We start from the raw sequence: 60,948 nt of genomic DNA, 5'->3' as shown, positions 1-60,948 counted from the left end.
AGGAAAATAAACAGTTCCAGGTGCAGGGGCTTAATTATCACAAAGTGATAAACGCAGGGGCTTTGGGTACCATTAACTGAGCGCATTCATAGGAGCTGCTGGTACAGCTTGCCTCAGTGTCTTATCAGTAAGTGCATTCCTGGATGTGCTTGGCGTCAGCTTGCACTAGTTATGTCCTTAAGGGAGGGGGATAAGGGGACTGCAAGTGAAGAGACAAAAATGGAGTCTGTTCGGCTCTCTCAGCTAAGAGAGACAATCACGTTAAAACAAGGTAGGGCATCACAATCGTTTGTCTCCACTATTATTTATTTCTGATCCTTTTTTTTTTTTTTTTTGAGATGGAGTTTCGCCCTTGTTGCCCAGGCTGGAATGCAATGGCACGATCTCAGCTCACTGCAACCTCCACCTCCCAGGTTCAAGCGATTCTCCTGCCTCAGCCTCCCTAGTAGCTGGGATTACAGGCATGTGCCACCATGCCCAGCTAATTTTGTATTTTTAGTAGAGATGGGATGTCTCCATATTGGTCAGGCTGGTCTCGAACTCCCGACCTCAGGTGATCCGCCCACCTCAGCCTCCCAAAATGCTGGGATTACAGGTGTGAGCCACCACGCCCGGCCATGATCCTTATATTTTAAGAGTTTTATGGGCCAGGCGTGGTGGCTCACGCCTGTAATCCCAGCACTTTGGGAGGCTGAGGCGGGCAGATCACGAGGTCAGGAGATCAAGACCATCCTGGCTAACACGGTGAAACCCCGTCTCTACTAAAAATACAAAAAATTAGCTGGGCATGGTGGTGGGCGCCTGTAGTCCCAGCCACTCGGGAGGCTGAGGCAGGAGAATGGCATGAACCCGGGAGGCAGAGCTTGCAGTGAGCCAAGATTGTGCCACTGCACTCCAGCCTGGGCGACAGAGTGAGACTCCGTCTCAAAAAAAAAAAAGTTTTACATTGTGCTTCTATATTTCCTTAAAATTACCTAATTTTAGTGTAATATTGCCAAATTTTAAGAGGCTTATTTTTTCAATGTGTCAATAGCAATACATTTTGCCAAAACATGATTATGGACATGACTTTTACATGTTTTTGTGTATATTTTTGCCTTGTATATACCCATATAATTTTTAATTGAAAATGTTTATAGACATAATCGATGATTTACATGCAGCTGTAAAAAATAATACTGAAAGATCCTGTGTATCCATTATATTATCTAGTTTCTCCAGGATAACATTTGCAAGACTATATTATAAAATCAAAACAACGATATTGATAATGATCCTCTCCAATGTTCTCATTCAGATTTCATCACTTTTACTTATATTTAGTTGTATGTGTGTGTGTGTGTGTTCACATATGTGTCTAAGTTTTAAAACCACATGAAGGCTTTAAAAAAAAAAATCTTGCCTGCATTGGCAATAATGCTGACACACAATCAAGCTTGCTTTTTTGTTCATTTCACCTTTCATTGCATGGATTTTTCAAATTTCACCTTGATTTAATATTGTATAAAAATTATGTACCGACCGAGCACTGTGGCTCACACCTGTAATGCCAGCACTTTGGGTGGCCGAGGCGGGCAGATCATGATGTTAGGAGATCGAGACCATCTTGGCCAACATGGTGAAACTCCATCTCCACTAAGATACAAAAAATTAGCTGGCGTGGTGGTGCGTGCCTCTAGTCCCAACTACTTGGGAGGCTGAGGCAGAAGAATCACTTGAACCTGGGAGGCAGAGGTTGCAGTGAGCTGAGATTGTGCCACTGCACTCCGGCCTGGCAACAGAGCGAGACTCTGTCACCAAACAGAACACCCAATATTTAAATTTATAAAAAGACAAAGGTATAACAGAAGAAAATTGTATAAAGTATGAGTTCTGTCCCTTTTCTCTATTAGCACTCTGTCCTTTTATATGTTTTTACTTGCTTCAAAAAATATGTATACGATCCTGGAATGTGAATTTTTCAATGCAAAATATACCCTGGAAAAACTCCATTAAGTCAGTTCTGCAATAATGCAGTGTACACATTCCTGAAAAACATGGAATTATGCAAAATACAAAATAAAATCACAGGGCTTATGGAAACACAAAATATCATCTGTGAAAGATAAAATATAGAAGTATAATAAGTAAGACAACACAATGTTACACATGTAAAATATTTAATAAATAAATAATGTGATAAATATGGCACTTTACTTAAAAAGCCTGAATTTTTCCTGTGAAAGTGGGAGTCAAGGGTTGCAGCTTGTGAGTTACTGTGAAGTGGTGGTAGGAGAATTACATAAAATCAGATGGAAAGTGTAACGCTAATATGGATGGGTTTAGCTCACACCATAGGGGGAACTGACGTTACCAGATTTTCAAATTGTGTCCTTGTATGAGTTTTTATATTCCTACATAACTTGATTAGCTGGGTACAGTTTTCTGCATTTGTCTCATCTTCCCTGCAGACAAAGCAACCAGGAACAATCACAAAATTTGTGTTGTGTTCAAGGTGTTTCCTAATTTTTCAATGGTGTTGGAAAAATCCTGAAACAATACTGATGGGATGGATACACAGAGATCTTTACTAATCTCTAAAGTCGTGGCGATCTGTTATGCAGTTTTGCTATCATTCATTCACCCAGACTCTTGTAGATGGACACTGAGGCTATTTCCAATGCAGTTTTTCAGGAACTGCCTTTGGGCAAATAACCATAAAGTGTCAATGCTCAATTAAAGTGGGAAATATGCAATAGGATAAGCACAGAAAAGTACTCTTCATGGTGATGGTAAGACATCTATGTTTTTTTTCCTACTTATTCTTCTGACTTTAACTGAAATCAACACATTCTAGATATTGAGGCAATTGAGTTTGAAAAGTTGAAATCCTCCTTGCTCAGACTGGAATTGGGATCCTGGGAAATTCCTCACTCCTTTGTCTTTACAGCTTCCCTTTGCTCGTTGGACAGAAATTGAGACCCACAGACCTGATTCTCAACCAACTAACCTAAGCCAACTGCTTGGTCCTTTCCTACAAAGGGATACCTCAAACAATGGAGGCCTTTGGGTCAAAATGTTTCCTGGATGATGCAGGATGTAAACTTTCTTTTATTATTACAGAGTAGGCACAGGGGTTTCCTTCAGCAGTATCTGCCTCCTCAATGGCTTCCAAGCCATTAACCTCAACCCCAGTATATGGAGGTGGATGGAGCTCAAGATTAGATACCCAAAGTTCTTGGCTTCTCTTGTTTCTTGTGCTGGATTTTGCATCTCTTGATGAACACATGTATTCTTAAAATAGTGACTGGTCCATTGAACAGGAAAAACCTTAATGAAGAAATACATTACAGAGTCTGTTCCTGTGCAATTCAAGACAGATTGGACTTACTCTAGGCAATCACATATTTTTCGCCTGACTTTGTGAGTTTTGGTTTCATGGTCCGGGCCAGTGGCTCCATGGTCTTTGTCCTGCACGGGCACAAGCAGCGAGTCCAACACATTCACAGTCACAGACTCTCCTCCAGACTTTCCCATGAGACCAGAGCCACATACACTATCCTAATCCTGGTCTGCTCCTTGTTCACCTTGTATTCAATCTGTAGCATGTTAACTTTAGGATGACTTTAGCTGCAAACCCAGGCCATTGGATGGTGAACATCTCTGTTCCAGTGGCCTCGTGTTTCACAGCATTCAACCCCTTTGTGCTTATCAGCAGTGACACCTGGGTCTCTCGGTTCTGCTTTGCCTGTAGGACCAGGACAAATTGATTTTGTAATCTGATTACAGTGCTATGAGTCTGTTTTCTTCATGACATGTAATCATTCATTTCCATATTTGTTAACATGTAGCAAACTATTAAATGGTAGAAATTTTGGATGCAATGGCATATAACACCAGTTATATTCCTGCCCACATGGTGGACCTCATAATGGAACTAAAAATGACTATCTCAATTATACAAAGATTATCCACTCTAATTATGTTAGGATCTTCAGAAGAGAAGTTCAGGAAATTTTGAAATAGTGTTACAGAAATAAAATTTTAACTTTAGAGACTTACGAGAAATCTCTCACTTTTATGAGGATACATGGAAATTTTTAAAAATATATATTTTGAAATATAATTGGGTCCAATTCTCTCTGACAGAGGGAAAATCACGTAGAATGATCCCATACAGCCTTAAGGAGTTGGAAGAAATCGTATGTGTTTGGAATGTAGAGAGATAGAGTAACAGAATATGAATCTAGAAATGAAGTTTGTAGGTGCACTCTTGGGACACTTAAATGTTTAGAAATCTGAGCATTTGTTTAAAGAAACTGACAAATCCATGAGCTACTTCAATCTGGGTTAAAATATCAGTTGTCCTTATTAAAAATTATTTTTAAAAATATTTAATTTAAAAGTTTAGTTAATAATGCCTTAAATTTTATAGATTGAATATTAATTAATCTTCCAAGAAAAAGCATTACTTTCTAATGGCTGGCTTTAAGTTTCTAATATTTACAAAATGTTTTTCTCAGTTTGTTTTACACAAATGACCAAATTCAAAAGAGAAAGAAAGCTCTTTGTTGCAAGTTCTATTTTCTGCTAGTAGATTGATCATATTCTTGTTTACTTATAGCATTTTTATTTTATATTTTAATATGTGAAAATTCCTAGTGAATCATGCAAGTTCCTTGTATTTATATAACTTCTGTAATTATAATCTGTATTATGAAATGCCAGTAGTGTTACTTTTTATAGCAAATTTATGAGCCCTTAAATCTTACTTAATTCAGTCCCAGCACTTTGGGAGGCCAAGGCTGGCAGATTACTTGAGATTGGGAGCTCAACACCAGCCTGGCCAACATGGTGAAACCTTGTCTCTACCAAAAATACAAAAATTAGCTGGGCGTGGTGCCATGCACCTGTAATCCCAGTTACTAGGGGGAGTCCGAAGCAGGATAATCACTTCGACCTGGGAAGTGGAGGTTTTAGTGAGCGGGACGGTGCCACTGCACTTCCGCCTGAGCAACAGAGTGAGACTCCATCTCAAAAAATTAAATGAATGAGGGCTGGGCGCGGTGGCTCTCGCATGTAATCCCAGCATTTTGGGAGGTCAAGGTGGGCGGATCACAAGGTTAGGAGATCGAGACCATCCTGGCTAACACGGTGAAACCCCGTCTCTACTAAAAATACAAAAAATTAGCCGGGCGTGGTGGCGGGCGCCTGTAGTCCCAGCTACTCAGGAGGCTGAGGCAGGAGAATGGTGTGAACCCAGGAGGCAGAGCTTGCAGTGAGCCGAGATTGCGCCACTGCACTCCAGCCTGGGCTACAGAGCAGGACTCCTTCCCAAAAAAACAAAAACAAAAACAAAACAAACACAAAAAAAATTTAGCCGGGCGTGGTGGCGGGCGCCTGTAGTCCCAGCTACTCAGGAGGCTGAGGCAGGAGAATGGCGTGAACCCAGGAGGCGGAGCTTGCAGTGAGTAGAGATGGTGCCACTGCACTCCAGCCTGGGTGAGACTCCGTCTCAAAAGTAAATAAACAAACAAATGAATGAATAAATCTTACTTCATTCAAACTTTGTCACATTTATTCTTATTTGTTTTTCTAAAAGTTCACATATTCTCTAAATATGTTTCATTTATTTTTAAAGAGTAATCTGCAAAACATTATTATCCTTCATGTTACTTTAATTTGCACCAGCTTTAAAGTGAATAATCAGGTAGGTACTTTACGTATTGCCTGTTTAAAATATAAATGAATATCTGCATTAAATATGATTTAGTGGAATGTTGATATTGACTTATTTTATTATATTGACCTTTCTGCTATTTTTAAACAACTTTCTTGAAGTATTGTTTGATATTCTAGAAGAAATTCCATCTCTTTAGTTAGCTTGCAATATTTAGTTTTGAATTTCAGAAAGCTACCCAAAGAATCCATAATATGGAAAATATTGCTTCCTTCTTTGCATGTGTTTATATAGTTATCAGAAAGTTTGAAGTAATCATTCTTGTTGTGATGCATGAGTAATTACTCAGAGTAAGACTTGAAATAATTTAACAGTCTCTATTATCTCTGTTCATTTGGTTCTTGCCATTCCTGTAACATTGTTTTCACGTATTCTAGCCCCACCATAAATATCTCACCTCAGACCCTGATACTAATTATCCTTAGATATCTCTATATTGTGGTTCATGTGACACTATCAGGAATATTTTTGCTATATGCTTGATAGACTTATTGTTGCTGTTTGGCCCCAAAATTCCTTCCTCAGCAGAGGAGTTCAGTAATGCCCCAGAGTCAGGACACTTTCTGCCCCGAATCTCTTCTTTCCTTTACAGCAGAAACTTAAACGCTTCCTGTCATAGCTGGAAGGTCATGTAGCCTAGTGCCACATATGTGAGGGTGGAATCTTGGTGCATTTAGGGAAACTGTTGGTAAACAATTAAGAATTCCAAAGAGAAACCTCCTATGACTCATTTTCTTTTCTTTTCTTTTTTTTTTTAACAGTTAGTTACTTGTTTTATTTGGAACTAAACATGTTTGTAAAGGCAATTATTTTGTCATCCTCTTCTATGGAAATGTACCTTGAAACTGTAATGCCTGTGATCCATTTTGTCACATCCCCAGGTAGGAAACCAACCCAAAGAGACACAAATGAACAGAAATTTACTGAGGAAGCTCTAAGGGCCCCTGAAGTGTAGGTTATGAAGAGGTTTTTTTTTTTTTTTTTTTAAACCCAGAATTACATGGTCTATCCATATGGTTATGAGTCACATCTTACCAGTCCTACACTCTAGGCCACACGTGGCACATATAGCTACATACCACCATCTCTGTCAACCTGAGGGATTTCTGGTGAAAAAGAATATGAAGATGAAGATAAAGATAAAGATGCAAAGGGACGAGAAGCAGGAAGAGAAAGAACAGAAGGAGGAAGAGGAACACGAGGAAGAGGAGGAGTAAGACCAGGATGACAAGAAGCCACCACTAGACTTAAAAGACAATCATCTCTCCAAATGAAGATATGCCACTGAGAATTAAGCAAAAGAGTACAAAATGCAAAGATGAGCAAAATCTATGTTAGAATACAGAGCACTAGAAATCATAAATTCTAGGAGTTAGAACCCATTGGTGGTTGAAGGGGATTTTGATTATTGATTGTGGTGCTAGTTTAAGAGATGTGCTGATATTGAGAATACTCACTGGGTTGTGATGTGTTTGCTTTACTGAATGCATGTGTGTCATGCAAGCCTGCCACTTCTTTCCATATTTGTTCTTCACTTTAGCCCAGTGGTCACTTCTGCATCCTCAGGTCACTTAAGCTTCATGAGTTTTCTATGAAATCTTCCAATTTACTAATTTAAACCTTCCCAACCATCCTTACTATTTCCTGAGTTCTAGATTCATTTTTCCAATTTTTTTCCTGACCTTCCAATTTGCCTCTGTGATAGATATTTAACTGTGCTCCAAAATGAGCAGTTTTCTCAGCTTTTATCACGAAGTCTAACTCTCAGTCACTTTTGTCTCTATGAATAACACTATCATCTTGCTATTTGCTTTTATTTTCCAAAGAATGTAGCAATTTTTATCCTTAATTTACCATTTTTCCTGACCATTTAACCCATGTTCCAGCAAGTTCTATGCTAAAAATTAACCTGAAATAATTCGTAGACATAAATGTAAAACCAAAAACCATACAACTTTTTTTTTTTTTTTTTGAGACGGAGTCTTGCTCTGTCGCCCAGGCTGGAGTGCAATGGCGCGATCTCGGCTCACTGCAAGCTCTGCCTCCTGGGTTCACACCATTCTCCTGCCTCAGCCTCCTGAGTAGCTGGGACTACAGGTGCCCGCCACCATGCCCGGCTAAATTTTTTTTTGTATTTGTTTTGTTTTGTTTTTGTTTTTGTTTTTTTGAGACGGAGTCTTGCTCTGTCGCCCAGGCTGGAGTGCAGTGGCATGATTTCTGCTCACTGCAAGCTCCGCCTCCTGGGTTCACGCCATTTTCCTGCTTCAGCCTCCCGAGTAGCTGGGACTACAGGCGCCCGCCACCACACCCGGCTAATTTTTTGTATTTTTAGTAGAGACGGGGTTTCACCGTGTTAGCCAGGATGGTCTCGATCTCCTAACCTCGTGATCCGCCCGCCTTGGCCTCTCAAAACGCTGGGATTACAGGCGTGAGCCACTGCGCCCGGCCAAACCATACAACTTCTAGGAGATAATGGAGGAAAATCTTTGTGATCATAGTGAAGCAAATATTTCTTACATAAAAACACCAAACAAGACTGTAACAGGAAAATTAAGAAATTAGATTATCTCATAATTAAATGCAATGCTCTTCAAAATATCTTGTTACAACAATAAAAAGAGGAGCTACAAATGATTAGCATAAAATATCTACAAATCACACAGCTAGTAATGAATTTGTATGCAAAATATGTAATATATCTAATTTCTTAGATAATAGGCCATGTCCAGCCTAAAATTTTTTAACCAAATACTAATCATTTTTATTTATCTCGTAACATAAACCATTAAGTTATGTGAATAAGCAAAGTCTCAGTTATGGTTAGAAATCTCTCACTCCGCCAGGTGCGGTGGCTCATGTCTGTAATCCCAACACTTTAGGGGGCTGAGGTGGGTGGATCACCTGACGTCAGGAGTTCAAGACCAGCCTGGCCAACATAGTGAAAGCCTGTCTCTACTGAAAATACAAAAAATTAGCCTGTCATGGTGGCAGGCGCCTATAATCCGGGCTACTTGGGAGGCTGAGGCAGGAGAATTGCCTGAACTGGTGAGGTGGAGGTTGCAGTGAGCCGAGATAGGGCCATTGGACTCCAACCTGGGCAACAAGAGCAAAACTCCTTCTCAAAAAAAAAAAAAAAAAAAGAACTCTCTTGCTCAATTAAAATATTTTGTGGTACTGTAAGAAAGTGCAAAATCATTTTTACCATATCTATCGTTGTGAAAATATAATTCTGACGAAATATGATTTTAAAACATGTAAATATGGTACTCATGAATTTTTTTCAGTGTTGGAGTCTCCTCCTGACTGGGTTGTTTACATTCTCTCTACTGTTTTTTTCTATATAAATGCAAATAAATAGAAGAAAGATTTCTTTTTTTTTTTTTTTTTTTGAGATGGAGTCACTCTCTGTCGCTCAGGCTGGAGTGCAGCGGTGCAATCTCGGCTCACTGCAAGCTCCGCCTCCCGGGTTCACGCCATTCTCCTGCCTCAGCCTCCCGAGTAGCTGGGACTACAGGCGCCCAGCACCACGCCCAGGTAATTTTTTGTATTTTTAGTAGAGACGGGGTTTCACCGTGTTATCCAGGATGGTCTCCATCTCCTGACCTCGTGGTCTGCTCACCTCGGCCTCCCAAAGTGCTGGGATTACAGGCGTGAGCCACTGCGCCCGGCCAAAAGAAAGATTCTTTAGAAATATATAAAACTCCTTTTCCTCATTAATCTTTTACTTCACCAGTTTAGCTCTGATGATTTTCTATCTCCATCTATTTTAACTGACATTTTACTATAAAGTATAACTTTTTCTTTCCTACTTTATTCATTGGTTCATTCATTTATGTCTGTGGACTCATGGATTATTTTTTTCTCTTTAAACAGATTTAATGAAGTGTAATTTACACACAATAAAATTTGCCATTTAAAATGTACAGTTCAATGAATACTGGTCAATATATACAGTTGACCCTTGAACAATGTGGGGATTAGGGATCCTAATTTAAAGGTTCTTATGACTCCATGATCTTTAGGCCTAATTAGAGGGTGTTTAGGATCAAGTAGACCACTTCCACACCTTTGGTGTTGATCTCTTGGGGTTCTGGCTGGCCAGGGGCATTGTACAACGTCAAAAGAACTTTAAAGGCAATTACTTTCTGTCAAGGCACTTCCTGACTTCAGGAACAAAGCATTAATGAGAACAACCTAGAAAAAAAGGTTCTCATTGTCCAGGCCTTCTTGTTGTACAACCAAAAGTCTGACAGCTTGTACAAGGGTTTGGGGTTAGCAGTTTTATAGATAAGGGCAGTCCTTATCATAAAACCAACTACATTTGAACAAAACACTGGAGTTAGCCTATCCCTTTCTGTTTTAAATCTTGGTGTGTTCTTCTCTTACTTACTAATAAATGTCCTTTGTGGCAGTTTTTCCCAAAATAGGGCACTTTATTGCATTAAAAGCCTGTTGAGGCCGGGTGCAGTGGCTCATGCCTGTAATCCCAGCACTTTGGGAGGCCAAGGCGGGTGATCACCTGAGGTCAGGAGTTCAAGACCACCCCGGCCAAGATGGCCATCTCTACTAAAAAATACAAAAAAAATTAGCTGGGCGTGGTGGCGGGTGCCTGTAATCCCAGCTACTTTGGGAGGCTGAGGCAGGAGAATTGCTTGAACCTGGGAGGTGGAGATTGCAGTGAGCTGAGATCGTGCCATTGCACTCCAGCCTGGGCAACAAGAGCAAAACTGTCTCAAAAACAAAACAAAACAAAAAACGAATCTGTTCAGATTGATATAATTCCTTGTCAGTGGTTCTCTTAATGGCACCTGGGACATTGTTGGCTGCCTCGTAGTCAGCAGGAGTTGCTTCTCCTATTATCTTGACATTTTTAAAGCCAAACATCTTTCTAAAATTATCAAACTATCCCTTGCTGGCATTAAATTCTCCAGCTTTAGATCCCTCACCTTCCTAATGCTTTGAGTTGTCATATAATGACTGTTTCTCAAATCGTATTTGAATCTCTCTGTATGCCTTTCCCATGGCAATTCTGTACCCACATGAAAGCTGCATTTTTAAATGAGATAAAAAATATATTTTTCAGAAAATGCAAGATTTTTGTGCCTGCTGCATAGCTGCAGCAATGTCTTTATTTCCTTGTTTGTTTGTTTTTTAACAATGATCCTTATACTGGATTAATTTATCTTGAAATGGTGAGCAACTACAGCTGCAAACCTCAATCTATAGTACATATCAAGCAATTCAGCTGTTTCTTGTAATGTCATGTCTTTTCCCTGCTTCTTGGGAGCACTTCCAGCATCACTATTGGCACTTTATATAGGCCATATACTGTTATTTAAAGTTTACAATATCACACTAAACACTATGAAAAATATATTAGAACCTTGAGAGATCATTTTTTACTGTAATATATGATTTACTGGAGAGATGAACTGCTCATGTGGAGATGATTAACATCATGGGGTTCTTTAAGTGAATACTCACAACACTGTGAACGACAGGAGATGGCTACAAAATTATTATGGTACTGTAGTATGTCCTGTAGTTAATTTTATCAGCCCAGCATGATGGCTTATGCCTGTAATTCCAGCACTTTGGGAGGTCAAGGTGGGAGGACTGCTTGAGGTCAGGAGTTTGAGAGTATCCTGGGCCACATAGTGAGACCCCTGCCTCTACAGAAAATTGTTGAGACAGGGTCTTACTCTGTTACCCAGGCTGGAGTGCAGTGACACAATCACAGCTCACTGCAGCCTCAACCTCCTGGGCTCAGGTGATACTCCCACTTCAGCTCCCCGAGTAGCTGGAACCACAGGTGCATGGCACCATACCCACTAATTTTTCTTTGTTTTTTTGTAGAAATGGGGTCTTACTATATTTCCCAGGTTGGTCTCAAACTTCTGGGACCTGCCCACCCTCCCAAAATGCTGGGATTACAGGTGTGAGCCACCACGCCCAGCCTGTACAGAAAACATTTTAAAATTAGCCAGGGTGGTGGCATGTGCTTGTGGTCTCAGCTGCTGGGGAGGCTGAGGCAGGAGGATCACTTGAGCCCAGGAGTTTGAGTATGCAGCAATCTATGATCATGTCACTGCCCTCCAGCCTGGGTGACAGAGGGAGACTCTGTCTATTCAAACACACACATACATGCATGATTATGACTTAATACTGCATCTTTGGCTGGGCGCGGTGGCTCCCAGCACTTTGGGAGGCCGAGTCGGGCAGATCATGAGGTCAAGAGATCAAGACCATCCTGGCCTGTGGTTGTCGGTTTGGGACTGAACAAAAGAGAACAAATGCAGAAATGAAGACAAAGACAAAAAGATCTGTTTTAAAGGAGACAGGCAGCTCCTTTCTTCTAGGGAACAAGGGCCCTGAGCTTCTACAGACCTTCATATTTATTAGGTAGAATCAACAGGGAGGAAGAGGTAATGGTTGGTCAGCTGCTTGATTTATCACAGGCTCACATAATTGCTTTCTTTATACAACAGCCTCCAGATGTTCCTATAGATAACCACAAGGAACACTGCACCTGGCACGTGACTGCCCTCAGCATTCCTTCTGGCGGCAGATGCAGTTGTCAGCTTGCCAGCATCCTGTATTCATGAGAACAGTTTGCTGTTTGCTCATATAGCCTCCAGTGGTATACTGAGTTGGCCACGACCCTCATTCTTTTGGCCTCCAACCTCTCCCCTTTTCTGTTTTTGCATTAATTGAATAAAGGTAATTGCAGGCTGTGCAGCTCTCAATTGCCGGTTGGTGGTCCAGCTGATTTTACAGACTATGAACAAAAAACAGAAATGTAATAACATTATTCCGATAATCACAAAAAAGACATTGAGGTGCTGTGTGAAGTAGGTCCAAGGGTTAAGGCTCCCTAAACCTTGCTGGAATTCTGCCCAAGCTTTTAAAGAGGGCTGAAGCACTTGAGTCTGCTTATTCAAGTTAAGGATTTTACTGTGTAAATCATTAATATCAAAAGTAACATTGAATGTAAAAGCTCCCTGTAAATGGGCCTTTACAAGTTTCCCTGGATATTCACTTTGATTATATTCCAAATTAGTTACACAAATATGAGTAGGGTTAAAATGACAATGAAATTGCTGCTGCAACTTCAGCGTTTGTATTTGTTATCCTAGCCACAGAACAGTAGTCTTTAACATTACTACTTCTGTTTGTATCTTGGTGTTAATTTTATTTTGAAGCATCCATTCCTGGTCGGCTGTGCACATCCAATTTTTCACACATTGAGCTGTTTGAATGGAGCTGTGCAGTGCTACTAAGGACACCACAGCAGAGGTTATTAGTGTGACTAGGGAAACTATAGCAAAAATTATCATGCCTAAGGCTCTATGAGCACGATGAGTAAGCTGAATAAAAAGGAGTTTTACAAAATGTAAAGCGGGGGTGGCCTCCCAAGGCTCGGACAGATTTACAGGAATCCATAATCCAGGAATCTGACCTAGAATTATTAGGGTGGATATGCTGTATGTTTGTATTGTGCTATGATTAAGGCAATGATACAGTTGACAGGCATCACAAATCAATTGGGCATTGTTTACCCGGAGTTGGTCCTTTTTTGCTGCTAGAAAAACATAGGGATTAAAAATACAAATTGTAAACTGTGTGGTAGTATTTTCTACAAAGGTAACATTAAAACTGCATTGAGCACTATTACTATTATTGGATAGTGTCCCTACCCAAATGCTGCCATTCATAAATGGGAGCGCTGTATTCCATATTGACTCCTGAATTGGACCTCTCTTTCTTGATAATGCCATTGAGGCAAAGGTGGGCTAAAGCATATTCTGCGCCAAGCAAGTTGTGTAGCAGATTGGGGTGTAGCAGATTGGGGTGTAGCGAAAAGATGTTAAATTTTCACCACCAGTGCCAGCAAAGTTTATGCTATGAGGTCTGATTCTCACTTCTCCCATCTAAATGATGACCATGGGGACCCCAGTCAATAATGTCTCCCATTAACATGGACTGTTGGCTAGCTAAGGGGCCAAGACACTGGGTCCAAGGAGAGGGGTGAGAATTATCAAAGGGAGCCCATTCTGTACAATCAATAATACAATTTGGGTGATGGGGCCAGGAGTGATTAGTAACTACACCAGTAATATTAATAGAGCTAAGGCCTAATAGGTACATAATTTTTCCATGGTAACTCAAGCATGCTTGGGACTGAATTGCAAGGCAACTGTGGTTGAGTGATGCATCCTGGGTGACGCATTAAGGAAGTCCCTCCAATGGTGCAGTATAATTGATAACATTGTTCTGAGAATCTAATCACTCTGTGTCAGGGGGAGTTAGGGGTCCTGGTGTCCACGCTCCCTGATCATGATATAGCTAGGGAGGAGTGTCGCTCCAGAGTACCGGTTGTACTACTGGTGGGTTAGGAACATATGCCCAATAAGTTTTTGCCTCTGCACAGGGAAAACATACCACACAGGATATTACAGCTAGCATGGCCATAAACATGGAGTCAGGCGTTTTGCTCCAGCAGTTTCTCACCTTCCTGTGTGGTTTTCTTGAGCTGTCCCCATGTTATGGGGGTTGATGTCAGTGTGACTCCAGTCAGTCCTTGTTCTGTCTTTGCAGTCAGATTCAATTGGCTCATGGCTCATACTGGAGGAGCTGGGCCCACATTTGAGATCCATGGATTTCTCCAGTCTCCCGTTCCATGGTAGCACACACCTTGAGGGCACACACACGGATTGTCCATCTCCTGTAAAAACACAAGCAAACCCTCGTCCCCATATCAGTAAATCTACCGGGCCTTTCCATTGTCCTTCTTTCGGGGATTTCCGTAATACCTTTGGGTAAACTTTCCTTTTTCCCTCTAACATTTGCCAATGACGTTCTGCCAGAGTCTTACTATCCATACAAGGAGTCAAAAAATTTAAAGTAAATAAGGCTAAATGTAATTTTCTTTGAGGTGGTAGCTGGTCTCCTATTCCCCCTTTTTGTTTTTTCAACATGCATTGTAATGTTTGATGTGCCCACTCTATGATTCCTTGTCCTTGAGGATTGTAAGGAATTTCTGTTTTATGAGTGATTGCCCATAACTGTAAAAAATTTTGAAAAGCATGACTAACATAAGCAGGTCCATTGTCAGTTTTTAATTGTTTAGGGACCCCCATATGGGCGAAAGACGACAGACAATGTCGTCGGACATGACCAGCTGTTTCCCCAGTTTGGCATGTGACATGTAGCATATGGGAGTAAGTGTCTGTAGTCACATGAACATAGCTGAATTTGCCAAAGGCTGCTATATGTGTAACATCCATCTGCCAGATTTCATTTGGAGCCAAGCCTAGTGGGTTACATCCTTCCATGGGTGCAACAACAGGGACAGGCTGGCAAGTGGGGCAGGCTTGCACAATAGCTCAAGCCTGGCTGTGAGGCAGATGAAACATACAAATAAGGGCAGAGGTGTTTTGATGCAGGAATGCATGAGAAGATTGGGCTTGTTGAAATACAGAACCGATTAGTTTATCTGCTTTATCGTTACCTAGAGATAGTGGTCCAGGAAGTTGTGTGTGACAGCGAATATGAGAAATATGAAAAGGAGCAGCATGAGAGTGAACAGCTTGTTGAAGTCTTAGAAACAAATTATACAGCTCTGGTTCTAGGGTGCTTTTAATAGTGGCAGTCTCAATGTGACTGGCTACATTTACAATATAGGCTGAATCACAGACAATGTTAACAGGAGATAAAGTGGTAAGCTGTAAAACTTGAATAACTGCCATTAATTCTGAGTGTTCAGCGGAAACTCCAGAGTCTTTATTGTTTCAGTATGCTTAGTTAGGTCCATAAATAGCTGCACAGCCTTTAAAAGAGTCATCAGTAAAATAGGTCTGTCTGCCTGGAATAGGCTTGTGATGAGTGATTACAGGAAGGGTAAAAGGGTGAACTTCATAAAATTGCAAAATTTTGTCTGATGGATAATGGTTATCTATTATTCCTACAAAATCTGTGAGAGTGATTTGCCATGCAGTCGACATTTCCCATGCTGTGGCCTGTTGTTGGGAATCCAAGGGAACAATAATTTTGTCTGGATCACATCCCATAAACATTTTTGATCTATGCCTACGTATTGTTATAAGTTGAGTAATTAAAGAAAGATAAACTTGCAAAATTTCACTGTCTGATTGGATAAAAAAGCCATTCTAATATTATTACAGATTTGTGTATGAATTGGCCTAAAACTCCTGTTGGAGAATGGGGGGTAGGAAGAATAAACAGAAGCAAAGGCTTTTGTGGCTGTAACCGGGTGGCATGTTGTTGCTGAAGCATCTGTTCTACAAGCTGTAATTCAGCTTCTGCCTCCTTAGTAAGTTGCCAAGGAGAGTCTAATGAAGAATGTCCTTGGAGGGTCTGATAAAGGTGTTTGAGTTGATAAGTAGCAATACCTAGCATTGGGTGCAGCCAATTAATGTCCCCTAATAATTGTTGGAAATCATTCAAAGTTTGTAATCTGTCCCTACAGAGGACTACTTTCTGAGGCTGAACACTTCTTTCAGTAACAATAGTGCCTAAGTACTGGTATGGGGAGGTGGTTTGCACCTTTTCAGGAGCTATTTTGAAATTCCATTGAGTCAAAGCCTGTTTTGTTTCTCTGAATAACTGATGTAAGATTTGATCTGTAGGAGTGGCCAAAAGAATATCATCCATATAAATGAATGATGTAGCCAGTGGGAAACACATTCCAAGGCTCCTTTAATGCCTGTCCTACAAAATTCTGATATAATGTAGGACTGTTAAGCACGCCTTGGGGCAAAACTTTCCATTGATAACAAGAGACAGGCTCCCTTTGATTAACAGAAGGCACAGAGAAGGCATATCCAGGCCTATCCTGCTCATGTAATAGTATAGTAAAAAAACAATCTTTAAGATCTATTACTACAAGAGGCCAGTCTCTTGGAATGCCTGCCAGGGATGGCAGACCTTGCTGTAATGCACCCATTGGTTTAATCTGTGCATTAATAGCTCTCAAATCATGTAGCAGTCCCCATTTTCCTGACTTTTTTGGAATTACAAATACTGGTGAATTCCAGGGTCTGACTCTTCAATATGTCCTGCATCCAATTGCTCTTTTACTAGCTGATGGAGTTGAGTTAGTTTCTCCTGTGAAAGGGGCCATTGATCCACCCATACAGGTTTGTTAGCCACTCTAGTGACAAAGCAGTGGGTGGAGGAGAAATATCAAGGACCCACATCAGAAATCTGACGACCTAGCCCTTTTCTATGGTTGCCCAGTTATTGATATAGGATCAGGGTTTTCCTGTAGGGACTTTCCTAAGCCTTTTCCGCCCTGATATCCCATTTTCTTTAACATTTTAAATCCTGGATTGTCAATAGTTTCATTTGTAAGTCTCATATCCTATGCTGTAAGCAAATCTTGGCCCCAGTTTTCCACATCAAGAGTGTCTGTCTGTGGAAACCATGGGTTATGCGTGGAAACCATGGGTTATGCGTGATAACCTCCTGCAGCAGCTTAGCTAGTGTTTGAAAACTAACCTGAGCACCAGATTGTTTAAGTAAACCTTTAAGCAACTGCACATAATGTTGCTCCTCAGCAGACAAATTCTGCCCTATGTTACTCTGATTCAGAAACTTCCCACTCCCAGTACCTCTTTAGGGCACTGACCTTATATCCACTGCCAGCAGACTCGTCCTGAGGTTTCTCATTCTTCTGGTCAGTTTCACTTTCTCTGCTCCAGCAGACCTTCTTCACTCACGTCCCTGTTCGGGCACCAATTGTGGCTGTCGGTTCGGGACTGAATGAAGAAGGACAAATGCAGAAATGAAGACAAAAAGTTCTGTTTTAAAGAAGGGGTCAGAGGGCTCCTTGCTTCTAGGGAACAAGGGCCCTGAGCTTCTACAGCCCTTTGTATTTATTAGGTAGAATCCACAGGGAGGAAGACGTAACAGTTGGTCAGCTGCTTGATTTATCACAGGCTCACATAATTGCTTTCTTTATACAACAGACTCCAGATGTTCCTGTAGATAACCACAAGGAACACTGTACCTGGGGTGTGACTGCCCTTAGCATTCCATCTGGCTGCAGACACAGTTGTAGGCTTGCCAACATACTGCATTCATGAGAATAGTTTGTTTGCTCATATAGTCTCCAGTGGCATACTGAGTTGGGCATGACCCTCATTCTTTTGACCTCCAACATGGACCAACGTGGTGAAACCCTGTCTCTACTAAAAAATACAAAAATTAGCTGGGCATGGTGGTGCACACCTGTAGTTCCAGCTACTCAGGAGACTGAGGCAGGAGAATCGCTTGAACTCGGGAGACAGAGGTTGCAGTGAGCCAAGATCATGCCACTGCACTCCAGCCTGGTGATACAGAGAGACTCCGTCTCAAAAAAAAAAAAAAGACTGCATCTTGTGTTTGTTTACATTTCTCTGGAAGCACCATGTACAGTCTGTGTTTGTGTGACTCTTGACTAATTTTAACCTTGTATAATAGATTTATGTATATTTTATGGTAGTAAATGATAAAATAGTACCTACAAATATTTTGTATTATGCATTCTTGACATACTTATTTCAGTGAATTCTGGTTTTCGGAAATTGTCTCAAATATTCAAAAAATTGTCCAATATATTTATTGAAATAAAATTCACATATAATTGGACCTGTACATTTCAAACCTGTGTTATTTAAGGGTCAGCTGTACTGTCATGAAACCAACAGTCACGATAGAGAAAATTACCATTGCCTGATAACGTTTTCCTGTACTCTTTCAGTCAGAACCTTCCCCCTCAGACTGCAGGCTCAATAACCAGTGATCTGCATGCTTTTATTCTAGTTTTGCAGCTTCTTCATTTCATATAAATGGAATCATACTGTATGTCAACTTTTGTGTCTGGTTTCTTCCACTTAGCTCAGGGCTTTTCAGATTTATCTATGCTGTTTTTGCTTGTATTCATAGTTTATTTTTTATGTTGTTGAATGGTATTTTATGTTAAGGATATACCATAATTGATTATTCCTTCTTCTGTTCATGGACATTTTAGTTTTGAGTGTGTGTGTGTGTGTGTGTGTGTGTGTGTGTGTGTGTGTGTGTGTTAAAAACAACTTCTAGTGTTTGGCTTTTATAAATAAAACTGCAACTGCTGAGCATGCAAGTGTAAGTATTTCTAGGACATATGTTTTTGTTCTCTTGGGGATATCCCTATAGATAAGATTCCTAAGCTATATAGTAAGTTTAAGCTACCTTTAAAGCTGCTACACTGTTTTCTGAAGTTGTTTTACGACTTTTGCAACTTTGAAGAGATTGACAATAGAGTGTTGTGTGACTGTATTTCCGGGTTTTCTATTCTCTTCTGTTCATCTCTATGTCTGTCCTTTAGCTAATACTGTACTCTCTCAATTACCGTACATTTATATGTCTTGAAGTCATAAAGGTTTCCAAATTTATTCTTAACTATAAAATTGTTTTGGCAATTAGTCCAGGCCCTTTGTATTTCCATGTAACTTTTTAGAATACATTTGTAAATTTTTATTTAAAAGATTAGGTTTTTATTGGGATTGTCTCAACCTATAGAACAGTTAAAGGAAAACTGACAACTTAAAAGTATTAAATCTCAGATTCAGGAACTTCTTGTGTCATTTATTTATGCCTTCCTTAATGTCTCTCAGGAATGTTTTATTTTTATAGTTCTTGAACATATTTTGTTAAATTTATTTCTAAATATTTCATATTTTTATGCTATTGTGAAGTACATTTTTTCAGTTGCCAAGCATGTATTTGCTAGCTATATACCAACTTAGAATAGCGAAATATACTTTGCATAGACTGGACTTTTTATCTTAGGACCTTGCTAAACTCAATTATTAGATCTAGTAGCTTTTTAGTAGATAATTTAGAATTTTCAACATTATCATGTTATATGTAAATAAAGACATTTTGGGTTCTGCCTTTATAATCTTAAGACTTTTTTTTTTAAATGAGAAGTGATGAATGTTGACATATTTATGTTATTCCTAATGTTGGGGAAAATCAACTTATCAAATATTTGATCACATATATATCAAATGTGCTGTTAGCTGTTTGTTTTTCATAGATGTGCTGTATCAGGTGGAAGAAATCACCATCTTGTTCTAGTTTGCTGCGTGTATCATAACCGAGTTTTGAATTTTGTAAAATGTTTTTATTACATTTTGAGATTTTCATTTTAGTCTGCTAATATAGATTAATAAAGAGTTTGAATTGTTGAATCAAACTTCTATTCTTGATAAACCTCACTAGGTTATGATTTATTATTGTTTGTATATGGCTGGATTCAATTTGCTAAATGTCTTTTTGTTTTGTTTTAGCATGAGTGCAAGTTTATTTAAAAAGGCTTGACAACAAAAAAGAAAGGGACGTATGCTTGGAAGAGACCCAGCAGGGTGATTTGAAGGACAAGTGCCTCAATTTGCTAAAATTTTGTTGAGGCTATATTCCTGTGATTATTGGTCTATAGTTTTATGTCATTGCCTCTTTGGTGTCCTGTTAATGCTAATTTTCATATAGTCCAGAAGTGTTTGAGCCTTTCTCTTTTTGGAAGAGTTTGTATATAATTGGTACAACTCTTCCTTTAATATTTCATAAAAGTTCTTACATGTTTTAGGAATGACCCTCAGCTGATGCCATCAAGAAAAAGGAATCTCAGTCCTACAACCACAAAGAACTTAAATATGCTAACAACTCAAAGTAAGCAAGAAACAGATTCTCCGTGAGACTCTAGAAAGGAACACAATCATGCCAACCCTTTGATTTTCACCCAGTGATACCTGTGTTATACTTATGACCTAAAGAACTGTAAGATAATATATTTGTGTTGTTTAAACTGTAAGTTTGTGGTAATTTGTCAGGATAGCAATAGAAAGCTAATACATCAACATTATTCTGTGAGCATCTCTTTACTTTCCAATGCAATATTTCCTCGATTCATGTTGTACCTTTTCTGCCACAACCAGAAAACAGCCTCTTCTCTAAGGAGTTCTGTTTCCTTTTATTAAAAAATTATATAAACCAATAACTGGGCATTAAATATGCTCAAAGCTACTGGAATGCCACTACTTGCTAGGATATCTTACAAAAGATAGGTAATATGTACGCATTATCTATATACATCGAATTCTTTATCGGTAGTTAAACCTACAAATATTTCAGAAGTTGGATATTTAAAAAGATTCCTAAGACTACAGTAGCATACTCACATAAGGCTTTTATTTATAGGCAAAGATATGGTATAGTAAGAGAACAGAACACCAAATGCACAAAGAATAACATAACAAATGGATAAACTGGGCTTCATAAAAATTAGGACAATCTCCTCTAGGAAAGATACTGTTAAGAATTGAAAACAAGGCCAAGCATGGTGGCTCATGCCTGTAATCCCAGCATTTTGGGAGGCTGAGGCAGGATGATCACTTCAGGCCAGGAATTAGAGACTAGTCTATGTAACATAGCAAGACCTCAACTCTAAATTTTTAAAAAGAAAACAAAAGCCACAGACCATGAAAAAATATTGCCAACGCTTATATCAAATAAGGAATTTGTCTTCAGAAATGTTAAGAACTTGCAACCAAATATTTTTAAAAACAGGCAAAAAATACCAACTGACATTTGACTAACGAAGATATACGTGTGACAAATAAGCACATTTAAAAATGCTCAAAACTGAGTCATCGGAAAAATACAAATTAAGAACTACACTGAAATACTACTGCACACTTAGTAAAATGGTTAAAATGAATGGCCTATGACTTCCATACATATAAATTGTCAGTAATGTGAAGAAATGGAAAATCTACTATATTCCAGGAGGAAATATGAAATGCTAACCATTTAGAACACAATTTGGCAAGTTCTTAAAATTTCAAACATTTGGATCAACTTACAGAATAACTGAGTGAGGAGATTTGCCGACCTGTTACGCAGCCAAACTGGTGAAAATTGTAAAAACACAATTCAGTCTCTGGAAGTGGACATAAAGGTTTATGGCAAGTAAATATTTATTAAAGAAGATCTAACATTCATAAGAACAGCAAAAGTGAGTCACATCTGAACCAAGACCACTCCTTTCCTCCCCCAGCTCCAAACTCAGTGAGATTAAAACTCCATTCGACTGGTGCAGCCATGAATACAGGGCTCCCTCTCTCTGGAGCTCCAAGACAGAGGGCTATTTTCTCAGGAGGAACAATCTATCAGGAATTCTCATCCTGCCTCCAGTGTGCATATTTAGATGAATGACGTTCAATTCCCAGCTCCCTCATAAAGACCACCCTCAGAGTTTCTGGGTTTTTTTTTTTTTTTTTTTTTGAGACGAAGTCTCGCTGTGTCACCCAGGCTGGAGTGCAGTGGCATGATCTCGGCTCAATGCAACCTCCACCTCCCCGGTTCAAGCAAATCTCCTGCCTCCGCCTCCCAAGTAGCTGGGACTACAGGTGCCTGCCACCACGCCGGGCTAATTTTTTTTTTTTTTTGACAGAGTCTTGCTCTGTCACCCAGTCTGGAGTGCAGCGGCGCGATCTCAGCTCACTGCAAACTCTGCCTCCTAGGTTCACGCCATTCTCCTGCCTCAGCCTCCTGAGTAGCTGGGACTACAGGTGCCCACCACCACGCCCAGTAACTTTTTGTATTTTTAGTAGAGATGTGGTTTCATCATGTTAACCACGATGGTCTCGATGTCCTGACCTTGTGATCTGCCCGCTTCAGCCTCCCAAAGTGGTGGGAATAACAGGTGTGAGACACTGCGCCCGGCTGTTTCTGCTTTAAGTCAGGTCATATTGATTCAGCGACAGTCTAAGGCCTTTCTCCAGTCTAAACTTTCTGGTGTTGAATACGGTTAGGCCTTTGGCTGAGGCCTTTTACCATATTCACTACATTGTCCACTCTGTGAACTGTCCAGCGTTGAATGAGTTTGGAGATGTAGCTAATGGATTTCCATTAGTAACCTTCAAGACTTTTTTACACTGTGAACTTTCTGGTGTTGAATGAGGCTGAAACACCAGCTAAAGGATTTCCCACAATCATTGTATTTCTCCACTGTGAATCCTTCGATGTTTAACAAGACTAGAGCTGTGGCGAAAAAATTTCCCACATTCCCTGCACTCATAAGGCTTTGCTCCAGTGTGAACCCTCTGATGTTTAACAAGGCTGGAATTCTCACTAAAGAATCTCCCACATTCATTGCACTTAAAAGGCTTTTCTCCAGTGTGAACTTTTCGATGTTGCATGAGGCTTGAGCTTTGGCTAAAAAATTTCCCACATTCGCTGCACTCATAAGGCCTTTCTCCAGTGTGAACACGCCAATGATTGATAAGGCTGGACTTGTGGCTATAGAATTTTCCACATTCACTGCACTTATAAGGTCTTTCTCCAGTGTGAACTCTCTGATGTTTCATGAGGCTGGAGTTGAAACTAAACAATTTTCCACATTCACTGCACTCATAAGGCCTTACTCCAGTGTGGATTCTGTGATGCTGAACAAGTGTGGAATTATGCCTGAAAGCTTTTCCACATTCACTGCATGTAAAAGGCTTTTCTCCAGTGTGAACTCTCTGGTGTTGAATGAGGTCAGCATTACGGCTAAAGGATTTTCCACAATCACTACACCCATAAGGCCTTTCTCCAGTGTGAACTATTTGGTGTATAAAAAGGTTGGACTTATGGCTAAATAACTTCCCACATTCACTGCATTCATAAGGCTTTTCCCCAGTGTGTAGTCTCTGGTGCTGAACAAGTAAATATTTCTGACCAAAGGCTTTCCCACATTCACTGCATTTGTAATGCCTTTTTCCAGCATGAAAGGCCTCCCTACTTTTGGAGCTCCTATGTGACTTCTCTCCCGTGTGAGTCATCTGGTGCTTGAGAACACCTGAGCTGGTCGGGAGATCCTTCCCAACTTCCCTGCTTTGCAAGGACTTCTCTGATAGGTGGACTCTGCAACTCCTCAAAACTGGGAACCTGCCCTCTTGTCTTTTTAAGGGCTTCTCTCCACAGTGCTGCTTCTGGTGTTGCTGAACGTTTGAACTGGGCACTTCTACAGAAGCACTCTGCTTAGGAGCCTCCTCGGCCTCGGCTCCATGCCAACAACCTGAAAGAAGAGAAATGTTGATGAAGTAAATGTAGTCTTTGGTGTGAGAAGGCGGCACTCTCACACGTGTCTGACACACCAGGTAATTAGTGTGTGGGACTGCTTGCAGAATGAAGGGGCTAGCGCTTGGTGGGAAAGGGCCTGCTGTGCAGTGCTGAACCTGGCTAGCTCACAGATTTGGGGAGGCCTCATGAGCACCAAGGATGCGAGGATGTGGTGTAGCACAACGAGGAGAGGCAGAGTCCCCAACACAATCCTTTGCAAATGGCTTTCCACAGGGTTTTGGCTGCTGGAGACACAGGAACATGGCACAGAAGGTTATGTCCAGGTCCAGAAAAAAACAACTGCAGGATGGGCGCAGTAGCTCATGCCTGTAATCCCAGCACTTTCAGAGACCAAGGCAGGCAGATCACGAGGTCAGGAGATCGAGACCATTCAGGCTAACATGGTGAAACCCAGTCTCTACTAAAAATACAAAAAATTAGCCGGGCATGGTGGCGAGCGCCTGTAGTCCTGGCTACTCAGGAGGCCGGAGCAGGAGAATGGCGTCAACCTGATAGGCGGAGCTTGCAGTGAGCCGAGATCACGCCACTGCCCTCCAGCCTAGGCGACAGAGCGAGACTCTTTCAAAAAAAAAAAAAAACAACTGGAATGAAATAGTTGGTGTCCAAGGACTATGCAAGTATAAGTGCACACCTCACCACACATTCAGTGAAAGCCACTGCTGAAAGGTGCTGCTGAGGATTGGGTGAAACATGGAGGACAGAGAGGTGGGGAATGGCCCTGGGTCAATTATCAGAATAGATATAAATGGGTGACTGAGGAAGAAAAGATAGAAATCAGCGACAACCCCTTGCCTTGGTATCAAAACATCTGGGCCCACTGGAAAGATTCCTGGTATGATACGAACCCATCCCCGAGTTCATACCTCCCTGAGCTCCACCCACCAAGTACCTCTCCATGTGGCTGAAGTCACAACTTCCCAAGTAGGCATGAAGGGCTTCTCCCATGACTCCAGCTGTGTTATTTCATGGGTCTTGGAAGATGCAAGTCCTAAGGAAAACGACAGGTGAGTGGCAGCACTGAGCCAGAATGACTTATCTCATCATGGACCACAGGAAAGAAAACAAAATAGTACAGAAAGAACCTTGGAGGAGGGTCTTACAGGAACAACCCAGTCAACCAGCAATCACATTGGTGACTCAATTGCTGGCACAGACAGACACCCAGGTATGTTGGCTAGAAGAGGCAGGCAGAACGTAGGGGAATAGAACTACCACAGATCTGCACAGTGTCACCAGGCCACAGAGAGGCCACCAGGGGTAAGATCCATCAAGCTGACTGCAAGACTCCTGACCCCCAAACCCTTTCCTGCACAGCTCTGGGGCAGCTCGGGGAGAGAAGGTGGTAGTATACACAGCCCAGGCCTATTACAATAGCTACTTCAGGATACTGGAGAAGGAATGAGTGCCCACAATTCAGCTTTGGGAAGAACAGACCTCTCCCTAGGAAAAGGAGGAAGAGCCGAGCCCAGCTCAGGATGCTGGGGTGGGGTGTGAGAATCTTACCCAGAGAGGCCAGAAGTGTAAAGTTCTCCAGCATCACATTGCAGTAGAGGAGCCTCTGAGCCTCATCAAGCAATCTCCATTCCTCCTGGGAGAAGTAGACAGCCACGTCCTCAAAGGTCACATACCCCTGCTAAGATGGAGAGAGTTGAGTTTATCTGCGGTCTCCTTATTGGAGAATTTAGGCATCCTCCTAAACATCCACCCCTGCTCACCCTCTTCCTTAATCCCCATCTCAGAGGAGAGACCCTGCCCCAGAACCACTGATGCCCACTCTCTCCTCATGTTCCCACTGAGCAAGCAGAGGCAGGTAGGCAGATAAAGTCCATCTCAGCTCTGGGCATGGTATGCAGAGTCCTACTCTTCTCTTGCCAGACAACTCACCTTGGATCCCCCAGATTGTGTTTCCCAAATACAATCAAATTCGTGTCAGTGTTCTCCCTGAAGCACCCAATACAAGGTCCCTGGGGACATCTGTTTACACTCATTAGAATGTGCACATACTCTGTACCACAACCACTGTCCCCTACACCACCTTATGTGCCTCCCCTAGCGTCACCACATTCTAGTCTACACATGGCATCCAGAGGGCACTCACCAAATGCGATCAGAACTCCATCCCATCCTAGACCTCCAGTGGCACTGACTACCAGGGGCAACCCTCAGCCCCACTTTGAAGGCCTCTCTACTGGGCTCTTTTTGTTGCTTCACCTTCAGCTACTTGGAACTGCATGCATATCTGGACACCTTTGGCACTCTTCCATGTCTGTGTTGAAAAGCTGTTCCTGTCCAATGTCAGCCTTCCTCTCTCATTAGAATCGCAGGCCAGGCCAGGCATGGTGGCTCACGCCTGTAATCCTGCCACTTTTGGAGGCAGAGGCAGGTGGATTACCTGAGATCAGGAGTTCGAGACCAGCCTGAACAACACGGAGAAATCCCGTCTCTACTAGAAATACAAAATTAGCTGAGGGTGGTGGCTCATGCCTGCAATCCCAGCTACTCGGGAGGCTGAGGCAGGAGAACAGCTTGAACCCGGGAGGCGGAGGTTGCTGTGAGCTGAGATCTTGCCATTGCGCTCTAGTCTAGGCAACAAGAGCGAAATTCCATCTTAAAAAAAAAAAAAAAGCCCACGTCTCCCAAACCAGGCCCAGCAATTCTCCCAGATGATCTCATTTGATCTTGAGCTAATCCAGCAGCCTGAGAAACTCCCCAGGTCCAGGTAAGAACAAAAGCCTTGTGATCCCACAGTTGGATGAATAAGCAGCAGTGCCTGCCTTCCTGTCATCTTACCTCATTATAGCTTCATCTTCATGTCCATCTCATGTCTATCCCCACAGGAACTTTGGCCACTAGTCAGACCCTCCTCACCCCTACATCCCTTTCCCCATGGCCACCATTCTCCCTCATGTCCTTGTGAAGCCCACCACTCCCATCCAGGTATCCAAGCAAGAGACCCAGTTCTTGGTTCCTATACATTCTCACTTATTACCTAATGGCATTACCAATAGGACCTCTGGTAAATCTGCTCCACTGCTCCATTTGGTCCATACACCAACTGTATCGTGTGGGTTCCCAATCTGAACCCTTCACCTAAACTCCACTTCTCTGTCCAGGTGCCCACTCAATGAATCCACTCAAGGGTCTCTGGAACATCTCATATCAACATGGCCAAAACCTAACTTAATTATTCCCACTGAAAATTACTCTTACCATTAACCTCTTTCTCCCACCCTACACTTTAGAAAATCTGCTCATATCTACTTAAAAAACACAGACTCTGGCTGGGCGCCGTGGCTCACGTCTGTAATCCCAGCACTTTGGGAGGCCGAGGCGGGCGGATCATGAGGTCAGGAGATTGAGATCATCCTGGCTAACACGGTGAAACCCCGTCTCTACTAAAAATACAAAAAAATTAGCCGGGCATGGTGGCAGTCACCTGTAGTCCCAGCTACTCAGGAGGCTAAGGCAGGAGAATGGCGTGAATCAGGAGGCGGAGCTTGCAGTGAGCCGAGATCGTGCCACTGCACTCCAGCCTGAGCGACAGAGCTAGACCCCATATCAAACAAACAAACAAACAAAAAAAACACAGACTTCAACCACATCTCCTACGTCCGCAGTCACCACTCTGGTCCAGCACTCACACAGACTACTGTAGTAGCCTCTTTGCTGGACTCCCAGCCTCCACCTTTAACCCTACAGATGTTCTCAAAGCAGAAAAAGCTTGTTAAGATTAGGCCGTAATCCCTGAGTAGCCTTCCCCATTTCCATCCTTCCTGATATTCAGGAACAAACAAACAAACAAAAATACAAAGAATAGAGGCCCAGCTCCTCAGCCAACCACTTCAGATCTGCCTTATAACTGCTGATTCTTCCCCCAGTCATAATGGAGATCTAAGGTTGCCTAAGCATTCCCAGCTCAACCTTACCTCCATGTATTTTCTAATGTTGATCACTATGCCTTCTAAACCTCCTGTCGTTGGTTGCCAGAAATGAGAACCTCTCCATATAACATATAATCTGGGCCGGGCGTGGTGGCTCATGCCTATAATCCCAGCACTTTGGGAGGCAGAGGTGGGCTGATCACCTGAGGTTGGGAGTTTGAGACCTGCCTGACCAACATGGAGAAACCCCGTCTCTACTAAAAACACAAAATTAGCCGGGCGTGACGGCACATGCCCGTAATCCCAGCTACTTGGGAAGCTCAGACAGGAGAATCGCTTGAACCTGGGAGGTGGAGGTTGCAGTGAGCTGAGGATGTGCCATTGCACTCCAGCCTGGGCAACAAGACCTAAATTCCACCTCAAAAATAAATAGATAAATAATAATATATAGTCTGGACTCAAGACCCTGACTGTATGACCATTTTGCAGGGAACTCAAATAGAAGGGCAGGGAGAATAGCCAGCAAGGAGTCCCAAGACACCATAATTCTGAAGACTATGTAGGTAGGAGTTGAGGAGGGTGAGGGCCTGAGACATCCTCCACTTACCTCCTCATGGTCTATAAGTAACTCTGAAGTCACAAGAACCTATGGAAAATCAAGGCCATGAGAACCAGACAGTGATGTTGCCAAAGGATCATCCAAGCCCCCTCATCTAGCCTGGAGTCAGGTGTGCCTGACTATCTGCAATGTGGGCTTTGGTTCTTAGTGATGCCTCTTACCTGTTGTGCGCCCTTGGAAAAATGCTCAACTTCCCTGTGCCTTGGTGTTGCCATCTGCAACATGGCAATAATAATGGTATTCACTCAATAGGACTATTGTTTGTATCAAACTCATTCTTATGTGTCTAGGACTAAGTATCAACTCTTACTGTACACATCATTAATGCTTCTGTCAACATTTTCAGTGCAAATAAACTGGTAGGTTTTCAAAATGTGGGTTTCTGCCTGGGCGCAGTGGCTCAAGCCTGTAATCCCAGCACTTTGGGAGGCCGAGGTGGGCAGATCACAAGAGCAGAATTCTGTTTCCAAAAAAAAAAGAAAGAAAGGAAAAGAAAGACAATGTAGGTTTCCTTCTGGCAACCTGGCTGCCTGCTATATACTCCCCTGAAGACCATCCTGCTGAGAGCCCTTCTACTGGAGCAGTTGAACATCCCTCCTGTGCTGATAGCTAGGGAAACTTAGGCACCAAAGGCGCTGCTCCACCAGCCTGGCTGACCTTTCCTTTTCTCCATATGGACTGGACATGAGGAACTACTGAGCCTGGAGTGGCAAACCTATATACCACCCAACACTGCAGTCTCCATCCAGTCCTGGGTGTTCATACTCTATAACCCTCCATTCCTGCAGGCACCAGACAAAACCACTTCAGACCACGAAATTCCAGGCTGTAGAGGCTGCCCTGTCCTACAGGCCCATCTCTCCCTTCCCTCACCTCAGGGACCATCTGAAAGAAAACCTTAAGATTCTCCCTTCTAAATAGGAGCCCCAGACCTTCCAGCTGCTCATGTGGACATGACACCTCCACTCTGGGTCATCTCAGGATCACCATGTCCAAAACCTACTCCCTGCACAGGCTTCCCCATCTCCATCCTTCCTGATATTCAGGAACAAACAAACAAAAATACAAATAAAAATCCAGAATGGCTCTTCATTCCCTACTTTCTTTCACAGTCACATCTGATGCAACAGGAATTCCCGTCTGTTGAGTTTTTGAAATCCATCCAAGATCTGATCACTTCCCCTCCTCTGCGGCCCAGTCCCAGTAGACTCTCCACTAGTCTACTGAATTTACCTACTCACAGGTCTGTCTTCACCCGCCTCACCCCCACCCCAGTCTGTTTTGCCTTGAGGGGCCTTTGGCAAACTTTGAGAAACAGATCGTGTCACTCTTCTGTCTCCAGCCCTCCGCGGCCACTGTGGCCCCTCAGGATGAAAGCACAGCTGCTGGGGCTGTCGCTCGACACGCGACTCGTCCCTTCCCAAGCTGCCCACTACAGACACCAGGAGGCCTCAGGTTCGGGACTCGCTGAATGCGCCTCACATTTTTGCGAGCCGGGCCTCTTGCCCTCCATTCCCACCCCATCACACTGCGTGTCAGAAACGGGACCCCGCCCACGAACGCCCCACAGTTCTGCACCCTGGGACCTGAGCAGGCGGCCCTCTCAGGGCTTTAGGATTAGCAGGAGGCCGGGAGGACGCGGCGCTCACCTGAGCGGGGTCCCTCAGGGCGGCCGCAGCCATCGGAGCCTGTGAGTAGAGCTGGCGGTGAGACAACGACCGAGGAGAGGGCCCGGGCCACCCTGGGCGCCGCCACCGAGACTCAGACCCGCTTCTGAGCGGCGAGAACACAGCGCGTCGCCACCGCGCTTTCCGGCGCTGGTCGCCTCAGCGAACAACCAGCTTCCATTAGGCTGAGTTCTCTTGAGCGCAGCGAAAGCGACAGCCGAAGGGAGACGCCGGAAGTCCCGCCCATTGCGCGTCGCCCGCTCGGGCAGACCTCTTTTCATTGGCCAAGCATCGCGGCTCCCGGCGCGGCGCCTTCTGGGCAGTGTAGTTCCCGTGGCTCCAAACTTCGAGGAAGTGGGCATAACTTCGGAGATGGAGATTGGAGATGGTAGATGATGATGGAGATGGAGATGGAGATGATGGAGATGATGGAGATGGAGATGGAGATGATGATGGAGATGGAGATGGAGATGATGATGGAGATGGAGATGGAGATGATGATGGAGATGGAGATGATGGAGATAGGGATGATGATGGAGATGGAGATGATGATGAAGATGGAGATGATGGAGAAGATGGAGATGGAGATGATGGAGTAGGAGATGGAGGAGAAATGAGTGTCGAGACTCTCGGACTCATCTGGAGCCTGTTGTAATTGGAGATGGGCCTGGATTTCAGTTTCCTGCAGCTGATACTCCAATCTTTCCTTCTTTTGAAGGACTTGAAGAGGATCTTCAGGGCCACAATAAAGAGGTTTCACTGGGCAGAGCCACCTATACCTTCCTAAATTTCCTTTGGCAAGGGGACACCCAATATTAATGCCTGATGTATGATAATAAGAAAAGGCTCTGAATTCTGGATGTAGGTGATGAGAGAGTAGGGGAGCCCAAGGATTTACGTTCCTCTTTCACCCCATGCTCATTTGTGCTCTTTCCTTCCTCAAGGACCCAACATTGGTGTACAGGCACAATAATAGGCAGCAAACCCATAAGCCAACTCCACCTCAATTTCTCCCCTTCATCCATTTCTGCTGAGCCACTGTGCTCAGCCTAAAATTTGTAATCAATTGCTAATCATTTTTATTTATCTTGTAACATAAACCATTAAGTTATATGAATAAGCAAAGTCTTAGTTACGGTTAGAAATCTCTTACTCTGCCAGGCATGGTGGCTCACGTCTGTAATACCAACACTTTGGGAGGCCAAAGTGGGTGGATCACCTGATGTCAGGAGGTCAGGACCAGCCTGGCCAACATGGTGAAACCCCTCTCTACTAAAAATAGAAAAAATTAGCCGGGCATGATGGTGGATGCTTGTATTCCCAGCTACTCAGGAGGATGAGGTAGGAGAATCACCTGAACCCAGGGGTGGAGGTTGCGGTGAGCCAAGATGGGGCCACTGCACTCCAGACTGGGCAACAAAAGCCAAACTCCTTCTCAAAAAAAACAAAAGAAAGAAATCTCTTGCTCCATTAAAAGTTTTGTGGTACTGTGAGAAAATGCAAAATCATTTTTACCATTTCTATCATTCTGAAATAAAATTTCATTCTGACAAAATATGATTTTTAAAACATGTAAGTATGGTACACATGAATTTTTTCAGTGTTGGAGTCTCCTGCTGACTGGGTTGTTTCCATTCTCTCTACTGTTTTTCCTATATAAATGCAAATAAATAGAAGAAAGATTCTTTAGAAATATATAAAACTCTTGTTCCTCATTAATCTTTTACTTCACCAGTTTTAGTTCTCATTGATGATTTTCTATCTCCATCTATTTTAATTGACATTTTACTATGAAGTATAACTTTTTCTTTCCTACTTCATTCATTCATTCATGTCTGTGGACTCATGGATTATTTTTTTCTCTTTAAACAGATTTAATGAAGTGTAATTTACACACAATAAAATTTGTCAATTTAAAATGTACAGTTCAATGAATACTGGTCAAGGGTCAAGTTGATCCTTGAACAATGTGGGGATTAGGGATGCTGTGTGTAATGAGCTTTAAAGGTTTTTATAACTCCATGATCTTCAGGCCAAAGTAGAGGGTGTTTAGGATCAAGTAGACCACTTCCACACCTTTGGTGTTGATCTCATGGGGTTCTGGCTGGCCAGGGGCATTGTACAACGTCAAAAGAACTTTAAAGGCAATTCCTTACTGTCAACGCACTTCCTGACTTCAGGGACAAAGCATTAATGGGAACAACCCAGAAAAAAAGGTTCACATTGTCCAGGTCTTCTTCTTGTACAACCAAAAGACTGACAGCTTGTGCAAGGGTTTGGGGTTAGCAGTTTTATAGATAAGGGTAGTCCTTATCATAAAACCAACTACATTTGAACAAAACACTGGAGTTAGCCTATCCCTTTCTGTTTTAAATCTTGGTGTGTTCTTCTCTTACTTACCAATAAATGTCTTTTGTGGCAGTTTTTCCCAAAATAGGGCACTTTATTTGCATTAAAAGCCTGTTGAGGCCGGGCGCGGCGACTCACGCCTGTAATCCCAGCATTCTGGGAGGCCCAGGCGGGTGGATCACGAGGTCAGGAGTTCAAGACTAGCTTGGCCAAGAAGGTGAAACGCTGTGTCTTATAAAATTACAAAAATTAGCCGGGCGTGGTGGCTAGTGCCTGTAATCCCAGCTACTCGGGAGGCTGAGGCAGAAGATTGCTTGAATCCGGGAGTTGGAGGTTGCAGTGAGCCAAGATCGTGCCACTGCACTCCAGGCTGGGTGACAGAGTGAGGCTCCGTCACATAAATAAATAAATAAATAAACAAACAAACAAACAGCTGGGCGTGGTGGTGGGCGCCTGTAATCCCAGCTACTTTCGGAGGCTGAGGCAAGACAATCGCTTGAAGCCTGGAGGCGGAGGTTGCAGTGAGCCAAGATCGCGCCGTTGCACTCCAGTTTGGGAGACAAGAGTGAAACTCTTGTTTAAAAAAAAAACACCTGTTCAGGTTGATATAATTTCTTGTCAGCGATTCTCTTAATGGCACCTGGGACATTGTTGACTGCCTCTTCGTCGGCAGAAGTTGCTTCTCCTATTATCTTGACTTTTTTTTTTTTTTTTCCTGAGACAGAGTCTCTCTCTGTCACCCAGACTGGAGTGCAGTGGCATGATCTCGGCTCACTGTAACATCTGCCTCCCGGGTTCAAGCGATTCTCCTGCCTCAGCCTCCTGAGTAGCTGGGATTACAGGCGTGCGCCACCAAGCATGGCTAATTTTTGAATTTTTAGTAGAGATGGGGTTTCACCATGTTGGTCAGGCTGGTCTCAAACTCCTGACCTCATGATCCACCCGCCTTGGCCTCCCAAAGTGCTGGGATTACAGGCTTGAGCCACCACACCCGGCCTTGATCTTGACATTTTTAAAGCCAAACATCTTTCTAAAATTATCAAACTATCCCTTGCTGGCATTAAATTCTCCAGCTTTAGATCTTTCACCTTCCTTTTGCTTTGAGTTGTCATATAATGACTGTTTCCATTAGAGTCTCTCTGTATGCCTTTCCCATGGCAATTCTGCACCCACATGAAAGCTGCATTTTCAAATGAGATACAAATATATTTTGCAGAAAGTGCAAGATTTTTATGCCTGCGGGCATAGCTGCAGCAATGTCTTTATTTCGTTTATTTGTTTTTAACAATGATCCTTATACTGGATTAATTTATCTTGAAATGGTGAGCAACTACAGCTGCAAACCTCAATCTATAGTGCATATCAAGCAATTCAGCTATTTCTTGTAATGTAATGACTTTTCCCTGCTTCTTGGGAGCACTTCCAGCATCACTATTGACACTTCATATAGGCCATATAGTGTTATTTAAAGTTTAAAATATCGCACTAAACACTGTGAAAAATATATTAGAACCTTGAGAGATCACTTTTTACTGCAATATGCGATTTAATGGAGAAATGAACTGCTCACGTGGCGATGATTAACATCACGGGATTCTTTTTAAGTGAATACTCTCAACACTGTGAGCAACAGGAGATGGCTACAAAATCGGTCTCCTGGGCTCAGGTGATATTCCCACTTCAGCCCCCCCCCCCGAATAGCTGGAACCACAGGTGGGTGGCACCATACCCACCTAATTTTTCTTTTCTTTTTTTTTGTTTTGTTTTGTTTTGTAGAGATGGGGGTCTCACTATATTTCCCAGGCTGATCTCAAATTTCTGAAACCCATGAACCCTCCAAAAGTGATGGGATTACTGGTGTGAACCACCACACTCAGCTGCTACAGAAAAATTTTAAAAATTAGCCAGTGTGGTGCCATGTGCTTGTGGTCTCAGCTGTTGGGGAGTCTGAGGCAAGAGGATCACTTGAGCCCAGAAATTTGAGTCTGCAGCAATCTATGATCATGTCACTGCCCTCCAGCCGTGGTGACAGAGGGAGACCCTATTAAAACACACACACACACACACACACACACACACGCACGCATGATTACGACTTAATACTGTATCTTTACATTTGTTTACATTTCTCTGGGAGCACCATGTACAGTCTGTTTGTGTGACTATTGACTAATTTTAACCTTTTATAATAGATTTATGTATATTTTATGGTAGTAAATGATAAAATAGAACCTACATATATTTTGTGTTATGTGCATTCTTGGCATACCTATTTCAATGAATTCTGGTTTTTTGAAATTGTCTCAAATATTCAACAAATTTTTCCAATATATTTATTGAAAAACATTCACATATAATTGGACCTGTGCATTTCAAACATGTGTTATTTAAGGGTCAGCTGTACGGTCATGAAACCACCAACAGTCATGATAGAGAAAATTACCATTGCCTGATAACGTTTTCCTGTGCTCTTTCGGTCAGAACCTTCCCCCTCAGACCGCAGGCTCAATAACCAGTGATGTGCATTCTTTTACTCTAGTTTTGCAGCTTCTTCATTTCATATAAATGGAATCATACTGTATGTCAACTTTTGTGTCTGGTTTCTTCCACTTAGTTCAGGGATTTTCAGATTTATCTATGATATTTTTACTTGTATTCATAGTTTATTCTTTTATGTTGTTGAATGGTATTTTATGTTAAGGATATACCATAATTGATTATTCATTCTTCTGTTCATGGACATTTTAGTTTGTGTGTGCATGTATGTGTGTGTGTGTTTTAAAAACAAATTCTGGTGTTTGGGTTTTATAAATAAAACTGCTGAGCATGCAAGCGTAAGTATTTCTAGGACATATGCTTTTGTTCTCTTGGGGATATCCCAATAGATAAGATTCCTAAGCTATATGGTAAGCTTATGCTACCTTTAAAGCTGCTACACTGTTTTCTGAAGTTGTTTTACGACTTTTGCAACTTTGTTGAAAAGAGATTGACAATAGAGTGTTGTGTGAGTGTATTTCTGGGTTCTCTATTCTCTTCTGTTCATCTCTGTCTGTCCTTTAGCTAATACTGTACTCTCTCAATTACTGTACCTTTATATGTCTTGAAGTCATAAAGATTTTCAAACTTATTCTTATTTATAAAATTGTTTTGGCAATTAGTCCAGGCCTTGTGTATTTCCACGTAACTTTTTAGAATACATTTGTAAATTTTTATTTAAAAGATTAGGTTTTTATTGGGATTGTCTCAACCTATAGAACAGTTAAAGGAAAACTGACAACTTAAAAGTATTAAGTCTCAGATTCATGAACTTCTTGTGTCATTTATTTATGCCTTCTTTAATGTCTCTCAGGAATGTTTTAAAGTTCTTGAACATATTTTGTTAAATTTGTTTCTAAATATTTCATATTTTTACACTATTGTGAAGTACATTTTTTCAGTTGCCAAGCATGTATTTGCTAGCTATATACCAACCTAGTATAGACACCTACTTTTTATACCTGGCCTTTTTATCTTAGGACCTTGCTAAACTCAATTATTAGATCTAGTAGCTTTTTAGTAGATAATTTAGAATTTTCAACATTATCATGTCATATGTAAATACAGACAGTTTGGGTTCTGCCTTTACAATCATTAGATTTTTTTTTAATGAGAAGTGATGAATGTTGACATATTTATGTTATTCCTAATGTTGGGGAAAATCAGCTTATCAAATATTTGATCACATATATATCAAATGTGCTGTTAGTTGTTTGTTTTTCATAGATGTGCTGTATCAGGTGGAAGAAATCACCATCTTGTTTAGTTTGTTGCATTTATCATAACCTAGTTTTGAATTTTGTAAAATGCTTTTATTACATTTTGAGATTTTCATTTTAGTCTGCTAATATAGATTAATAAAGAGTTTGAATTGTTGAAATCAAACTTCTATTCTTGATAAACCTCACTAGGTTATGATTTATTATTGCTTGTATATGGCTGGATTCAATTTGCTAAATGTCTTTTGTTTTGTTTTAGCATGAGTGCAAGTTTATTTTAAAAGGCTTTAGAACAGGAATGAAAGGCAAATATGCTTTGAAGAGACCCAAGGGGGTGATATGAAGGGCAAGTGCCTCAATTCGCTAAAATTTCTTAAGGCTCTGTGTCTATATTCATGTGATTATTGGTCTGTAGTTTTGTTTAATGTCATTGCCTGCTTTAGTGTCCTGTTAATGCTAACTTTCATATAGTCCAGAATTGTTTGAACCTTTGTCCTCTTGGAAGAGTTTGTATACAATTGGTATTACTTCTTCCTTTAATATTTCATAAAAGTTCTTACATATTCTAGGGATGACCCTCAGCTGATGCCATCAAGAAAAAGGAATCTCAGTCCTACAACCACAAAGAACTTAAATATGCTAACAACTCAAATAAGCAAGAAACAGATTCTGAGACTCTAGAAAGGAACATAATCATGCCAACACTTTGATTTTAACCCAGTGAGCCTTCTGTTATACTTATATTTGTGTTGTTTAAACCATAAGTTTGTGGTGATTTGTCAGGCTAGCAATAAAAAGCTAATACGTCAACATTATTCTGTGAACATTTATTTATTTTCCAATGCAGTATTTCCTCAAATCATGTTGTACCTTTTCTGCCACAACTTGAAAACAGCCTCTTCTCTAAGGAGTTCTGGTTCCTTTTATTTAAAAAATTATATAAACCAATAACTGGGTATTAAATATGCTCAAAACTACTGGAATGCCATGGCTTGCTAGGCTCTCTCAGTAAAGACAGGGAATATGTACACATTTATCTATACATTGAATTATTTATCTGTAGTTAAACCTACAAATATTTCAGAAGTTGGATATTTACAAAGATTCATAAGATTACAGTAGCATACTCACATAAGGCTTTTTTTTTTTTGAGATGGAGTCTGGCTTTGTGCCCCACGCTGGAGTGCAGTGGCGCAATCTCAGCTCACTGCAAGCTCTGCCTCCCAGGCTCACACCATTCTCCTGCCTCAGCCTCCTGGATAGCTGGGACTATAGGCGCCCACCACCACACCCAACTAATTTTTTGTATTTTTAGTTGAGACGGAGTTTCACTGTGTTAGCCAGGATGGTCTCGATCTCCTGACGTGATCCGCCCGCCTTGGCCTCCCAAAGTGTTGGGATTACAGGCATGAGCCACCACACTCGGCCAAGGCTTTTATTTATAGGCAAAGATATGGTATAGTAAGAGGATGCAACACCAAATGCACAATGAATAAAATAACAAATGGATAAACTGGGCTTCATAAAATTAAGACAATCTGCTCTAGGAAAGATACTGTTAAGAATTGAAAACAAGGCCAAGCATGGTGGCTCATGCCTGTAACCCCAGCACTTTGGGAGGCTGAGGCAGGATGATCACTTGAGGCCAGGAGTTAGAGACTAGTCTGTGCAACATAGCACGACCTCATCTCTAAATTTTAAAAAAGAAAAGAAAACAAAAGCCATGGACCATGAGAATATATTGACAATGCTTATATCAGATAAGGTATTCGTCTCCAGAAATATTAAGAACTTGTAACCAACCAAATGTTTTAAAAAACAGGCAAAAAATACCAACAGACATTTCACTAAAGAAGATATACTGGTGACAAGTAAACACATTAAAAAATGCTCGAAACTGAGTCATCAGAAAAATAGAAATTAAGAACTACAATGAAATACTACTTCACACTTAGTAAAATGGCTAAAATGAATGGCCTATGACTTCTATACATATAAACTGTCAGTAATGTGAAGAAATGGAAAATCTACTATATTCCAGGAGGAAATATGAAATGCTAACCATTTAGAACACAATTTGGCAAGTTCTTAAAATTTCAAACATTTGGATCAACTTACAGAATAACTGAGTGAGGAGCTTTGCACACCTGTTACACAGCCAAAAGTGTGAAAATTATAAAAACACAACTCAGTCTCTGGAAACGGTCATAAGGGTGTATAGCAAATAAATATTTATTAAAGAAGATCTAACATTCATAAGAACAGCAAAAGTGAGTCACATCTGAACCAAGACCACTCCTTTCCTCCCCCAACTCCAAACTCAGCGAGATTAAAACTCCATTCGACAGGTGCAGCCAAGAATACAGGGCTCCATCCCTCTGGAGCTCCAAGGCAGAGGACTGTCTTCTCAGGAGGGACAATCTGTCAGGGATTCTCATCTTGCCTCCAGTGTGCATATTTAGATGAATGATGTTCAATTGCCAGCTCCCTCATAAAGGCCATCCTCAGAGTTTCTGTTTTAAGTGAGGTCATATTGATTCACAGACAGTACATAACCTGCCACCCTAAGGCCTTTCTCCAGTCTAAACTTTCTGATGTTGAATAGGGTTAGGCCTTTGGCTGAAACCTTTTTCCATATTCACTATATTGTCCACATTGTGAACTGTCCAGTGTTGAATGAAACTGGAGGTGTGGCTAATGGATTTCCATCTGTTACCTTCAAGATTTTTTTCCACTGTGAACTTTCTGGTGTTGAATGAGGTTGAAACGCTGGCTAAAGGATTTCACACAATCACTGCATTTCTCCAATGTGAATCCTTCGATGTTTAAAAAGACTGGAGTTGTGGCTAAAAAACTTCCCACATTCCCTGCACTCATAAGGCTTTGCTCCATTGTGAACCCTCTGATGTTTAACAAGGCTGGAATTCTCTCTAAACAATCTCCCACATTCATTGCACTTAAAAGGCTTTTCTCCAATGTGAACTTTTCGATGTTGCATGAGGGTTGAGCTTTGGCTAAAAAACTTCCCACATTCCCTGCACTCATAAGGCTTTGCTCCAGTGTGAACCCTCTGATGTCTAACAAGGGTGGAATTCTCTCTAAAGAATCTCCCACATTCATTGCACTTAAAAGGCTTTTCTCCAGTGTGAACTTTTTGATGTTGCATGAGGCTTGAGCATTGGGTAAAAAATTTCCCACATTCGCTGCACTCATAAGGCCTTTCTCCAGTATGAACACGCCAATGTTTGATAAGGTTGGACTTGTGGCTATAGAATTTTCCACATTCACTGCACTTATAAGGTCTTTCTCCAGTGTGAACTCTCTGATGTTTCATGAGGCTGGAGTTGAAACTAAACAATTTTCCACATTCACTGCACTCATAAGGTCTTACTCCAGTGTGGATTTTGTGATGCTGAACAAGTGTGGAATTATGCCTGAAAGCTTTTCCACATTCACTGCATGTAAAAGGCTTTTCTCCAGTGTGAACTCTCTGGTGTTCAATAAGGTGAGCATTACGGCTAAAGGATTTTCCACAGTCACTACACCCATAAGGCCTTTCTCCAGTGTGAACTATTTGGTGTATAAAAAGGTTGGACATATCTCTAAATAACTTCCCACATTCACTGCATTCATACGTCTTTTTCCCAGCGTGTAGTATCTGGTGCTGAACAAGTAAATATTTCTGACCAAAGGCTTTCCCACATTCACTGCATTTGTAATGCCTTTTTCCAGCATGAAAGGCCTCCCTACTTTTGGAGCTCCTATGTGACTTCTCTCCCGTGTGAGTCATCTGGTGCTTGAGAACACCTGAGCTGGTCGGGAGATCCTTCCCAACTTCCCTGCTTTGCAAGGACTTCTCTGATAGGTGGACTCTGCAACTCCTCAAAACTGGGAACCTGCCCTCTTGTCTTTTTAAGGGTTTCTCTCCACAGTGCTGCTTCTGGTGTTGCTGAACGTTTGAACTGGGCACTTCTACAGAAGCACTCTGCTCAGGAGCCTCCTCGGCCTCGGCTCCATGCCAACAACCTGAAAGAAGAGAAATGTTGAAGAAGTAAATGTACACTTTGGTGTGAGGAGGCAGCACTCTCACAAATGTGTCTAACACACCCAGTAATTACTGCCTGGGGCTGCTGGCAGAAATAAAGAGGGCTAGCTCTCGGCAGGGAAGGGCCTGCTGTGCAGTGCTGAATCTGGCCAGCTCAAGGATTTGGGGAGGCCTCATGAGCACCAAGGATGCAAGGATGGGGTATAGCACAGGGAGGAGAGGCAGTGTCCCGAACACAATCCTCTGGAAATGGCTTTCCACAGAACTTTGACTGCTGGAGACACAGGAACACGGCACAGAAGGTTATGTCCAGGTCCAGAAAAAACCAACTGCAACCAAATAGCTGGTGCTCAAGGACTATGCAAGGATAAGCATCCACCTCACCACACATTCAGTGAAAGCCACTGCTGAAAGGTGCTGCTGAGGATTGGGTGAAACATGGAGGACAGAGAGGTGGGGAATGGCCCTGGGTCAAATATCAGAATAGATATAAATGGCTGACTAACGAAGAAAAGATAGAAATCAGCAACAACTCCTCGCCTTGGTATCAGACTATCTGGGCCTACTGGTATGATATGAATCCATCCCTGAGTTCACATCTCCCTGAGCTCCACCCACCAAGTACCTCTTGGTATGGCTGAAGTCACAACATCCCAAGCAGGCATGAAGGGCTCCTCCCATGACTCCAGCTGTGTTATTTCATGGGTCTTGGAAGATGCAAGTCCTAAGGAAAACGACAGGTGAGTGGCAGCACTGAGCCAGAATGACTTATCTCATCATGGACCACAGGAAAGAAAACAAAATAGTACAGAAAGAACCTTGGAGGAGGGTCTTGCAGGAACAACCCAGTCAAATAGTAATCACATTGGTGACTCAATTGCTGGCACAGACAGACACCCAGGTATGTTGGCTAGAAGAGGCAGGCAGAACGTAGGGGAATAGAACTACCACAGATCTGCACAGTGTCACCAGGCCACAGAGAGACCACCAGGGATAAGATCCATCAAGCTGACTGCAAGACTCCTGACCCCCAAACCCTTTCCTGCACAGCTCTGGGGCAGCTCGGGGAGAGAAGGTGGTAGTATACACAGCCCAGGCCTATTACAATAGCTACTTCAGGATACTGGAGAAGGAATGAGTGCCCACAATTCAGCTTTGGGAAGAACAGACCTCTCCCCAGGAAAAGGAGGAAGAGCTGAGCCCAGCTCAGGATGCTAGGGTGGGGTGTGAGAACCTTACCCAGAGAGGCCAGAAGTGAAAAGTTCTCCAGCATCACATTGCAGTAGAGGAGCCTCTGAGCCTCATCAAGCAATCTCCATTCCTCCTGGGAGAAGTAGACAGCCACGTCCTCAAAGGTCACATACCCCTGCTAAGATAGAGAGAGTTGAGTTTATCTGCAGCCTCCTTACTGGGAAATTTAGGCATCTGCCTAAACATTCACCCCTGCTCACCCTCTTCCCTAATCCCCATCTCAGAGGAGAGACCCTGCCCCAGAGCCACTGATGCCCACTTTCTCCTCATGCTCCCACTGAGCAACAACAGGCAGGTAGGCAGATAAAGTCCATCTCAGCTCTGGGCATGGTATGCAGAGTCCTACTCTTCTCTTGCCAGACAACTCACCTTGGATCCCCCAGATTGTGTTTCCCAAATACAATCAAATTTGTGTCAGTGTTCTCCTTGAAGCCCCCAGTACAAGGTCCTGGGGACATCTGTTTACACTCATTAGAATGTGCACATACTTTGTACCACAACCACTGCCCCCTACACCACCTCATGTGCTTCCCCTAGTGTCACCACATGCCAGTCTACACATGGCATCCAGAGGGCACTTACCAAATGCAATCAGAACTCCATGCCATCCCAGACCCCCAGTGGCACTGACTGCCAGGGGCAATCCTCAGCCCCACTTTGAAGGCCTCCCTCCTTGGCTCTTTTTCTTGCTTCATCTTCAGCTACTTGGAACTGCACACATATCTGGACACCTCAGCTCAGCTCCTCAGCCAACCACTTCATGTTTGCCTTATACCTGCTGATGCTTCCCCCAGACATAATGGAGATCTGAGGTTGCCTAAGCATTCCCAGCTCACCTTACCTCCATGTATTTTTTCTAATGTTGATCACTATGCCTTCTAAACCTCCTGTCATTGGTTGCCAGAAATGAGAACCTCTCCATATCATACATAGTCTGGGCTGGGCACGGTGGCTCACGTCTGTAATCCCAGCACTTTAGGAGGCCGAGGCAGGCGGATCACCTGAGGTCGGGAGTTTGAGACCAGCCTAACCAACACGGAGAAACCTGTCTCTACCAAAAATACAAAATCAGCTGGTGTGGTGGCGCATGCCTGTAATCACAGCTACTCAGTAGGCTCAGACAGGAGAATCGCTTGAACCCAGAAGCCAGAGGTTGCAGTGAGCCAAGATCGCGCCTTTGCACTCCAGCCTGGGCAACAAGAGCAAAACTCTGTCTTAAAAGAAAATAATAATAATAATAATAATATATAGTCTGGACTCAGGGCCCTGACTTTGTGTGACCATCTTCCAGGGAACTCAAATGGAAGGGTAGGGAGAATAGCCAGCAAGGAGCCTCAAGACACCATAATTCTGAAGACCATGTAGGTAGCAGTGGAGGAGGGTGAGGACCTGAGACATCCTCCACTTACCTCCTCATGGTCTGTAAGCAACTCTGCAGCCACAGGAACCTGTGGAAAATCAAGACCATGAGAACCAGACAGTGATGTTGCCAAAGGATCATCCAAGCCCCCTCGTCTAGCCTGGAGTTAGGTGTGCCTGACTATCTACAATCTGGGCTTTGGTTCTTAGTGATGCCTCTTACCTGTTGTGCGCCCTTGGAAAAATGCTCAACTTCCCTGTGCCTTGGTGTTGCCATCTGCAACATGGCAATAATAATGGTATTCACTCAATAGCACGATTGTTTGTATCAAACTCATTCTTATGTGTCTAGGACTAAGTATCAACTCTTACTGTACACATAATTAATGCTTCTGTCGACATTTTCAGTGGAAATAAAGTGGTTTTGAAAATGTGGGTTTCTGGCTAGGCGCAGTGGCTCACACCTGTAATCCCAACGCTTTGGGAGGCCAAGGTGGGCCGATCATCTAAGGTCAGGAGTTTGAGACCAGCCTGGCTAACATGGTGAAACCTCATCTCTACTAAAAATATAAAAATTAGCCGAGCATGGTGGTGCATGCCTGTAATCCCAGCTACTCAGGAGGCTGAGGCAGGGGAATTGCTTGAACCAGGGAGGCAGAGGTTGCAGTGAGCAGAGATTGCACCATTGCAGTTTAGCCTGGGCAACAAAAGCGAAACTCTGTCTCAAAAAAAAAAAAAGAAGAAAGAAAAAGAAAATATGAGTTAATTAAACTTACTTTTAAATTAAGAATGTGATACTTAAGGTGTTTTATTTTAATCAAATACTTTTCAGTATATTAACTTAAAATCAATTATGAAGTGCTTACATCAGTTGAACTTAATAAATCCGTGTTGTTTTATTTGCCCCTGTGTGTATATGAACTATGATCAATTAGTGCTTGAATACCTCATAAATTCACAAGTTAATAAACTGGGACCTGGGTCTGAGAAACCTGAGCAGATACCATTCCTTTTGGCAACCTGGCTGCCTGCTATATAGTCCCCTGAAGACCATCCTGCTGAGAGCCCTTCTACTGGAGCGGTTGATCATCCCTCCTGTGCTGATGGCTACGGAAGCTTAGGCACCAAAGGGGCTGCTCCACCAGCCTGGCTGACCTTTCCTTTTCTCCACATGGACTGGACATGAGGAACTGCTGAGCCTGGAGTGGCAAACCTATATACTACTCAACACTGCAGTCTCCATCCAGTCCTGGGTCTTCATACTCTATAACCCTCCATTCCTGCAGACACCAGACAGAACACTTCTGACCACAAAACTCCATGCTATAGAGGCAGCCCCATCCTACAGGGCCATCTCTCCCTTCCCTCACCTTAGGGCCCATCTGAAAGGGAACCTTAAGATTCTCCCTCCCAAATAGGAGCCCCAGGCCTTACCCTAGTCCAGGCCTCTACCCACCCAGCCCATATCTACCATATCTCCAGCCCGGATCCCTCCCCAAACTTCCAGATGTGAGTGAGCAAGCTGCCCATGTGCACACGACACCTCCACTCTGGGTCATCTCAGGATCACCATGTCCAAAACCTACTCCCTGCACAGCCTTCCCCATCTCCATCCTTCCTGATATTCAGGAACAAACAAACAAAAATACAAATAAAAATCCAGAATGGCTCTTCATTCCCTACTTTCTTTCACAGTCACATCTGATGCAACAGGAATTCCCGTCTGTTGAGTTTTTGAAATCCATCCAAGATCTGATCACTTCCCCTCCTCTGCGGCCCAGTCCCAGTAGACTCTCCACTAGTCTACTGAATTTACCTACTCACAGGTCTGTCTTCACCCGCCTCACCCCCACCCCAGTCTGTTTTGCCTTGAGGGGCCTTTGGCAAACTTTGAGAAACAGATCGTGTCACTCTTCTGTCTCCAGCCCTCCGCGGCCACTGTGGCCCCTCAGGATGAAAGCACAGCTGCTGGGGCTGTCGCTCGACACGCGACTCGTCCCTTCCCAAGCTGCCCACTACAGACACCAGGAGGCCTCAGGTTCGGGACTCGCTGAATGCGCCTCACATTTTTGCGAGCCGGGCCTCTTGCCCTCCATTCCCACCCCATCACACTGCGTGTCAGAAACGGGACCCCGCCCACGAACGCCCCACAGTTCTGCACCCTGGGACCTGAGCAGGCGGCCCTCACAGGGCTTTAGGATTCGGTGGAGGCCGGGAGGGTGCGGCGCTCACCTGACCGGGGTCCCTCAGGGCGGCCGCCGCCATCGGAGCCTGTGAGTAGAGCTGGAGGGGAGACAATGACCGAGGAGAGGGCCCGGGCCACCTGGGCGCCGCCACTGAGCCTCAGATCCGCCTCTGAGCGGCGAGAACAGCGTGCGTCGCCACCGCGCCTTCCGGCGCTGGTCGCCCCAGCGCACAACCAGCTTCTCGCAGGCTAGTTCACCTGAGAGTCGCGAAAGTGAACACCAAAGGGAGACGCCGGAAGTCCCGCCCATTGCGCGTCGCCCGCTCGGGCAGACTTCTTTTCATTGGTCAGGGATCGCCGCCTCGCGGCGCTGCGCCTTTAGGGCAATGTAGTTCCCATGGCTCCAAACTTCCAGGAAGTGGGCATAACTTCGGAGATGGAGATTGGAGATGGAGATTGGAGATGATAGATGATGATGGAGATGGACATGGAGATGGAGACGGAGATGGAGATGATGATGGAGATGGAGATAACGGAATAGGAGATGGAGGAGAAATTAGGGTTGAGAACTTCTCTCAGACTCATCCGGAAACTGCTGTTTTTGGATATGGGCCTGGATTTCAGTTTCCTGCAGCTGATACCCCAATCTTTCCTTCTTTTGAAGGAACTGAACAGGATCTTCAGGGCCACAGTAAAGAGGTTTCTCTGGGCAGAGCCACGTATAGATCCCCAAATTTCCTTTGACAAAGGGACACCCAATATTAAAATTAACGGTGGCCAAGCAATGCCTGATGTATGATAACAAAAGACTCTGAATTCTGGATGTAGGTGATGAGATAATAGGGTAGCCCAAGGATTTACTTTCCTCCTTCATCCCATGCTCATTTGTGCTCTTTCCTTCCTCAAAGACCCAACATTGGTGTACAGGCACAACAATAGGCGGCAAACCCATAAGCCAACTCCCCCTCCATTTCTCTCCTTCATCCTTTTCTGCTCCATGTTCCCACTGCTCTTCCATTTCCAAATATAAAGCCACTTCCTCACAGGTGGGTAGAATGCTAGACTGTTGTTTACAACACACAACTATTGATTAAAAAAATGATGTCAACCCTTTATTACGTGTTGTCCCACTACATCCATTCTCATTGAATCTAGTCCCCTCGTGTCAATCTAATTTCCCTACTTCTTTTCCTGCCCCTTCCATCTGTGGGCTGAATAATGGTCAATTTCAACACAGCATTGGAGTGACTTCTGAGGACAAGAGAAAATGAAGCCTTCCCTCCTTCTTGGAGCTTTCTGGAACTGGGTGTTCAGTACTAGTTGACTCTAAAAAGGAGGAGGGGAGTCAATATTGGGATTGAGAACATGGTAGAATAGAGAGAGACACAAGCTTTTTACCCCTTCCATGGCAGCTATGGCATTAGTTATTTCAGTTAGACCATTATGTGGCATATGGAAGGGAGGGGAGGAGGAGAGTGAGGAGAGATGAATCCATGACAGGAGTGGGACAATATGTAAATAATATCCTCCTTCTGAAACCAAGCACAGGAATAAATGTTTCACTTCCTTGAGAACATCTATTAGCAGAGTAGATTCTGGATTAATCATCTAATAGATTATGGAAATTAGCTGACCATCATGACAGGAACCTTTGTGGACAAACCTAAAAAACATATTATAGAATCTAGTCACCCACACAGTGTAAAATGTATAGAAAATTCAGAATCTGGCAATAAGAAAGAGTATATCATTTAGGAAAATATATGTATGTAGTAAAACTATAAAGACATTTATAGAATGATTATCAAAATGATTAACAAAAATGTCATGCAAATGTTAGCTTAATGGGGTGTATCAGGCATGTGAGGTGATGTGAAAAGAGAGGATGCCTAGGAGCTATATTTTTTAGCCGGGTGTGGGGGCAGGTGACTGTAATCCCAGCTACTCGGGAGGCTGAGACAGAAGATCACTTGAACCTAGGAGGGAGAGGTTTCAGTGAGCTGAGATTATGCCACTGCACTCCAGCCTGGGTGACAGAGCAAGACTCTGTCTCAAAAAAATAAATTTTAAAAAAAGAAAGAAACTATGTTTTATCACTACTGGTTGTTTCACAGATGTGGTTTTAATTAAAAAACAAACTATACCTCTTTTGAAAGTTGTAGTGAATTGTGTGATAGTTTTGAAACAAAGAGTATATGTAGACATTTTAATTTTATCACAGGAAGAGACAACCCACTAAAGCAGGCTCATATGTAGAACTGCAAATAACATGATTGGTGAGGACCAAGTAGACTAATTATTTGGTTTAGGTAAAATCATTATCTACATAAGAAATTCACTTATATCTCATTGAATTCACACAAAAAAATCCCATGAAACTATTTTATTTTTTAAAAGCAACATATGCTGGGTATATATGTTTTCTCTCTAACTTCTGGAATCTATTTTTATTTCCAACCTTTAGGAATATTTACATGTCTATAAGGAGTGGGAACATCAAAGTTTGAGTCCAAGACTCTACCTTTGGCCATATCTCCTTCAGGGCTGGCAAGCACATTCCTCTGTGTTTGGGAAGCCTAACCCACCCAAGATGGCATGAAAAGCAGATGCACCTCAGGGTCTAATCACAAGTCAACCCTCAACACATGGGCAGCTGCAGGGAATGAGGGAAGGCTGAGGGCTGAACCAACTAAACAAATTTTGATGACATCTCCTGCCCTCCCCAAGGTTAGAGCTTAATGGAAGGAGTCACCACCCAGCAGCTCTGCAAACTCTGGACTTCCATGGAGATGGCTACCTGGTCCTCAGACACTTGAAGTCTGGTTGCCTCAGCTAGAGAGCCAAGATTAACCCATCTGAACTATCCTTATAAGGAAAAGTAGGCAGGGAGATGATGCCACAGGATGGGAAAATATAACCATTTCCTCAAGGAGGAAGGAAACTAATATTTCAGAAGAGCAGTTCTGCTACAACAGGTAAGCAGCCCTATGTCCTGTTATTGCCCAAATGTAGTCTTATGCTCAAAGACACCATCCCAGCAGATGTTGGCTTGGTGATTATAAACTCTTCTGAACCTCCAGTGGAACTAAGGAGCCAGGATCACCAACTACTCAAGAGTACAGCTATTCCTAACCACTACAATAATCTACTCTTCCATAGATACCACATCTTTGAGACTCACCTGGATGTCCTTGCTCTGCTGAACACTGACTCACCAGAAAATGACTGAAAATACTGAGAAAAAGTTTTTTCCTCTGCTCATACCACCCAAATACACCATTCTCTCCTCCCAGGTCAAGCCTTGAAAATATTGGTCTGGTTTTGTAGAATTTGCCAAGTCCACATTCTACCTGGAAACTGAACCTAGAATGGTAAAAAAACAGACAAACATAAATAACAAATGCCAGAAGCTGTTCTAAGTAGTGATGAAAATAATAGGGGATATGAAGGGGAGAATGTGAGGGAATGGCAGTTGTATTGAGGACAGAGTTGGAAATGTTTAAACTGAAGGCTGAGGACACTGCCCATTCAGATGAGTTGGATGTGGGTGGCTTTCTTGAAGGTGATAATTGAGTTGACACCAAAAAAAAATGAGAAGGAGGCAGCTATGAAAGAACCAAGTTTAAAATATTCAGGTAAAAGGTAGAGTAAGTGCCAAAGAGATGTGGTGGGAGAAAACTTGGTGAGTTGCAGCAACAGGAAGGAAGACACAGTGGCTGGGCCAGGGCATGCGGAAAGCAGTGATGTAAGAAACTGGACATGATTGTGCTCAGTGGTCAGTTTGCAGCTCTCTCCTCCTCTCTCATGCCACTTTGAGGTTAATTCATTCTCCTACTCCTGGCCCCAGGATCACGGATGTGATTTCTGTCTTCTTGGAGTTTTAGGAACATACACATTTCCAGGGTTACGTACATGGAATCCAACAGCATGTAGCTTTTGCAGTCTGGCCTCATTCACTTAGTGTAATGCATTTGTGATTCATCCTTGTTTTGTGTAGCAATGCCTTATTTATACTGCTGGGTAGTATTCCATTGTCTGTATATACCATAGTTAATACACCTCATCTGTTAAGAATTTGTTTGTCAGAAATTGTACATTAATAATAAAACCACTGTATATTTGCCTTAGGATTAAAGAATTTTTTTTCTTACAATTCTACCAGATCACTGGAAGAATTTTTGTTAAAGACAGTTTTTCATTTCAATCCGGCAAATACCCAAGAATTATTATTTCAATTGGGTAAATGCCCAAGAATTATTATTATTATTATTATTATTATTCCACATTGGAGAATAATATATATATTATTCTACATTGGAGAATTATAGACACACACACACACACACACGTATATATTTGAGATAGGGTCTCCTTCTTTTGCCTAAGCTGGAGTGCAGTGGTGCCATCTTAGCTCACCACAACCTCCACCTCCCAGGATCAAGGAATCCTCCCACCTCAGCCTCCTAGGTAGCTAGGACCACAGGTGCAAGCCACCACACCTGGCTAGTTTTTTTTTTTTTTTTTTTTTGCGGAGACAGGTTTTGCCGTGTTGCCCAGGCTAGTCTTGAACTCCTGAGCTCAAGCCATCTACCTGCCTAGGCCTTCCAAAGTTCTGGGATTACAGGCATGAGCCATCACATCCAGCCTGCATAACAATATTGAATAGGCACTTCAGGTTTGTTAGCATGAACTTTTGGTACATTTTAATTTACAAATGACATTCACAAAAATTAACATGTAGTTGTACAGCTCAATGAATATTCCCAAAGTCAACATATCTCTAAAACCAGCGCACCAATCAAAAAAGAACAGTGTTAGTATACCAGCATTTCTGTTTTTTTTCTTTTTTGAGACACAGTCTCACTCTGTCACCAGGCTGGAGTGCAGTGGCGCAATCTCGGCTCACCGCAACCTCCGCCTCCCGGGTTCAAGTGATTCCCCTGCCTCAGCCTCCCGAGTAGCTGGGACTACAGGCACGCACCACTATGCCAGGCTAATTTTTTGTATTTTTAGTAGAGACGGGGTTTCACCATGTTGCCCAGGATGGTCTCGATCTCCTGACCTTGTGATCTGCCCGCCTAGCTCTCCCAAAGTACTGGGATTACAGGTGTGAGTCACCGCGCCCAGCCATACCAGCATTTCTGTAACCCCCGCTGTAAGTCATTCACCCACCAAGGAGGTCTAATTTGTGGCATTTCTGATTTCTTACATTGTGTCATCTAACATTGTTTTGCCTATTTTTCAGTTTGCATTCATTTGAATCTGGTAAATGCTCATCCACCTCCTTCATTAGAATTCTGTCAGGATGATCACTAGAATTTAGAGCTGTATGTACTGCATATGGCTTAGAATATATGTCTGATGAGAAATGACTCACAAGGATGTGTGGATAGCAGTACAATTATTGTTTTTTTAAAAAGACTGTGCAATGTGCAATGGCCCATCCTTCATTGAGCCTTAGGGCTTCTGTGAAGTCCTGCTCCTTTTGTTTTTTAGCTTGGCTTCTGTCTTGGGATTGAGACAACAAGGATATTCTAGTTTCAAAGCACAGGAAAACAAAATCATTGGCTTTAAATGGAATAGGAATTATATGAGATTTTTATTTGAGAATTCTTTTTTTTAAAATTTTGAGAATTCCTAATTGAACACCATCCATCTGCATATTGGATTAAACAGTTACTCTAAATGTACCAAGATTGCACTCTCACATAAATGGCACATGGCTATGCTCTCTCTGCTGGGCAGTGGACTCAGACCCTCACTGAGCTTTCATGTTCCATGAAATGTGAAGGGCAGCACCAAATCAATAACATGGTTGTGAATCTCCTGTTCACTGGCCTAGGTTTGCAAGGAAATGATTTTAGTTCTTGCTGTAAAGGAGAGAGGAGGAAGAGAACGTGGATTGAGTCAGGGGCATTACAGGAGTCCTCTGCTGAGGAAGAAATCCTAGGGGCTGGACAGTAGCAATGAGCCTGACAAAAAAGACAACATAGAAATTACTGGTGAGATCACTGAAAATGCAGGACATGTTATAACCCTAAACCATGTTATAACACTAAAGTTTGGAGGGAAGCCCTTGCCCCTCTAGCCACCAACATGCTTCTGATTCTCCCAAATAGAACCTGATTTGTGCTGAAGTCATCTTCTGCATGATACGTGGAGAATGAACTGAAGTAGAGAAAAAACTGATGTAGGATACAAGGCAGAAGGCATTGTGTAGTTCAGGAATGTTGGCAGGTTGGCCCAAGGGCATGAAATTGGAGGTGTTGAGAAGAAGATGACCTGAGACATATTAGGAGGCAGAGGTAACAGGATATGTGGGTGGTTGGGATGATACGGTGAGGCTCAGGCAATAACATTTCACCTGTCAAACCCTCTGTATTTGTGGGCCAGCAGGACTTTTCCTGTTTTGATTTTTGATTGGCATCCAAGGAACCCAAGTTTAGGGAATAAATGAAGCTGAAGGTTCATGTTTCTGTGGTGAAGAAAAGGCAAGACACATTCTTGTCCTCATGTTAGCTGCCTGGGACATTGAATTTTTCATAGCCTTGTTTGTCTAACACAGAAAGGGCTCTGAACCTACCCAGATAGATGACCTAGGGTAGGAGGCCATGCTGGGCAGTAGTTAGTCATGGCTCCTTGGACTCCATTCCCAACTATGCCACTTAACAGCCACAACTGAAAACAAATTATAGACCCATGAAGCCTCAGTTTCCTCATATTAATCTAGGTGACAAATCCACTTTACAGGGCAAAAGTGCATAGTGTTTATAAAAGGTCTGATACAATGTCTAGGATATGGACATTATTAAATGTAAATTATTGTCATCCTTATCCCACCCTGTATGACGAACCAGAAGACGTTGATGATATGCCGTTCCCTGATGACATCTCAGCCCAGGTGGGTGAGTCAAGGCCCTGGTAACCTTCAAGCATAGGTCTTGGTTTCTCTAAAGCAGATTCTGGACGTTCCTAACTACAACATGATTCTTTTCTTACTGACAGAGTAGGGAGTCTGGGAATGTTAGTTGTGCTTTCAATCACAATTCAAATTCTGTGGAAATTCACTGAAGAAAAGAGAATACCTCGTGAAGGGTGTTTTGGTCCATCAAAAATTGCTAACTGCTTATTTGAGTATTTATTGCATAGTCATTTAGGTTTTGCAAAAGTTGTCAAAGTCAAAATGAGTAACTTGTGTAAAATAAATAAACAAATAAATAAAGCCAGGAGGCTGAGAAAAGAGGGCACTCAAACACACACGCTTAAGATAAGAGCTATTACCGTCTCTGAGGGATCTTAATGCACATATTCCCGTTAAAAGAACTTTTGACAAGAACTTCTCAAACCGCAGCTTGCTACAGGAGTTACAAGGACAGCTCTAGATGTAGTAGAACACTTGCCTGACAAATTGTCTCCACTAATGAACTGGTGTTAACCTCTGCCATAAACATCTGTGACCAATGTTCTTTTTATCTCAAAACAAATTATGTATACTTTTCCCTTGTGCCTTTGAAAGCTTCTCTTTGTTTCAAGCTCTCTGGCTCTCTGGATATGCCTATAGTCCCTATAGCCTGCATGTCCTGGATTTGCAAATTCCCTGTGCATTCCTGAATGAACTCAACATCTTTGAAGAATCTCTGTTATTTAGGTTGACAGTTTAAATATATCCTACATTGTGCTTTTCTTTGCCTCACTTGTTCCACTTATTTTACTATTATTTTACCTTTCTATTGATTATTTATTTGTATTCCAAACATTTTCTCTTCTAGTTTGAAAAGTATATATGCTGACTGTATTCATTATATTTAGGCTAAAAATTACAAACGTTTAACACATTAGCGTGCCATACAGAATTGTAAGTACATTTACTTTCCACTTGGAAATATAAAAGATTTAAAACTTTGAGCAACTAGCCTCCTTTCAATTTATATGTAGTTGAGGTTACACAATAAGTAGATCTACTCAATAAGTAGATCTACTTATGTTTTACACTGTAATAAATAAGTAGATTCTAACTCAATAAGTTAGATCTACTGATGTTTTACACTGCAATAAGCTGTTATTTTAATCAAAAGATGCACTTCTTTTCATCTTCATTTCTTCTCTCATTGCAGACTTTTCACCTGGGATCAACTTTCTTTGGCCTTGAGTATTATTTTAAACATTATTTTCTGTGTAAATGTATTTCCATTACATTTATCATTTTTGGTTTCAAATAGTTTTATATCACACTTCCATAAAAGACATTTTGTTGTGTATAGAAATCTAGTTTGGTGGTTATTTCTTCTTTATAGAAAGTGTTCATGTTGCCCTTTTCGTTACCATACGACATTTGATGAATTCTGTCTTTTCAGACACTTGTAAAACACTTAAAATATTGAATACATCTCTGTATATGGAGTATGAAATACTATCTTGAACAAGAGTATTACTTGTTGGGTTTCACACAATCACTGCTGTATAAGCAGGAGAAATATTTTCTGAGGTAACCAGAGACAGAAGCGTTATTCACTTACTTCAAGGCCACCAAACATCCCCACTCCATGTTCCACATCGTGGTGGTGTCTGGAGTCTTTTCTTTCTTGTGCCTGACAGAAAATGCTGAGGCTCGCCAAACTAACTCTGGAGCATCAGGTTACACGCATTTGAAAACAATATTTGTTAACTTCCAGCTATAGAAATCTGAGTGACGTTAGTGTATGGTGTGTCCATTTTATTTTTTGATGAGCATTCTCTGCGTAAGGAAGCCTGAAATCATGTCTCTAAACATTCCTTTGATGTCAAACACGACGTTCACCAGAAATACAGATGTGGCTCCTTCAAGAGGAAGCTAAGCTCCGTCTGGGCCTTGAAGACGAGGGACACCATTTCCAGGCGCCCCTGGCGGTCTTTTCTGGGCTTTTTACCTGGAGGTGACGCGAGACGCCGCTTACGAGTGTTGGTGCCGTGGGAACTACATTACCCAGGAAACTTGGCGGCTCTGGGCCAATGAAAGCCCAGGAAATAGGCGTTTCCGTTGGTGAGGACAACGTCAGGGCGGGACTTCCTCTACCATCTGCGGGTGGACATTTTGTTTGCTTTTCCATTAATCCGCCGGTTTAGTCTCCAGAACGCAATGTCAGACCTGAGGTGACAGAAAAGGGAAAACGTGAGAGAGTGTCTTCTTCCCTGAAGAGAGGTGGGCCTGAGGCTCGACAGTGGCGCTGCCCGAGTGACCTAGCCGCTGGGCTGGGCCCTGGACGGCTGATCCCAGGTTCCTGCACTTGTCGCCACCCTTCCGTAGTCCACAGGCCTGATGGCGGCGGCTGAGCCGATGGGCCCAGCACAGGTGGGTGCTGCGTCTGCGAGTCTGCGCGCTGACCCGCATCTCTGAATCCTAAAGCTTCGAATGAACGGCTCCTCTGGTTACTGCAGCTCAGGCCCCTGTATCTAGAACAGTGGGGGCGCTCGTGCTTGGGACCCATTTTGACAGCACGAGTTGAAGGACGTTCCAGGCAGAGAGACCAGTGTATGCAAAGGCTCAGAGATGGTTCACAGTTGGAGCATTTGGGAAAACTGGGCCATTAGTGTCTGAAAGGATCAGAGTGCTTTATAAGTGATTGCACCTGGAATATCATCCTGAGCAGCTGGGTCTCTATTCTGAGGGTGATGGGAGCCATGGAAGGTTCTGAACAGAGGAGAGCCAGAATCCGAGGGTTTAAAAAGTATTCCACAGACTGCTCATGGAGGGCAGTCTCTTGTTGGCCATGGGGGCGGATAATGAGCACTGTTCCGAGGTAACACAGTTAAGAGGCATCCTTGAAGATGGAGGCACAGAGGGTAGACATTCAGCTCCCAGGCACATTGTAACAGGGTAGGAATATGGGATGGGGTTGAGCCTTTGGGGTTCCTTCAAGATTGCTTGACTCTCATAGTCTCCCTCTTCCCCACAGGTTCCCATGAACTCAGAAGTAATTGTGGACCCTATACAGGTGAGGGGAGAATGTCCATGCTCTCACTGATCCCACCCCCACCCAACATGCTCTCCAGCATTGTGGTGTTATATAGAACACTCTCCTGCTACTCTCCGATCTCTTGGGTCTGAGGACTCTGGAGAAGCCCCAAGCCCAAGGTCCTGACTCCGGGCCAGGGGTTTTATGAAGGGGTTTCCATTTCTGCCAACCATTGGAATAAGGTTGGAAGGTTGTTCCAGGTACAGGAACCAGCCTGTGCAAAATACTTAGAGGTGAGACTGAGATGGGAGTTTTCAAGAAATTGCAGGTCTCTGTCATGTCTGGTGGGAACCAAGAGCAAGGGGGCAGGAATCATCCTGAAATGGCTTAAAGATGATTATGTAGATTGGGAGTTAAAAGAGAATATTCATTTCACAGTGGTAGTGCATTTAGTGAGCCAGGAAAGTGATGGTGGAGAGCCAGAGTTGTGAGATAACTGTGATCCAAAGAGTGATGTACATATGGAAAGAAGTGTAGACTGATGACCTCTGGGCTTAAAGGAGAAAGGCAAGCCCATCTTTGGTTTTCTGGTAAGCATGATGTTAGTGACCCCCAGAGGAATTCGCTTACAGAAGGGTGAGGCCCTGTATGCTAAGCACAGAGCTTAGAGGGTGACAACTTCTTCACCTGCCTGTGGTTCATATGGGTAGACACAGTGATCATTGGGACCATGAGGAGAGAGAAGACACCAATGACACCTGGTCCTGATATTTCCTGAGTTGAGGAGTTAGGAGGGTACACAGGAGGGAGATGTGTGGGGGAACGGATGGGGGTTCTTGGGAGAGATGCTGCTCATGGACTTGGCTCTCCCGATTGTGGCAGGGGCAGGTGAACTTTGAGGACGTGTTCGTGTACTTCTCCCAGGAGGAGTGGGTGCTCCTTGATGAGGCTCAGAGGCTCCTGTACCGTGATGTGATGCTGGAGAACTTTGCACTTATGGCCTCTCTGGGTAAGGCCGTCACATCCACCCCAGTAACTTGGACTGGGCCCTGCCCTTCCCGTTTTTTTCAGGGCATCTTTGTCCTTCCTACATCAGAGCCATGGACACTGTCTCATTTCTTAGTTCCTGGAGTAGGTTCTGTGAGTGCTGGGCTTGGGCTGTTTGCACTCCTACTTTGTCCTTCTGAGCATTCCCAGCGCTTGCTGTCTCAGAGCCTTGCAGGGATGGATTCAGGAGTTATGCATTGTATTGTCAGTCCAGTGGGTCATATCCATCTTGTCCTTTCCCTGTCTGAATTCCTCTGTCTATATTCATGACACCTCTGTGCCTGGGATTCTGCACTCTTCCTTTAGCTGACATTTCCTGTGTCCTGCCTATGCCAGGAATTGTAGGGACCATTATGGTCGCTACTTGCTAGGACCACTGCACTACTCCTGCAAGACCCTACTCTGAGATTATTTTAATAATATTTAGTTTTCTATTTGGGTTACCCAGACCAGTGCTGTTCTATCTTTCCCTTAGGACATACATCTTTCATGTCCCACATAGGTGCCTCATTGGTGATGGGTAGTGAGCCCTGGGTACCTGACTGGGTGGACATGATCCTAGCTGTTGCCACAGAGACTCCAGGTGGGAGTGGCCCTGGTGAGTGGGAGCTGGGGAAAGGTGTGATGTCACGGCTGGGTTCATATCATTCCATAGCCTCTTTGTGCCTGCAGTTGTATTAGTGCTAAGGCCACTGGGCCATACTTCATTTTTATCTACTTTCTCATTTATACACTGGCCTTTCATACTCTGGCCTTTGGCCTCTGGATGTTCCATACCTCTGCCTTCATGTCTCACCTGTTCCTCTCCATGGCTTGTTCTACAGTGCCTGCCAGCATTGGCCTGTACTTAGTGTTTCATGAGATGTGTAGCCCAAATAGTCCTTAAACACCAACTACTGAGTAGCAATTTGATTTTCTTTGGTATGGACCATAACCTTCTGCACAACTCTCACCTGTCCCCAGCAGCTAAGAAAATCTGATTGTGAATTTATTTGAGACCTGCCTCTTTTTTGTGCTGTACCCCACATCTTTGTCCTCTCCCAGTTGAGGCCTTCTCCATTCTGTGACATTTAGATGCCAACTACTGTATAGTACACATTTGCTGAACTTGAGTTTGGACCCTTGTCCTAACAACAGTTCTATGACCTTGGTCTTAGTTGTGTTAGACACATATTTGTAGTGAGGCTTCCCCTCTTCCACCTGTGTCAATTTGTACTTCACCAGCATTTCTCTGCTTTCAGGTTGTTGGCATGGAATGGAGGATGAAGAGATACCTTTTGAGCAGAGCTTTTCTATAGGAATGTCACAGATCAGGATTCCCAAGGGAGATCCTTCTACTCAGAAGGCTTACCCCTGTGGTACATGTGGCCTGGTCTTAAAAGACATTTTGCACTTGGCTGAGCACCAGGAAACACACCCAGGGCAGAAACCATACATGTGTGTGTTGTGTGGGAAACAGTTCTGGTTCAGTGCAAACCTTCACCAGCACCAGAAGCAGCACAGTGGAGAGAAACCCGTTAGAAGGGATAAGAGCAGGGCCTTTCTTCTGAACAACTGTGCTGTGCAGTCATCGGAGATGTCTTTTGTGACAGGGGAGGCTTGTAAGGACTTCCTAGCCAGCTCAAGCATTTTCCAGCACCATGCCCCTCACAATGAGCGGAAGCCACACAGCAACACCAAGTGTGAGGAGGTCTCTCACTGTGGAAAAAGGCATTACAAATGCAGCGAATGTGGGAAAACCTTCAGCCGCAAAGACTCACTCGTTCAACACCAGAGAGTCCACACTGGAGAAAGGCCTTATGAGTGTGGTGAATGTGGGAAAACCTTTAGCCGCAAACCCATACTTGCTCAGCACCAGAGAATCCACACTGGAGAAATGCCTTATGAGTGTGGCATATGTGGGAAAGTTTTTAATCATAGCTCTAACCTTATTGTACATCAAAGAGTACACACTGGAGCAAGGCCTTACAAGTGCAGTGAATGTGGGAAAGCCTATAGTCACAAATCTACACTTGTTCAGCATGAGAGTATCCATACTGGAGAAAGGCCATATGAGTGCAGTGAATGTGGAAAATACTTTGGTCACAAATACAGACTCATTAAACATTGGAGTGTTCATACTGGAGCAAGGCCTTATGAGTGCATCGCATGTGGGAAGTTCTTTAGCCAAAGCTCTGACCTTATTGCACATCAAAGAGTTCATAATGGTGAAAAGCCTTATGTGTGCAGTGAATGTGGAAAAGCCTTTAGCCACAAACATGTACTTGTTCAGCATCATAGAATTCACACTGGAGAAAGGCCATATAAGTGCAGTGAATGTGGGAAGGCCTTCAGGCAGAGGGCTTCCCTCATCCGCCACTGGAAAATTCACACTGGAGAAAGGCCTTAGGATGGGAGATAGATAATTCCGTTTCCTTGTTCAACATAATAACTGACACCAGAGAGATGCTCCAAGTGTAGCCTTTATGTGTAGCCAACAGCCAGAAGTAGAACTTTATACACTCAAATACTCATCCTGGGGAGGTTCTTCTGAGTGCCAGCTATATGAGAAGCCTTCTGGAGCTATGCTGAATTTTCTAGACTCTTGCTGGAATTTCCTCAAGGCAGTGCCTCTGTTAGAAGCCATCTGTCTTTGTGCTGGAAGAGTCTGCATTGTGCAAAAGTAACCCCAATGTGTTTCAAAAGACAGACCTCTGTACTATTCCCTTCCCTGGAGGGAATCATCAGTAGCCTGAGGCCATCAAGGATTCTCACTTTTTTTCTGCCCCACTACTGGTTTAAGCATGAGCATGACCCAGTTTTAGCCAGAAAGATGGGAGCTTTGTTCTGCTGACCACTGGCAGAGGTTTCCCTTCATGGATATAGTTGATCTCATGTGGCACTTGGGATGAATTTTTCTAGCCTCCAAGACACCTGACCTGAAATTGGCTGCCTCATGTTCTGGTTTTGCAACAAATGCCTTAATTTTTAGACTATCTTAAATCTTGGGGATTCTGTTCGCTTTGTGGGTTGGGTTGAGAACAGAATTGAGCTAAGCCAGTATGAAGGGATGAACAGCTTTTGTGAGAGCTCCAACTATCTATCTCTGAAGTGATAGGATGGCAAAGACTAGCTCTTATTCTAGTGTCAAGCTAACTTCTTGACTGCTTCAGCTCTCCTAGGAAAGAATGCCAGTCTTTGTAGGCCTAATCTTTTGGTCTATATGTTAAGATTTTTTGTATAATTGAGGTCACCCTAAGCAATGGGCATTTGTTGTGATAATCTCTAGTGTGTCTGGGAGCAACATGAATTAGGTCCCTTGTTCCCAGAAGATACTTCATATTCCCAAGGCTTTTTGAGGAGAATTTGAACTCATGGGACATGTCAAGATCTCTGAAGTCTTATTTTTCAGTAGGCAGTTGACACTGGCTGTCCTCCAGAAGGCCCAGGTAGGAATCATAGTTGGTGCAGAGACCCAGATTAATAAAGCAATGAGAAAACTGCAGCAAACTATAGGGAATATGACCCTTCTAAAGGTACATCCACGTGTGTTTCCATTACTCTGGCTCCATTATGAGGGTTTACAGAAATATTCCCATACCTGTGTCTCTTATGGCTAAGGTTACTGTCCAGAAGTCAGTCTAAACATTTTTGCAATAAACTGCACATATTTATAGTGTACCATTTGATAAGTTTTGATACATGTTGGCACTTCTCAAACCAAAAGTTTCCTGATTCCTTTTATATTTTCTCCCTTTCCTTCAGCCATCCCCAGGCAACTATTGATCTGTTGTCACTGTAGATTTGTTTGTATTTCCTAGAATTCTACAGAGTAATTTAATATGTATTCTAATGTTTTTGGCTTCTTAAATTCTGAAATTAAGGCTCATGGTGGTGGTCTGTGTTTCATAGATCATTTCTTTTCATTTGTACTTTGCTAAGAGTGTTCCATTGTAGAGAAATAGTTCCAAAGCAAGTGATCCAGGAGAGAACTCACACAAGAACAAAGCCACAGTATCTGTCATTACCTTAAACTGAAAGTGATGAGCCATCATTTCTGCTATATTTCATAAGTAACCCTAGCTAATCCTGGTTAAAAGTGGAAGAGACCTACACAAAGGTGAAAATAGGGATTTGTGGGGCGTTTTCTTGGACTCTGGTGGCCATAATCCTATATGTTTTCTTTCTTTTTCTGTTTTAGTTGTTTAATGTGAATTACATTGACTGAAATTTTTAAATGTTAAGCCAACCTTGCATTTCTGGAATAATTCCCATTTGGTCATGATGTATTAGTCATTTAGTATATTGTTGAATTTGATTTGCTATTTTGTTTTTTGTTTTTTTGTAACAAGTTTTGCACCAATGTTCATGAGTGATATTTGTCTCTAATTTTCTTTCTTGCTTGCTTGCTTTTTTTCTTTCTAATTTTATATCTTGCCCAGGTTTGGCTTTGATATCAGTATAATGCCAGCTTTATAGAGTAAGTTGGGAAGCATTCCTGCTCTTCAACTCTCTGGAAGAGTTTGTGAATAATTGGTATTATTTCTTCCTTAAATGTTTGGTAGAATTCACCAAGGAAGCTGTCTGGGCCTGGGGTTTGTTTTGTAGTAAAGTTTCTAACTATAAGTTTGATTTCTGTGGTAGATAGAGGGCTGTACAAGTTATATGTACATCTGTCTATGTGTGTGTGTTGTCTGTCTGTCTCTCTGGGCCTGAAGTGTGTTTTGTAGGACAGCATCTAACTACAAGTTTGATTTCCATGGTAGATGGAGGGCTATACTAGTTATATATACATCTGTCTGTCTGTCCATTTGTTTGTCACTGCATCCATCCATCTATCTCTAGAGTGAGTTTGATGGTTTGTGTCTTTCAAGGAGTTTTTCTGTTTCATTTAAGTACTCAAATTTTTCAAAATATTATTTTCATACTTGTAGAATTTGTAGTGGTGCAACCTCTTCTATTCCTGATACTGGTAATGTCTATATTTCT

General features: G+C 42.7%; 3 protein-coding genes, 1 long non-coding RNA gene and 1 pseudogene across 14 annotated transcripts in view; 3 read left to right on the top strand and 2 right to left on the bottom strand.

Moving 5' to 3' along the window:
• Positions 2,871-3,749, top strand: PONPYGV1R-PS1928 (vomeronasal 1 receptor ponPygV1R-ps1928 pseudogene; annotated as a pseudogene).
• On the bottom strand, positions 21,724-30,172 carry LOC103888715 (zinc finger protein 773). Its single transcript, XM_009233219.4, is given in 5 exon segments — positions 21,724-22,770; positions 22,772-23,825; positions 24,780-24,878; positions 25,394-25,523; positions 30,040-30,172. Coding segments are annotated over 5 exon segments (1,401 nt in total). The 5' UTR covers positions 30,073-30,172; the 3' UTR covers positions 21,724-22,685.
• An 8,197-nt stretch (positions 30,173-38,369) lies between these two features.
• ZNF419 (zinc finger protein 419) lies at positions 38,370-45,331 on the bottom strand. 6 transcript variants are annotated; one of them, XM_024236828.3, is made up of 5 exons: positions 45,049-45,331; positions 42,867-42,905; positions 41,446-41,575; positions 40,832-40,930; positions 38,370-40,187 (listed from the first exon to the last, which is right to left on the bottom strand). In XM_024236828.3, the coding sequence occupies exons 1-5, from the start codon at positions 45,079-45,081 to the stop codon at positions 38,953-38,955; spliced, it is 1,536 nt and encodes a 511-aa protein (XP_024092596.2). In that variant the 5' UTR covers positions 45,082-45,331; the 3' UTR covers positions 38,370-38,952. The 6 variants fall into 6 exon arrangements, with proteins under 6 accessions (XP_024092596.2, XP_024092597.2, XP_024092598.2 ...); XM_024236829.3 differs by having other exon boundaries at positions 41,446-41,572; positions 45,049-45,314; XM_024236830.3 differs by lacking the exon at positions 42,867-42,905 and having other exon boundaries at positions 45,049-45,319.
• LOC129052041 (uncharacterized) lies at positions 45,003-49,124 on the top strand. Its single transcript, XR_008516752.2, has 3 exons — positions 45,003-46,047; positions 47,466-47,976; positions 48,161-49,124. It is a non-coding gene; the product is annotated as an uncharacterized LOC129052041 (long non-coding RNA).
• Positions 49,125-53,704: 4,580 nt separating this feature from the next.
• The window catches only part of ZNF772 (zinc finger protein 772), a 12,427-nt gene continuing 5,183 nt past the window's right edge, over positions 53,705-60,948 (top strand). The window contains exons 1-5 of one of the 6 annotated variants that reach the window (XR_008516751.2): positions 53,705-54,329; positions 54,934-54,972; positions 55,816-55,942; positions 56,483-56,578; positions 57,222-59,408. Coding sequence is in view for 5 of the 6 variants with exons in the window: in XM_024236824.3 (XP_024092592.1) it covers positions 54,297-54,329; positions 54,934-54,972; positions 55,816-55,942; positions 56,483-56,578; positions 57,222-58,369 (1,443 nt within the window). In the remaining variant the exon portion in view is untranslated. The other 5 variants (XM_054541231.2, XM_024236824.3, XM_063720349.1 and 2 more) reach the window with 5 other exon arrangements.

This window comes from Pongo abelii, chromosome 20, assembly GCF_028885655.2.
Source record: "Pongo abelii isolate AG06213 chromosome 20, NHGRI_mPonAbe1-v2.0_pri, whole genome shotgun sequence".
Taxonomy (NCBI): Eukaryota; Metazoa; Chordata; class Mammalia; order Primates; family Hominidae; genus Pongo; species Pongo abelii.
This window is presented reverse-complemented; position numbering and strand designations above follow the sequence as displayed.

Bases quoted from the DNA above. Each gene is read 5' to 3' on its own strand.
- ZNF419 (XM_024236828.3), bottom strand. From the start codon at position 45,081: ATGGCGGCGGCCGCCCTGAGGGACCCCGGTCAG. The intron at 41,576-42,866 runs GTAAGTGGAGGA...TCTCTATCTTAG, and splicing joins TGCTTACAGACCATGAGGAG to CAGGGGTATGTGACCTTTGA. The intron at 40,188-40,831 runs GTACTTGGTGGG...CTCTTCTTTCAG, and splicing joins GACTTCAGCCATACCAAGAG to GTTGTTGGCATGGAGCCGAG.